Below are 53,060 nucleotides of genomic sequence, written 5' to 3' on the forward strand. Positions count from 1 at the left end.
CATAATTGGAATACTTTGTATGATAGCGTTGTCTGTACAGTACTGGAGTGCAGTTTCTGTTGTGCAGTATACTCGCTTGTACCTGACTAATGTATGCTCCAAACACTTGCATTGCATAACCCCTTAAAAACAATGATGTACTTGATGTCTTAATCTTATCTCCACATAGTTTCATTTTGTGTAGGGGTGCATTTCCAAACTTGAGGGAATGAATAGCCTTCATGAGTCTCATCACCCACAGTGAACTTTTCTTCAGTGCTATATGGCTGTGATGTTGTGGCAACATGTTTTTATTTAATAATCTGCTTCAGTCAGAGAGGCTTTCCTCAGCTGATGAAAATTGTCTAGAAGTAGTAAAAATTATCATTTTAAAAGCTGTTACCATATTCAAAGAGTTCAGTAGCAAGAATCCACCCTTTCAGTAGGGAAACTGAACTTAACATGATAATTCTCATGAAAGTTACTTAGTTTCCTGTGTAAGGAGTATCTTGGTTATACCCATTGGAGATTGAATCTGGGGCTCATCAGGTGACATCCAGGGCACAAATTCATAAAGGAGTTTGGAGAAATTGCATGTTGTTACTAGAGTTGCATTTGCTGGGGGAACTAAGCACATCAGAAGATTTTTCTCTCCCTGTTCGTTGTTCCTCCTGCAAAAAAAAGTCACAACATGCCATACTTTTGGCTCATAGTGAAGACTTGTGTTTTTATAAGACAAACATGATACTGTACATAAAAAAAGTACTCTCTTTTTCTTCTTCCTGGGAAAAAAAAAATTACTCGTAGAGATGTACGAATATTGTAAACTATTTTTGTGAATCTGGGATCATGGTCAGCATGGTATGATGGTAGGACACAGCCTTAACCCCTTCAGTACAATGACCTATTTTTATAATTTATTCTTGCTACCACCACACAATTTTATTAAAATTAGAACAGACCTGTGACAGTGAAAGTGTTAGTAAAGGCTGTTTCTACCTCCACCAGTTTCAGGTCTCCCATAAGCTGAAGAAATATATCTCAAGATAGCCAGAGTAAAATAAAAAGCACAGTACATCATTGGATTCAAAGAATTAACTCCATTATTCTAGTTGTGTATTTTTATTTACAATCAAGGTACAACTGCATTTTTTTTTTTCAGCAAATTACTCAACAATATTAGTGAGGGAATTAAATAAGGCCATTTCTAACCCATGCTACTCCTCACCCGGCCCAGGGTGGGAAAGGAGGTCCGGATGATGATGATGATGCAACTCCCAAAGTCAAACTGAATTATAATAAGCTTAAAACAACAGGAATAAAAGAATGTATTGGACTGATACAGTTACTTGGCTTGTCACCTAATGGGCACTGGAGTTATAACTGAGAAACTGAAGAAACTTGACATACAATCTTTAGTTATGTTCAGTAGAGGCAGGGACAAAACATTGCCTAATGTTTCACTTCTGTTTTTTACTTTCCTCTGCTGGGTAATATTCTGTAGCTGAGAGGCTTGGTATGGTCCTTGACGCATAGATCATTCTCTTTGATATGATGCTTCAAGGAGGAAAGTGATAGACATACTGCAAGTGTGAAATAAACACAGTACAGTAGAATGATAGGCAAACTTTTTCCCCCTCCTGCATTTAAAGTACAATTTACATGTCTGACCATATAGGAAGTAAGGAGCATAAGTTGAATTTTTGTTATTAATATTTATTGTTATAAGTAAAGTTGTTTACACCTGTGATTGTACATTATTAAAACACCATACAGTGTGTATTTCTGTACTGACATGAATAATTACTGTGTACATGAAGCAAAGTTTGATTAACATTGGCAGAAGGGCTGATAGAAGGTCGGTGAGGGATGTTAAAGTTATAGGGAGCAAAGAGTGTGTGCAGCAACACAAAATATTGATGTGTAACATGGTGACCAGCCTCACTCATCCGTGAGTAGCATTACATAAACAATAAACCCCAACCACCCTTTGGTCACTCTCATCTTAAATGCTAGGACCAACCTGCCTAGTCCTGGGCTCCTGTGCTCCTCATGGGGCAACATAGAATTGGATGATGGATGGATGTAACATGGTACTTAAGGAGCAGGTGATAAAGAAGAAGTACCTGTGCACCTTGGAGGAAAAAATGGACGTTGAGAAGCCAAGCAGTAAGGGATGCCTGCTATAGCGAGATGAATAGAGTTACAGCTGAACAGGGAGCTGTTGACAGAAGTGATAATCAACAGTGCAGATCTCTCAAATTTGAGAATTGCTGATTCAGTGAGTGGATAGGCAAGGGGCCAACCCAAGACATAAAGTAACTTGGTGTTGGGATGAGGGTGCAGAATAGGGGTTCCCAATCTTTTTAGCACTGTGCCCCCCTTTGGTCAGGACTGTATTCATGATGCCCCCCCACTCCTCTGACGATTAAACAATGATGTTTTTTCTGTTCCATATGGATGCTTAAGATGCTAAATGGCAACACTACTTGTGGTTGCTCAGAATGACGGTTGTGAAGTTTTCCTGTCAAAGTTTCTTACTCATACATATCTTTGGGAATGCCCTATACACATTTGAATGGCCTAGCCCTGTGTTGAACTTTGATTACCCCACGCTCCCCTTAGCAATCTCAAGCACCCCCCCCAGGGGGGTGCGCCCCCCAGGTTGGGAAACAGTGGTGTAGAAGCTGCAGTTGAGGAAAAAAGAAGGCTTTTCCAGGAATGGAAAAAGGATGGTAACAAAGAGGCATGCTTGGCTCCAAGCATAGGGCTAGAAAAGAGGTGCACATGGCAAAATCTGAGTCTCAGAGACTTTTACTGGATAACCTAAATAGTGCTGAATGGTAAAATATGATATTTAAGGTGGCAAATCAGTTGAAGAGGGAAAACAGGGATATCATAGGTAAGCAGTGTGTGAGGAATAATGAAGGAAAAGTACCGGTAGTGGTGAACAGTGAGGTTATTAAGGATGCCTGGAGAGAGGATATTAACCTGTTGCTGAATGAGGAGTTTGACTGGAACAAGGAAGGCTTGGAGTCAGCAGATCCTGAGTTTGGTCCTTGGCCTTTGATTGATGCTGCTACTGTAAGCAGGACAATAGGAAGGATGTATGTGGGGAAGGTGGCAGGTGTGTTTAGGTTGGCTGCTGAAATACTGAAGGCCTCAGGAGACATAGGAGTCGGGTTAGTTACTGATTTGATAAATACGATTATATATGAATGTGTTGTCCTACACGACTGGCTAAAGAGTGTGACTGTAAATGTGTACAAGGGGGTGGATGATGTCCTGGAAAGAGGATATTATAGAGGCATAAAACTTTAACCCAAATGATGAAGGTAGTGGAGAGAGTTCTAGAAGGTATGATTTGAGAAAGAGTGAATATGGATGAGATGCAGTTTGGGTTTATGCCAGGCATAGACCACTGATGCCATATTTATTGTTTGACAGCTTCGGGAAAAATATACAGTGTAGGAAAGAAAAGGGATCTGTACTTTGTTTTTGTTGATCTGGAGAAAGCCTTTGACTGAAGGCCTTTTTCAAATCAACAAAAACAAAGTATAGAGCCCTTTTCTTCCCAAGAGAGGTGGTAAAGTGGGCAATGAGAAAGCCTGGGATCGAGAAGTGGCTGGTTAGAGTGGTTATGAGTTATGACTACGAATGTGTATGCTTGCACCCAGGTGAGAGTGAATGGGGATTCATGTGATGAGTTTTCCATGAGTGCTGGTGCACATCAGGAGCCAGTCTTGAGTCTCTTGGTGTTTATCATGGTGCTTGGAGCCCTTTCACATGACTTCAGATATGAACTCCCATGGGAAATGTATGCCGATGATTTGGTGTTGATTTCAGGGTATGAGAGAAATGAAGGAAGGATTTAGGAAGTGGAATTATGATTTGGGCACAAAGGTGATGGTATCTAGGATTGGTGGCAGTACAGTACTGTCAAAGAACAGGGAGAGTGGCCTTGTGCAGTTTGCCACAAGGGCGTGGAAAGTAATTCCATCTTGTGCAGTGTTTGTGATTAGTGGGTGCATAAAAGATGTAGTGGTATTAAAGTCAGACTGCCAATTAATGCTGATTTCACGTGTGTGGTGTGTCGGGGAAAGCAGGTGGAGAGTGTTTGGTGTGAAAGGACTGAACTTGTTGGTGAGTCTCTTGATTGTGTGGAAGAGTTTTGTTACTTGAAAGACATGTTATGTCCTGATGGTGGGGCAGCAGGTAGCTGTGTGGTTAGAGTGAGGAGTGGTTGGAAGAAGTTCAGGGAGCTGTTGCCTCTCCTGACACTGAGAGAGCTCTCCCACAGTGCTATGGGATCTTTGCATGTGGGATGTATTGGGATTGTAAGGCTGTTTGGTAGTTAGACCTGGACAGTAAAGGAAGAGAATATTTGCAGTCTCAGACACACAGAAATGACAGTGATTGAGTGGATGTGCAGTGTATGCTTGAATGCTAGGTCTGGAGGGGCTAGGTTTACAATGAAAGAAGAGGAAGGATTGAACTGGAGTGTATTGGTGTTTTGATGAGGAGAGGTAGAATAAGATGGTTTGGGCATGTGGAGAAGATGGGGAATGATAATTGGGTGCAGAAAGTGAGAAGTAGCAACATTGGGGGTAGGGCTGTGAGAGGCAGACTGAAAAAGACATGGGACGAGGTCACAGAGTGTGACTTCAGGGGTAAGGTATTGAATACAGAGGCTGCCAGAGATCAAGCTGCATGGAAAGCTGCCATTAGGTGACCAAGGCTGATGCATGAAAGCATGTTGGAGCCTTTATAAACAAAATGAAATGAATGAATTATGTGCACTGTAGCTCCTCTTGGGGATATGTATACTTGAATACCTCAGTCTGATGGCCGGGTGGTAAGAACAACCCAGTAGGAGTGGCAGCCCTGCATAGATTCGATCCCCTGGACATGACTAGAGGTGTTCAACCAGGTAATGCTACCAGTTGGAGTAGCCTGATCATTTATCCTAAATTACAGATTTTTGTAGCCTTGTCACAGGTCCTGACAGAGGATTAGGCAAGAAGATATCTATCTATCTATCTGTCTATGCATCTATCTATCTATCTATATATCTATATCAATCCATCTATCAATCTATTATCTATCTATTTATCTGTATATATATATATATATATATATATATATATATATATATACAGTATGTGGTGGATGGGGGCACCCATCATCCACTCACTCAATCTAGAGATGCCATATGATCTCTGCACTGAGTGATGCTGGGTGGTAACCATATAACCTGGGTTTCTGGCAGAGTTAAGTGTCCCCCAGACTCCCCCGTCCAAAAACAGTTAATCAAGGCAGTCGTTTCAGAGAGCCTCCGAGGGCCCAATACCTGCCCAGGGCCCCAGCCAAATAGGCAGATCCGCATGGCCATGTGGAATGTGAGAGGTGTGAATGAAGAAAGCAAGAGGGGGGAAGTGGTGAATGTGCTTAAGAGTGCGAGATATGCCGTGATGGCACTGTGTGAAACAAAGATGAAAGGGTGTGAAGTGCAGGAGTGGGAGTGTGTGAAATGTGTAAGATCAGAAATGAATGGGTGAGGAAGATGCAAGGAAGGAGTTGCTTTGTTGATGAATGAGGTGTGGCAGAGTGGAATGATAGACTACAAATGTGTCATCTCAAGGTGTATGTATGTCAAGTTCAAGTCTGAGAAGGTGAAAGTGGCAGTGATTGCAGCATATGCACAGTGTGAGGGCAGGAGTGAGAGAGAGAAAGACAAGTTTTGGGATGAGCTGGGTGAAGTAGTGGGAGAAATGCCCAGGAGCTATAAAGTGACTGTAATGGGGGATATGAATGGAAGAGTAGGCGCTGGTCCTGAGGATGACATAATGGGTTGTTATGGAGTACCAGGAGAAAATGATAATGGGAAGCGAGCAACTAAAGGATATGTGTCAGGAGAGGAGGTTGTGCATTTGTAACTCGTATGTCAAACACAAAGGTGCACATAAATATACATGGTATAGAGGGAACAGGGATCGTGGTGAAAGAAGCCTGATTGATTACGTGCTCGTAGAGAGGTCGATGAAGTGAATGGTTGCTGATACAAGGGCCGTGAGAGGACGATATGGAGGTCTGTCAGATCATATGATTGTGGTATGCAAGTGAAGTGGTTCAGGAGAGAGAGGAATAGTCAGGGAGAAAGACTGGAGTTGAGAAGCTGAGGATCAAAGAAATGGCAGATGATTACAGGACCAAAGTAAAAGAGGAGTTAGAATCAGTGAACTGGAATGAAATGGATCTGGACAGCCTGTGGAATGCATATAGGGATTGCTTAGTTAGGAATGCTAAAGCAGTGTGTGGTGTGGCAAGAGTAACAACAAAGAACAAAGGTACGGCATGGTGGGATGAGGAGGTTAAGAGAGCGGTGGATGAAAAGAGGAAGAAGTGGCTGAAGTGGGATTCATTTGAAATAAGAACTGAATATACTGACAGCAAGAAGCACGTAAAGAGACTAGTGAAGAGGAAAAAGAAGGAGGTAAATGATGATCTAGGAAAAAAAATGAATGCGAACTACTCTGAAAATAGAAAGTTATTCTGGAAAGAGGTCCGGAAATGTAGAAGTGAAAGCGGAAAGAAATATGATGGTGTGAAGGATGTAAGTGGTAAATTATTAATCCATGGAGATGAAGGAAGGACAAGATGGAAAGACTATTTTGAAAGCCTGATGAATGGGAATAGAGAGAGCAGAGCGGCTGTAAACAGGATTGGTTCTGGGGGTGTGCAGAAAAGGAATGCAGTACTAGACGCAACACTCGCACAGGTGAAGAGTGCTGTGAAGCAGCTGAAAAATGGGAAAGCAGCTGGGGTTGATGAGGTGTATGCAGAGATTCTTAAGTGTAGTAGAGAGAGTGGAATAAAGTGCTTGTTGGAGATATGTAAGAAGGCATGGATGAGTGAAACTGTGCCTGCAGAGTGGAAAAAGGCTGGGATTGCACCCCTGTACAAAAATAAAGGTGAGCGAAGTGAGTGCAAGAATTATCGTGGTATAAGCTTACTGTATGTGGTAGGGAACGTATATGGAAGAATTACTATAAAGAAACTAAGAGAGATATCAGAAGTCCTAGTGAGTGATGAACAGGGTGTCTTTAGGAGTGGCAGAGGATGTGTGGACCAAATATTTGCATTGAGACAGATAGTAGAGAAGGCTTGTGAGAAGGACCATAAGGTGTTTATGGCATTCATGGATCTGGAAAAAGCATACGACAAGGAGGACAGAGAAGGATTGTGGTTGAGCATGTACGGTGTAGATGGTAAGCTGATAGGTGCCGTCAAGAGTTTTTATGATGGTAGTGAAGCATGTGTAAGGGTTGATGGGCACCTAAGTGAATGGTTCACGATCTGTGTGGGCGTGCGACTAGGTTGTGTGATGTCCCCATGGTTGTTCAAAATAGATATATGGGTGGGGTGATGAGAGAAATAAAAACACGAGTAATGGAGAGAGGGATGGCGTTGGTAATGAATGGTGATGGATGGAATATCTCAAATTGTATGCTAATGATGCAGTAGTGCCTGCAAGTACCGGAAAAGAACTTGGTAGGTTAGTGTGGAGTTTTGCTGAGGTCTGTGAGCATCGTGCCTTGAGAGTAAATGTAGAAAAGAGTAAAGTGATGGTTATTGAGAGAGAAGGTGACTCTCAGTGCGATGAATGGAGAGAGACTGGAATTGGTGAGAGAGTTCAAATACCTGGGTACAATGATAGAAAAGAGAGGAAAATGTGCAAAAGAAGTTGAAAGTGGAGTAACACAAGGAAGAAAGTAGCTGGTGCAATGAAGGCGGTGATAAGAAACAGAGGCTTGAGTGTTGCAGCTGCACAAGGCTTACATGAAGTAGTGTTAGTGCCAGCTTCAACGTATGGATGTGAGACTATGGTGTGGCATGAAAATGAAAAGTCAAGAGTAAGAGCAATGGAGATGGGACTGCTGAGGAATGTATGTGGAGTACTGAGGGTGGATAGTATACGAAATAATGTGATTCATGAAAGACGTGAAGTGAGGAAGTCGGTGGACACCAGAATCGAAGACAGTGTACTGAGATGGCATGCTCATTAAGAGAGAATGGATAACAATAGAGTGGTGGAAAAGGTATATCTGAGCGAATTTGAAGGAGGGAGGAGGCGAGGCAGGCCAAGAAGGTGGAGCGATATGGTGGATGAGTGTGTGAGGAAAAGGGTTGGAAGTTGGTGAGGCTAGGGAAATGACATGAGATCAAGCTGGCTGGATGAATGTTGTGAGGATAAGTGCATGATCAGGGATTTGGCACCCCTTTTTAACGTGACAGTGTCCGGTTTGACTCATTCAGATACGTTTATGTGAAGCTACAGAACGTTGCGAGTGTTTTTGGTGTATCCGATTGAGCCAGGATTCCGGGGGCTTGAATGATGAGTGAATGGAAGCGTGGCCCACTGGATTGGGCAAATTTGGGCTGTCTGGACATTGCTACCCCTTACCCTGCCCTAGGGTGGGAAAGGAGGTCCAGATGATATATATATACAGTATATATATATATATATATATATATATATATATATATATTTTTATGTGACCGACTCTGGGCATAGGCTTCGCAGCCTGCTTTCAAGGCTCAGTAGTCCTCCTACGTACCGGACACCTCTACATAACACCCACCGTCCATATTGAATACATGCTAGGGCTGTCTCACACAGGACTGGTGTATTGGTATTAGCGGGGGTATTTTTATGACATGTCGGCGGGGCTTCTGGTAGATCAGTAAAGTCTGATTTTTGTGAAATTCAAATCCTTAAACTGTTCCCTGCCTCAGCGGGATTTGAACCCGGGCCCGTCAGGACTGCAGGCCAACTCTCTACCGATTGAGCCACCGCCTCCCCTATATATATATATATATATATATACAGTGCCATCACCAGGGGTCAGATTTTTGGGGGGCTGTAGCCCTGGTGTAGGTAGAAAGGAGGGGGGGCGAGAGAAACGAGCCTATGCAGCTGGGGGTTACGGGGGGGGGGCGCTGTAAGCCTCCCCGGAAATTTTTTTTCGGAAATTGAGGAGTTTTAGGGGCAATTTTGATGCCTATAGATGAAGAAAAAGCAAAATAAGGTCTCACAGGCTATTAATAAAAAACCTATAGGACACATGAATACTGATGGGCCTAATATCAGGTATCAGTAAGCCTTATGATATAATGTGTACAAGGTAATTGTATAAAGCTTTTTTGGAGATAATAGTTTTTCTTCAATTGCTAGTATTATGTGGTATCATAACGGTTTCTGTCTTACCATATTAAATCTGATAATTCAAAGAAGCTCTTTATTCAATGGACAGAGAGAGAGAGAGAGAGAGAGAGAGAGAGAGAAAGGGTTTTAGCCTACTTTCCCACTCTGTATGTTTAGGACAATCTATTTGCAACAATGAGAAATAGCCTAGGCCTAGCCAATTTAAAAATAAATCAGTAAAAAAAAATCCTGGAAAAGCTTCATAAAATGACTACTGAAATAGTTTGATATAGGGCTACTTACACGTGTCTGAATGGGTTCAGCTTTGGGGTTATCTGGGGTTGCTTCTGGCAACTCATTCCCAATAACAGCCACTTTTTCTTGGCATTCATCGAGTCATCTTTGGAGGTGAGGGTGCGAAAGAATTTCCTTATGTCACCCTGTCCCTGAGGATTTTTAGATGACCTTTTCATCACTTGAGTGCCTGCTGGGTGATATCCGTAAATGTATTATTGTAGAATAGCCTATAAAAGGGAAATGACATTCAGTTCTGAAGGTCGAGTGTCGACTGAACCAACTAAGTACTGCTGACTCTTTGTATAGAGTATAGGCTAGATCTCATATTTGTAAAAACAAAAATGAACAGGTAAAGTGAGGTGGCTAGCAATATACCGGAACTTAGTAACGTCTATACAGCCACTGAAACCAATACATTCAAATAAAACCGAAAACAACTCAGGATTTAGCCACAGTTCACAGACACTTCTCAATGTAAACAAACATTCCGAGTTCCGATACTCTGAACATTCGAATTTGTGAAAAATTGCATAAATCAGATATTTTAAACTGCATAATCCAATTTTAAAGCTCCGTGATTAATATATACCATATTGTATATTGTAAATATATAATAAGTCTGATAAATGTAATACAATCTTGCATTCTTTGTGCAATAAATATATTTCAAAGAAAACCAAGCTTGGAAAAAGTATATGGGAAACTAATATATTATAACTATTATGATTTGAATCATGGGTTGACGTAAATTGTGAATAACTAATCACATTATACAGCTATAAATAATATTGTATTAAACTAATATGGATGCACGAATAAAAGTGGATTGGCGGTAGAGGATTGGGGGAAAGCTAGGTGGGTCAATGCCGAGCTGCAAGCATAGCCTACTATGTAAGCTGGTGATTTTTTATTATTATTATTTTGGGGGGCTGCAATTTTGGGGGTGCTGAGTCCTTGATTTGGGGGGGCTAAGCCCCCCTAGCCCCCCCCTGGTGACGCCACTGTATAATATATGAATCTCTACACTGTGTATATATAGATATATATATATATATATATATATATATATATATATATATATATATATATATATGTGTGTGTGTGTGTGTGTGTGTGTGTAATTCACCGGGTCGGTCAGGATCACTTGATGGTCGTGATCGTCAGCTTTTACCCTCCCGGAAGGGAGCTGAGAGCTCATATAGTCCGATCTAAGGGCAAGGCTGTGACCTTCACACACGCACACACCCGTCCCCTTGCTCAAGGGGGACAGTAACCACCCACTTCGTCAGTGAAATTTTTCGCAACCTGAGCGAGGTGCGAACTCCCGTTCACCAGTTGGCAAGCGAGAACGTTACCACTGCACCAGCGAGCGGTGTGTGTGTGTGTGTGTGTGTGTGTGTGTGTGTGTGTGTGTGTGTGTGTGTGTGTGTGTGTGTGTGAAAGTGAGACAGAAGGCAGTGTTGGCAGAGGCACAACTTATATGGCATCGAAGAAGAGTGGATCAGTATGTTATCAAAAGAGCAGGAAGAGGAAAAGCAGCATTTCAGAGTGTGAGGGGAGTGTGTGAGGATAATGTAGCTTGGAGGCGTTCCTGTCATGGCCATCCTCTGGTTCGGGGGTTCCCAGGAGGAAGCAAGACATCGGAGATGATGAGACTATGTCAAAGGTCAAGGTCAATAGGCAAGGTCAACTTAAGCAGTTTTTATCTGATTTAGACCAAAATTTGCGGAAGAACTGAAGGTAAGGCAAGGATAAATTCTTAGAACAATGACACAAGAGTTAAGGTCACAAAGAGAGGTCAAAATCAAGGGTCACAGGACAATGTCAACTCAAACAATTCAGCTGATCTGGACCAAACTTGGTAAGAGGTTAAACGTCAGGCATGAATGAAGTTATCTGATTCTGAGAGCCATTGGTTGAAGGTTAGGGTCACAAGGTAGTCATAATGTTCGGCCCTTAAACAGGTTGGTGTCCATGAGCTCTCCTTTCAAAGATACAGGTTTCGCCGTATACAATAATCAAAAACATATCAGACAAAATGAACCACTCAGACTGTAACAACTAAGCACACAGTCTGGTTTAAGGGTCGAATATTTGACATTGCCCGTGACTGACCTTCGACATATCTATCTCAAAATCGAGTTTCTGCATTCTTGCTTAACCCTTAACTCTTCCAATAACTTTGGTTCAGATCAGATAAGGACTGTCTTAGTTGACTTCATCAGTGACCTTGACCTTTGACTGATTGTTCTAAAAATCGAATCTCTTTATCCTTGGTTTAATCTGAACCCTTCCACAAAGCTTAGTCTATATTGGATTAAAATCGTTGAAGCTGGCCTTTGTCGTGTAGCCTTAGCTTTTGACCCACTTTTCTATTAAAAAAAAAAAAAAAAAAAAAAAAAAATCACTCTTGGGTTATCCTCAACTCGTCCACTAGGTTTGATTCAAATCGTCAAAACTGTTTTAGGTAATTTCTTCATACAGAGACACACGGGTCGATGCTTTGAGGTTGTTGTGTACCTTTATTAGACTTATTGTTTTCAAAACCAAATTCATTCGTTCTTGCTTAATTCTTCAAAATTTCCAGTAACTTTGGTTCAGATAATATCTAAACTGTTCGAATTAATCCCCCTCCTGTGACTCTGACCTTGACCTAGGTGATTGTTCTCAAAATCGAATCCTGTTTATTTATTCACCATCCTTCCACAATGTTTGGTTCCAGTCGAATACCGCATAAACTGTTTAAGTTGACCTTGCCCTGTGACCTTGATCTTTGGGTCATTTTCCTCAAACAGCAGGTTTACTCATTCCCTGACCCTCAAACCTTCCAGGAAGTTAATTAGAATAGGATTAAAACTCTTCGAGTTATTTTCTTCACACACACACACACACACACACACACACACACACACACACACACACACACACACACACTAGTCGAATATTGACCTTGCCCGGTGACGATTTTTGATATTTCTCTAGACGGAAATACCTCATCTTCCCTTACCGTTAACCCCTCCCCCTGAAGTCTGGACAAAATTTGATATTTAAAGTAATTTTGTTTGAACAGAAGGTGTAATAAAATCAATAAAATGAATATAAAAAACCATAAAATGTATGAAGTAAGGATGGCAAGGCGCCCAAAACCAACTACCGCACCAAGATCAAGGCATAAAAATGGCATGTACCATAATTCCAGCCCCATTTAACTTCTGTACGTGCCATTATGGTCCAGCATAAATGCGACCAAGAATGTCGTGGTATTGGTATAACTATTAAACAAAGATGCAGTACACAAAAGTATGCCATTAAAAACAGTGTAAGGATGTGATTTTTTTATTTTTTTTTTATTAACCGCCTCGACTTTGTTCCCTTGGTTTTTGGCGCGCTGCCATCCCTACGTCTTTATACATTTTATGAAATGTTATTTCTGATTGTACAACTATTTAACACCTGTGGCGAGCAACGAGCATTGTGGCCAACCCTCACGGCTGCCTGACTAACACTACAGGGATGCTTTAGTACATCATGGGCGGCATATACTTGATTCACGTAGTTTCAATCAACTCCTCCAGGTCGTATGTACTTGAACATTGATGCTGCTTGATTTTTCTTTAATCATTATATACTGGAAACCTGCAATTTTAAAAAAGTCTGGTTTTGACAGCCGCGGTAGCTGAGCGGCTAGCATCGCTGATTGCAACGTTGCTGACCCATTAGCGTCAGGGTTCAATCCTGGTGCGGGTGCTGCATGGCATCACTCGACTCAGGTATCCATCCACCCTTTGTGGGTTGGTAAGTAAATTGAGTACCTAGGGTAACACTGAGGTAATTCTGGTAACCTGGATGATGCAGGGGCCTTGTACCCCAGGATACTGGGTGAATAACCCACCACAGGCCCAAAGGCCTATGTTATGGAAATGGGCATGTGGCTGAGCACCTCATGGCGTCTGCCTCCACCTTCACCCTTTGGTAAGAGAGAGAGAGAGAGAGAGAGAGAGAGAGAGAGAGAGACTGCAGCACCTGCATACATGATTTTTATCTAAGAGATGAACATTTGACTCTGTAATCTTAATCTGCTGTCAACTGTTCTCAAAATCTAATTACTACTTTCTTGCCTGACTTTCATCCCTTCCACTAAGCTTGACCCAGATCAGGTGAAAACTGCTTGAAGTGACCTTGTCCTGTGACCCTGAATTTTTACCTTCCCTGTGACTGCCTTTGGAAAATTCTGCTCACAATCGAATGACTTTTCCCTTGCCTTACCCTTAACCCTTCTACAAAGTTTGTTTAAAATTCGATAATAACTGTTTGTTGTCCTTGCCTTGAGACCTTGACCTTTGACTTATTTTTCTCAGAACAAGAGGTTAACCCTTTGCTGATCCTTAACCCTATTACCAAATTTGGCCTAAATCAGATCAAAGCTCTCTTTACTTATTTTTCTTATATGGGGACACATGGGTTGACAGCTGACCTTGTCCTGTGCCCTTGACCCTTGGCCGATTATTCCCAAAATCAAACCCTTTCATTTCTTGCGTTACACTCAACCTTTCCTCTAAGTTTGGTGGAAATAAAATAAAACCTAAGTTGACCTAACTAGGTCAAATTTTGACCTAAGACTGACTTTGACCCTTGATCTATAATTCTGAAACAAGAAAAGAAAAGGAGCATTGGGTCACCCTTTCTATCACTCCACCAATTCTGGTTAAAATAAGAAAATAACGGAATTATTTTGCTCACACACACACACGGAGCAAAACATAACTCCTGTTCTCGTTTCGCCAACGCCAATGTAATCATACGTGCCCGTGCATTTCAAATCTTTATGTACTCTGAAGAGGAGGACAGGAAACAGTGGATAGGAATGTTTTTATTTATTTATTTATATTTTAATTTATTCATTTTGTGAACAATGGTGCAAGGAAAAGATGATATGAATACAAAATGAGTTAGAGTTGATATCTTTTTTTTTTTTCTTTCTTTTATCTCGGTCCTCCTGACCAAGCAGACCCAATTCCCGACAAGCATCTGCCCTTAAGGGGTTGTTCCATAGGCTCCCTACACTGTTGATTCTGTGTATCCGTGTGTGTGTGTGTGTGTGTGTGTGTGTGTGTGTGTGTGTGTGTGTGTGTGTGTGTGTGTGTAGTTTATGGAGTTTCAATAATTCATGATAATAGCTATAAACAACGCACTACATTTAACAATAAATCCTAATACCACAAATACAACTTATGCTCCTGACGTCCTATGTGGTCGGACAGGGAAATTGTACTTTAATGCAGGAAGGGGAAAAAGTTTGCCTATCATTCCACTTCATTTATTTCACACATGGGGTATGTCTGTCACTTTCCTCCGTGAAGCATCATATCAAAGAGAATGATCTAAATGCGAAGGCCCACACCAAGCTTCTCTCAGCTACAGAATATTACCCAGCAGAAGAATGTAAAAAGCAGAAGTGAGACATTAGGCAAAGTTTTCATCCCTATCTCTACTGAACATAACTAAAGACTGTGTCAAGTTTCTTCAATATTTCATTTATAACTCCCGCGCCCTTCAAGTGACAAATCGCTAACCTTTTCAGCCAGATGACGCATTTTTAACTCGTATTCTTGCTTATTGTATTCAGCTGGAGTGTTTGGGGGAGCTGAAGAGGTTAATTAGGCTTAGTTAACCTGTTCAGGATATTTGCTGAATAATTCGTCCCGTGGTAGAGTGATGAAGAATAAAAAGTACAAAATTGGAGCGAAGAGTTAACCCTTTCAGTGACATGGCGTGCTTTTGATTTCACTCTGGCTATCCCGAGACGCAGTTATTCAGCTTATGGAAGACTTGTAACTGGAGGAGGTGGATACAGCCTTTATTAACACTTTCAGGTGCAGAGATCCATCCAAAGTAATAAAATCAGGTGGTGAAGGCAAGAATAAGGTATAAAAATAGGTCATTATACTGATGGGATTAAAGCATTTCACGCCTTACCATGCCGACCAGGATTCGAATGAAAAAAAAAAAAGGAAAGAAAAAAGGAAAAAAGAAAAAAATACAATCCATCCCGTCATTTCTTTCTCGCCCAAGAAGTAGAAGAAAAGGAGAGTGCATTTTTTCCCACGTATCATGTTCCCCTTATCAAAATACAAATTTTCGTTACGGGCGGAAAGTAAAGGCGTCTTGTGACTTTTCTACTGGTGGAACAGGGAACGGAGAGTGCAGGATCATCCCACGGGCCTAGTTCCTCCTGCAGAAGTAAATCTAGTAATAAAAGGCATTTCGTCCTATGCCTGTTTGCTAATTTGTGCCCTGACCGTCACTTGATGTGCCGCAGGTTCAACCTCCGAGGGGTATAACCAAGATGTTCCATTGACGGACAGCTGTGAATGTTCTCTGAGTAACTTTCATGAGAATTATTTTGTGCGCTTACGTTCATTATGGTATATTCAGTTTACATACTGAATGTTAATTTGTGCCCTGACTGTCAATTGATGGCCCCCACGTTCAACCTCCGAGGGGTATAACCAAGATGTTCCATAGACGCACAGCTGTGGATGTTCTCTGAGTAACTTTCATGAGAATTATTTTGTGCGCTTACCTTTATTGTTGTATATTCAGTCTACGTATTGAAAAGTTGGTTCTTTGTTATTTAAGTCCCTGAACATGGTAACAAATTTTTTTAAAGGATAATTTTCACTATTTCCAGACAATTTTCATCTGGTAAGGAAAGCCTCTCTGACTGAGTTGAGCTATTCAATAATAACATGTAGTGCATCTGTCTAGTTATGTGGCGCTGAAGAAACGTATGCTTAGGGTGAAGAGACTGATGAAGACTATTTATTCCTCCTAGTTCGGAAATTCACCCAAACGCAGAACAAAATCGTCTGGAGATAGCATGATTAAGCCATTAAGTATATCATTGTTTTGACGGGGTTAAGCAAGCGTTTGGAGCATACACTGATACAAGGAAGTATACTGCAAACTGCACTCCATTACGGACACCGCTATTATACGAAACATTCTGATTATGTATTTCATCACTTAACCTGTGGACCAATACAGACGAGAAAGTAATGATGGTACATGACGGGAACCTTAGGCTGCATTTTCCACCAGCCATGGGACTCAACGGAACTATCTTTTCAGTTTCTACGTTGGTTTATCTTTGTTGTACAGAAAATGTCCCAGCTTCACTTCGAGATGTATATGCAGCTTTACAATGTCAAATGCACATTTTAGTTCAGTCTTTAGTGTTGATAATCAAGGTTATGACCAGTTTTGTTCAAATAATTACGCGTTAGTGTACTGTGACGTATGCGACTGAAAAGAAACCGAAAATGAAATAATGTGCCAACATCGTAGTCGTATTTCCTGAACCCCTCCCCTCCCCCCCCCAAAAAAAAAAAAGATTTTATTTACGCATGCACTATTTTCATTGTGCGTAATGCTTAGAAGATGGCATAACTTTTCAAAGTGCAATATGATCCTAAAGGTTGTAGCTGAATTTTGTGGGTAATTTTGGCAATATCAGTGAAGCGTCTAATTTCCTCTGTTGCTGAAAATAAGAACTCTTCATCCACCTGCGGCGAAACTATGCATCAGCTGATTCAACAGCTGACATGTCAGATCAGCTTAGAACTTCAAGCTGAGAATTTTTGTATTTGATAAGAAAGTCGCTAAAATGGCACCTTATTGTCGAAATTGAAAATCGCTTTATAATCAGTCGATGCGTCAGCTCACGCAACACCTGATGTATTAAATAATATCAACATTTCAAGCTGAGCAACTTTGTATTTCACAAGAAAATCGCTCAGAGTTCTTCAAGAGCAGATTCTCGAACTTTCCTTGAAGGAGTGGGGTAAAAAAGTTTCCCCAGGTGAATCATAGTTGACCTGTCAGCTTCGCCGCAGATAAAAACAAAAGACGGAGAGCTTACCTTCCAAACGACAATCAGTCTGTTGCTGGCTTACTTCTGTGTACTAACCCTTCCCGTCTGAAGCAATCTTTCGTTCTATGGTTCTGTTTTGAGCTTTGTAGCCTCGGGTCAAATACTCTCATCTCAACTGAGCAGTGAAATGACGTCATGTTGGAGCCATGGCCGCTGAAAAGTTACGGGCATATTTCTGGCTGAATGACAAGCTTTCTCATTTTCTATAATACTCTATAGATGCATGAATTTAACACTACGTTTAAAATATATCAATTTGTTTTTCAGTTACTCGGCACTCGCTCACTCTTTATGAAAACACAAGGAAAGCATTTAAGTGATGATAATTATAGAAAAATCAATGGAAGTATAAGGGAGGTCAAAGATGTCGCCGAGAGAAACTCATATTTGATACGTTTTCGGTAAGGGAAGCATCGTGAATCCATATGTATGTTTTTCATATTTGTTAATCCAGTTTATCTTCTTAAATATGCACCATTATATGAAACAATCTTGCCATTCTTGGAAAGTCTGATTCGTAAATGGGACTGCTTCTGACTGCTTAAAACACTGAGCCAACGAAACCAACGCCTTTCTGCCAGAATAAGGAACAAATCTGAACCTGCATCCCAGACTACTCGAGTCCTGTTGGTTGCTGTTGGTATAATATGCTATGATTCCAGCTGAGATCGTTGAGATAGTTGCTTCTGGTGACGGTGGAAAATACTGCTTTAGTTCATGCTGCCAGTTTGATGTCAAGAATGAATCTAAAATGACAGTGCATACTGACCATTTGATTTTTTAACTATTGCACTTCCGAGATGGAACTTCCAACCATCATTGTTCTGGCACAACCCCAGTTTATATCAGACTGGAAAAGATTCGTTCGGGTATAAGCTTCTTTGGCGATGTGTAATAAATATATTATGCTCCTCAGTTACTTGACAAAGAAATTGTGTTCTTTTCCTGCATAAATGCAACACTTGGATAATTCACTGTTTAGACCAGAAAAGAAAGTTCATGTTGGTATTAATAACTTAAATTTAAAAGTCACCAACTAAGAGTTAATATCTCTATGCAATGAATAGGCGAAAGCGTTCTTTGAGTTATCTATGGGTTGCTAGAATAACTTAAGGTTACATAATTAACACAATAGTAACTGCTCTAGAACTATGAATGTATTAGTTTTAAATAACAAAATAATACGGTACTAACTATTTGCTTCAGGTTCAGTTAAGCTCTTCTATGTGGATTGTGTTTCTAAGGATACTACTGTAAACTAAACGGGATGAATGCAAGATAAGGGAGAACAAGCAAAAACAAGCACAGGTTTTAGCAAATCTAACAATCCCATTTTTCTCTATCAGAAGACTATCAAGGTACCTTTAGGAAAGTGGCTAATACTTTTGTCATTCGCTACTATGTGCTGTATAGCCGCAGGCAAGTGAGCAACTGTTTCCAGCAGTATCACGTCCAGTGATGTGGTGCTAAATTTTGCAAGAAGTTACAAAGAGCCAATCCAAACTCATCAGAAAGCCCCGTTTGGTCTAACTCATCCCATACTGGTGGCTGCAGCCTCAGTCAGGAACACTTAGTGTGCTGACAGCTTCACAAGGGTTGCACCATCAAGAGGAAAAGTGTTCTGTGATCGGACACCTGGTAAGGAACCGTTACAGCATCTTAATGGATGAAAACTGGGTTTCTGAAAATGCAGAATGTTTTATCCCACTCCGAGTAGGCTGTTTGTTGCCTTATGGAAGGATGCCGCAGGTGGAGGCAGAGACAAAGCCCCCCAAGAATATCCTTTAGACTCAAGTTCTGCGCATGATCCTAACATTGTTGTTCTATGGCTAAATGAGTTCCCACTGTATGCCTTCTCTAAACAGAACCACATTGTTTTCTGCTAAACCTCCTTCCCTCTTTTTATCTGCATACTTTGATCTAAGGACAATTTTTCTTGACTGGAGGGTCGATGCTTCCTGCCACAAACCAAACCAAGCAAGATGGGGAAATAAATCAGGGGTGTTTCTGCGGACTATGTGCCGTATTCTTACTGGTACAGGAGATTTTGCGGCAGGTCTGCTTCACAACAGATTTTTCATTTTACACCTTTTTATCCTCTTGCATTTTCCTGAGGTAAACGAAGTTGATACTGTAAAATATAAATAACATAAAAGACAAAACTATTAACGTGTGGTACGCACAATAAATTGGAATGAAAGTGTTACTACACAGTCCCCTATGGTGCACAGATACTGGCATGGAGTATATCCATGAGTTAGGAAAAAACACTAATGTTAGGTTTCACTTGACGCAAATCAGTCACAATAACTCACCAGTTGGATGATATTGTAATTTGTAGTGTATTGGTACCATAATTCTTAATAAACATTTAATGTGAAAGCTCGGTATGAATACTAAACATGGCAAATCAGTTCAATATGAACTAGATTTTAATTCTCCATATCACTACTGCCACCCATTAGTGACTTTATGATAAGCACAACTGCAAATCTTTATAAATTAATATTTAAAAAATTTTGTAAAAAATCTCTTGTGCAAAGGACAAGATTTGTGTTCAGAGCAACAATGACTGTTAAATTTACAGTACACTAGATATATTGCACGAACTGCACTGTAAACAATATTCTGTTACAGATCTCAGTGTGAACTGAAAACAGTTTTTCCTGATGCAAGTAAGGTAATAACTATGTTATTAAACTACCACTGTCTGTCTGTGTCGTCATGTCGTCAGATTCCGGTATTACTGCTAATTCACATTCTGATATAAACCTTTTCCTGGGTTCTTCCTTGTGCGGGATATTTCCATCTGTGCCGCCTTCCTGGGGTCCCTCTACTATCTTCAGTGTCTGCTGTTCCACATTACTCGGATGCGAGGTAGCAGAATCAGGTTTTGTTATGGGAAGTTTGCCTTCTGGAGTTGAGGTTTTTGGCACAGCAGTCTCACAGAACAGGAAGATGTTGCCACTGTTGGGATCGTATGTCTGTGAACTGTCAGCCTCGGTGGGCGACAGGTTTCTGGGAGTCGATGAAGGATGGTGATGATGTGTGTCGTCTTGAGATTGCTCTTCACCATCAGATTCACCACTTCTGAAAATATATACAAAGCAGTACTAAGTTTTTTTGTTTTCATCTGAGGGAACTTAGTTACAGCACTAATTCCATACTATGTCATAGCTACATGAAATTCAGTAAGTCTTAGTTATGAAGTAGGAACAATTCTCCTTGGTTACTAGTCAATCAGCCTTCCAAGCTGATTACGCTTGGACATCAACGTAGCTGAAAGACGCTAGATAAATTTGTCAGATCACAGAAAATTACGTACATGAAGGAAAAATAGGTTCATGGTGAAAAATGGGTACAAGGAAAAGCAGATCAATGAGTAAAAAATAGACTCATAGGTGAATGTAAGTTCATGGGGAAAATTGGCCTATGAGTAAAACACGACTACAGATGAAAATAGGTTCATGGGGGGAATAGGTCTAATGGCGAGAACGGGTTCAAGCAGGGAAAATGGGTCCATAGGAGGAAAATAGGTGTGTGGAGAGGTGACCCATATGAGGGGTAACTGCAGACGGGATTATATGGTAATTCTAAGAGGGTGTATGTAGGTGAAGTGGAGGGAGGGAGGGAGGGAGGGAAAGGGAGGAGAAGACCGAGGATGAGGTGGAGGGATGGAGTTGAGAGGGATATGAGGGAAGGGGGAGTAAGTTGGGGGGAGGGCAGTCAAGTGGTGGGTGACAGCGACTTGGAGGCTTTTTGTCTGCGGCCGCCCTTTGTGGGATTAAGGCGTCGGACTATAGACTGATAGATAGATAGACTTTTTCATTCAAATGCTGTGAAGCGAAAGAAAGTAGAAGAAAAGGATTATAAAAAAGAAAGGAATTAAAAGGCAGAATGAATGGGGATGTAAATAAGAGGTGACAAAAATTACTTTTAATGCCATTCTTAGGTTAAACAACTATATACGATTCTGCTGGTACCTTTTCCTCTGCTGGGGTGGTGTAGAGGATGAGTCTCCATGGTGCTGTCTTTCTGACCCGAGAATCTTGGAAAATCCTTTCAGGTTAAGGCTGCCCAGACCTTTCTTCTTCTTCTGTGCGTGATCTATAGGTATGAAATCAGGTGCTGTAAAATTTGGAACAGCCTCATCAAGCAACTAATAAATTAAATTAAATTATATAAGATTTAATTAAATGTTCAACTGTCTCAAAGATAGTTTACATCCACGCTCAGAAAAAAAGTCATTTCTAACATCTTCATTCCTCTCTTCTGATTCCTCCCCCAGAATTAAGCAGGTTTCATTACGTTGCCTCAGCGATGGTAACAACAACACATCATACAACAGACCTGCACCATGGGTTAATGCAGGTAAATGATCACAGGTAAATGCTAACAGTCAATGCCATAATAGCCCATTAGAAGTGTAAGGACCCAAGGCTAGGTTACAAATGTCCAGCACATTTAAGGATAGATGGTCAACCTCCTTGCCTGCTTTCCATGATGCCAAAATGCGATAAAAAAACCTCCTGCCGCTTCTTTGGTGCAGAACCTGAGCAATGTCATCACCCTGGGTGTGGAGTTCTACCTGTTATATCACCAGACATGCACACCATTAGCTAAGACTCATTATTAGCATTTTCCTTAACTGAGAGATCAGTTACTTCTTGGGTAGTGAACCTATGCAAGGCCATCGTGCCGAATGGGGCGTTCTACCCATTACATCAACCGGCAAGAAAACCACACGCTTCGAAGTGTGGCCCTCTACACATTACATCACCAGGCCAGCAAATCATGATCTTCTATGTGTGGTGCTGTATCCATTACATCAACAGACATGCAGACCATAAGCTTCCAAGTGTGATGTTCTCATTATTACATCAACGGGCCAGCAAACCACACGCTGAGACTCATTACCAGCATTATCCTCCTCATGTCCGTCTGGCTCATCCGGGATTACTGACGGGGTGTCAGGTTCAGTGAGTCTGTCATCTGGGATAAGCAGCCTCCTCTCCTCGCTGTCTGATTCATCATCCACCACAGTCTGTTGAGTAAAGCCATACAGGATCATGGATCACTTACCACAATGCTATGCTATGGTATACTGCTAAACTATACTACTGTAAACTATACGACATACTGTGAACTATACTGTACTGCTATACAAAAAAAGCTGTCCCTATTTGATGCAGATTCGCTAAACTGTACATAACATACCCTGATATGACAAACTGCTTAGAGTAATCTTCCACAGTGTTGTTGCTAATTGACTATTCTACTGTGGAGAGGGACGTCCTTATATGGTGGTGGTGAAGTAACTGGACTAAGATGCAGACACAACATCAGTGAGGTAGGGAACCTATGGGACGACCTCGTAGGAGAAGTCGCTTACCTGTGGTTGACTGGCCTGCTGGGTTAGACTTGACTAGGGTTGAGTAACAACAACAGCAGCACTGTTATAACAAAGTTTCTTACCTCTTCAAGAATATTAGACCTTGGTTTCTTTGACCTCTGCACGGTGCCTGGCCGGGATGCTGGGAACTGCAGGTCCTCAACAGATTCCATCACCATAATATTCCCTGAAGAATATAATCAGAGATGAGTGACTCAGACTTCCCAATAAACAGTATACAGTAGCAATAAGTAAAAAGAAAAGAGACGGTGTTCCTGATGACAAAGTAGAAGACTGCACACACACACACACACACACACACACACACACACACACACACACACACACACACACACACACACACACACACACACACACACACACACACACACACACACACACACACACACACACTAACATACACACACACACACACACACACACACACACACACACACACACACACACTAACAAACACACACACACACACACACACACACACACACACACACACACACACACACACACACACACACACACACACACACACACATAAACGCAAACACAAACATAAACACACAAACACACATTCCACACACATACTTACGCAAACAAAAACACAAACAAACAAATTAACAAACAGAGAGAGAGAGAGAGAGAGAGAGAGAGAGAGAGAGAGAGAGAGAATCGTCTTACATTACACGGGTTTGGTAAAACATTAACACGCAGGAAGAAAAATCGACATATTGTAAATCAATACCTCCCGTCGAAGGATCACAGTCTAGTACTGGTGTCAAAATCTGATATCAGCAAATAATTAGGAATCCGCTGCACGAGGCAAAGGTTATACGGAATTTAGTCTTCTGCAGCCTTGCGTGACAACAAACAGGTAATATTCAATAGTACTGTCCTATTTTTATTCTTATTAATACCTTAGTATATTTGTAAAGGCCTACCCATATGATTTTCAGTATTACAGGATTCCTCCACATCACACCTTGTAGAGACAGGAAATACTCACTAGACTCCCCTCCCTTCCTCCCTTCTCTTAGAGGTCCTGCCATCCACCAAAAATTTATACACTTCACCCTGGGAATATTAATTTATGTCCATGATCTATCTATCTATCTATCTACAGTATCTATATAACATGGAGCAGGATGAATAAAATATGATAACGCATCCACATATGGACGGGATCAACACCCCCTGCTTCTACCTCCTCCACCAGAAGAGGCATCCCCAAAGCTGAATAAAACCGCCCCGCAGTAATAAAAATGATTAAAAAGTAAAAACGAAGAAAAACCATCATAGTATAGTACTTTGGAATTATACTTGTCTTTCTTAGGTGCCAACATGGTCGACTGGATGCGGATAAGAGTAGTTAATTTAGTGGTCCTTGTTTGGTAGCTTTTCCTAACATCTTATTTTGCTGTTAAGTCCTCATTAAAACAAGAAACAATTGGCAATTTAAGTTACTGCCACCTATGAAACTAACCCGAAAGTCGTCCCAATTCACGTAAGTAACTATGAAACAATATGTGATATTCTAGAACCCATCCCTCTCTTATGATGAGAACTAAAAACACAATAATTCACAAAGTTTTCCTCTTCAGCACTTACCATCTTTGTCTCGTCGCCTAATCTTCATTACAATATGGTCCTCGTCATCACCTGAGTTTTTCCGGCTCTTTTGGCGTGGGCTTACTGAGTCATCCATGTTGTTGAGTGAAGCATCTGATATACGGAAGATGGCACTGTCCTGCAATGAGAACACAGAGATTGGTAGGTAGGTAAGTATCTGGGGAGGTAGGTAGGTATATATTTGGGTAGGTTGGTAAGAAGGTAAGTATATGGGTAGGTAGGTAGGTAGGTATATATTGGGGTAGGTTGGTCGGAAAGTAAGTATTTGGGGAGGCAGATAGGAAAGTTAGTAGTAGGTAGGAAGGTATGTATTTGGGTAGGTTGGTAGGAAAGTAAGTATTTGGGTAGGTGGGTAGGAAGGTTGGTAAAGAGGTAGGTAGGTAGGCAGGTAGGTAAGAAACAGGTAGGATGGTAGATAGGGTGATGTGTAGGTAGGACAATGTCAGTAGTCTGGTAGGAGTAAAGAAATAGGTAGGTAGGTACCGAACATTAATAGTCTGGTGAATAAGTACAATAAATACGTTGTTAGGTAAGTAAATAATGTACGTAGGTAGGTAGTTATGTAAGTAGTTATTGGATATTCTACCACAAGGCACAAAAAAATCAATACTTAAAAATAAATGATCATTACTTTTTCAATTACCTTCAATAGAAGAAAAAAGCTAAATCTGTAGACACACTTATCAACTGAGCCTACGAGCAACTTCAAACCCTTCACTCCGATGATGTACTTTTAACTTCCTTGTAACCTCTCAGCTATTTACTAAACTTTGGAGTGACTTTTCAAATTAGACGAGTTAGATTAAGCCTTCATTAGCTGTTTCACTGCAAGAGATCGTATGGTGATTGCACAAACAGATAAAAAGAGAAATCATTATCAGGTTCTGCTAGTCTGATGGGTGAATGGACTGGTGAGTGGGAAGGACGAGTGGACAGGGCTAGTGGGGTGGGTCGGAGGCTTGAGTGGGTGGGTGGTTGTGGAGGGGCAAGGTAGGTGGCATGGGTGGGAGTTGGGAGGGTGGAGGAGGTCGGGTAGGGTGGGTGGAGAAAGTGGACAGGGTTGGGTGGGTGTGGTGGAGAAGCGTGGGTGAGTGAGTGGATGGGCAGGATGGGTGAGGAGAATGGGTGGGTGAGTGTGGGTGAATGTGGGTGAGTCTGGTTGGATGGGTAGGATAGGTGGGTGGGTGAGTGGGTAGTGGGAGAGTAGGTCCATGGTAGGAGTAGGTCCATGGCGAGTATATCTCTGGGGAAGTGAACCTAAGGAGGAACATATGGGCAAGGGGTACACCAAGGTTTTTCTTCCACAGGGGGAGTACGTGCGTGCGTGCTGTGTGTGTGTGTGTGTGTGTGTGTGTGTGTGTGTGTGTGTGTGTGTGTGTGTGTGTGTGGACATTTTCATATCATCCTTCTGGTGGAGATTGGTGGTTACGTGGGTAGGCTGATGGGCAGATGGGTGGTGAGGATGGTGGGGGGGTGGACAGGAAGAGTGGACAGAGTGGGTGATTGGAATGGGCAGGATAGAGTGGGTGGTGTGGATGGACATCGTGGGTGAGGTAGGTGGGTGGGCATGGTAGCTAGCTGGGTGGGCGAAGTGGGTAGAATGGGTGGGAATGGTGGGTGAGTGGGGTGGGTAGTAGGTGGATGCACAGGCAGAGTGGGGTGGGTGGGTGCACAGGCAGGGTTGGTTGGGTGGGTGCTCAGGCAGGGAGGGGTAGGTGGGTGAATGTGTGAGGTGGATGGGTGGGTATGTACAATGCCTGTGCATCGAACGATATACCTGTGTAATGAAAAGCAATATATTCAGTACCTGTGTAACTAACTGTACGTGTGTAAAGAACTATAATATATACAGTACTTGTACGTGGAACGATATACCTGTGTCATCAAATACAGTGCAGTTTATACAGTACCTATGTAACGAACTATGTACCTGTGTAGCGATGGGGGCACGTGGCAAGGGCTCAGGACTGTGGGAGATGGCTTGTGAATTAGTTGACACCCGTGACGTTGACCGCATCAGCTCGCTCTGACGCCGACTCATGGAAGTGGTACTTGCTGTAACAGTATAGATCATACATAGATTAAAATGATATCATGCTTCCTCCAAAGGAATCCTCATACTGAGGCTGACCATGGGGCAGGTGCTATTTTTTGTGGACTTAATCTAATCCAAGTTCTAAAGCCGGATAATTACTTCCCAACAGTTGTTGCAAACTGCTGGGAAAAATGAAATCTGAGACGATGAACAAAAGTAACATTGTTAGACTCTCAGCTTGGATTTTACTCTTCTGGCTGAACGCCTCGCCACTGAGTGATAGCAATGTTACTATTTACCAAACTTCTACCTACATTTCACTCTCATAGTAGTACCTTTCACAGGCAATGGTGGTTGACCACTATAATGGCCATTTCATCAAAATATGAGCACGATGTGGACAAACCCATAGTCTTTGGCGATACTTTTTGAAGCTTATGATGACGAGAGAACATATCTGACTATTCTGTGCCACTGCTGACTCTGTAACGAGGAAGGCAGGCTGATCTCATCTCACAATTACAGGTTCTATAAATAACTGCCACTCAGTTTTAATAACAGGGTCATATGTTAACAAGTACCGTCTTTTAAAGCTCTTTTTTCATTCAAGAACACAACAACAACTTATGGAAATGTTGCCTATTAAAGTTTCATTGGCACTTACAAGGCCAATTTGTCAGTGGTAAGGATAAAGCTGTAATATTCTGAAACACATCCAACTAGCAGTGTAACATGAATAGGTAATTCTGCTGTACTTAACTGTGAATAAATAACAAAAAGGGTGATGAAAAAGATAAGCATACTCCGGATTTATTGTATTTAATATCACGTATTTTTTTCAATTAGTGTTGCAAATTGGGTATCCGGCTAACAGTTTTTACAGGCAGCAATGGAACTTTGATAGATAAATTTTAGTCCTTTACTGTGAAATTAAGTGCAAGAAAGGACGTATAGAAGGTGACTTTAAGCGAGGATAAAACACTGTTGGGCTGACAGTAACGAAGCTGCTGGCCCGATAGCATCCTGGTGTGGGAAACTGGTACCACCTAAAACTCATGCTTCCATCAACCCTTTGTGATTGGCAGGTAAAATGAGTAACTAGGGTAACACCTTGTAGAGGTACTTGTGGTAACTTGGATATTGCAGTGGCGTAGTATCTCGGGTCAGTGGCTTAATAATTTGCCACAGACTCAGACTTAGGTTACAGGGATGAGCACCACGGGTAACTGCCCTGTGGTGTCTGCCTCCACCTTTACCTTTATGAACACCTAAAATAAACACCACACTAGGGGGGTAGGGGGAAACCAAGGGTGGGGTGGAGAGGGAAATGGAGAAGTATATGAATTAGGATGGTGTGAGTTGCAAGAAGGGTAGCCTGGTGGCGGGGGAAAGGGTGGCAAGATTTTGTTTACAGCCACCCCCTCTGGATGGAACGTATGGCTATAAGACAGATACAGTGGAGATTACAAAAGACACACCGACAGATAGATAAATTAAAAGATAGACAAATGGATAAACAGACAGAGAGATGAATGGACAGACAGAAAGACAGACAGTTGGTTATCTAAGTACCCACACTCAGGCACAAACCCACCATTTGGCTTGATTCCCGGACGGCGGATGCTCTCCTGACTGCCGGACAACAGGCGGCTGAAGAGCATGGACATCATGGAGGGCTTGCGGGAGGACAGGGGCTGAGAAGAACCCAACCCTGCTATGGAAGACCTGGCACTGTTGCTTCCCTTTTTAATGTCAATGGCTTTACCTGAGCCGGTTTCCAGGTCAGTCTGTTGGAGGAATACAACAGAAGTGATGAAGGGTGAAGTATAGATCCAGGATGAATAATGATGGATGTAAAGGAACACAAAAGTGATGAAGGGTGAAGTATTACGTCCAGGGTGAATAATAATTATGGATGTAAATGGACACAGAAGTGATGGAGAGTGAAGTATTAGGCCCTGACTGTATAGTAATGTAGGCAAAGAAGAACGGAATGGCGAACAAGCACAGTGAGTTAAGAGAAAAAAATGAGTAAGTTTTCTCATGCTGTTTCCTCAAAATCTTACTGATAATTAAAAAAAGAGCCAATGTTCATTAAATAACAGACAGATCTGCTGACGTTATCGTCTATTTAAAACCTTTTTTCCCAAAATCCTCACCTACCACGGTCACTGAAGGAAATTAGTTGTTGGAGGGACAAATAAAGGACAGGTGAGACTCAGATGTTGCTGACTAGACAGGTGCCCAGTGTAATGCTGTCTTATGGCAGAAAGAAAGACAATAGCTGAAAGAGCGAATACATTCACTTATTTGCAGTAACAACACAAGAGATTAACAGATGAGTAAATGTCACAGCAGGTATGTCATTAAAAGAGATATTACGCAAGTGCCATACAGTATACACATGCGGTTGTGTTCAGTACTATTACCCCTAAAGGATCTACAGTACATAAAGTAACACGGATCTAGAAACATACAGGCTGATATATTAACAAAGATATTAAAGCAAATACATGAATCGCAGGGATGCAACAGGTTCACGTAAAATCAGGGGTGATTAACAGAAGCTGAAACTGTATCGTGGTAAATTAAACGAACTACTAAGGGATGAAGAAGCAGATATTTACTCTCCCTAATCATGCAAATTTAAGAATCATAAAAAGTCATATCACACAAATCAGCTGTGGAAATTACGAGTTTAACAGTGCATTTCTATTTATATACGATGGTAATATCGTTTAAAAACTCACCATACCACTTGGCGAAAAGTCGATCTTTAGAAGTTAAATAAATAAAAGATTAGACACAAGCATAGACGTCTATGATGAGGGTACGTAGGCTATGTTACACTAACTACGGATGCAGTCAAGGTTTATTTATAGTATATATAGTCACACATTAATTAACATTATGCCAACCACCTAAAAAGGACCTCCAAAGATACTGTAGCTTCCATTCCATACTGCTCACTATTGCTCATTTACCTTAACTTGGCCTAGTTCAGTTCATGGTCAGCTTATTTCACGTAGCTTAATGGCAGAAATGGACAATGCTGAGGCTCTACATCCTTTATTTAGTAGTATTCGTGACATAATGCAGTGTTAATCTAAGGTTACAGCTCAGCATACAAGATAATATATGGCAATTTAAGACCAAGTTAAAGTAAAGAAGGCATACCTGAGATTCAAAAGCATCCTTATAAAGATTTAAGTACAGTACAACAAAATGCAACACGTGTATGCACTGCAGTATCATTGTCCTTCAAGATCCTAATTCTACTTCTCCTCATCGAGCACTATTCTTATTCGAATTAAATGAAAATCCATAGTACAATAAAACAACTTAATATACTAGGAATGATATTTATCAAAACAATTTTTAAAAGATCTAACTACCTACCAGACTACAGGCAATTTATCTTCTAGTGATACCCTCTTTAAAATGGTTGCTAGTAAATAAGTAAAGCGATGACCATAGCACAAATACTCACGTTGATTCCAGACATTGATTCCTGGTCCTCGTCCACCTCCTCAACAAGCGGAAGGAACTCTTGCTGTGGTTCCGGTACTTCCATATTTGCAGTGGAGCCTTGAGGGGGGTCGCGGCGGAACTGCTCAGCTGCGATGGTGTACGGCAGTTCTTGGGGAAACACCTCGTCCCAGTAGATGTCCTGGATTAGCTCGGGGTGTTCATTGTGCATCTCGTCCACAATAAGGTACGACACCTGCCAAGTAATCATCGTCATCATCATCATGTCATTGTTATCTTCAGCCTGATCTGTTTTTTTTTAAAATTATTATTTATTTATTTTTTACGTAATGATGGGGTGAGGCTGAGCTCAGAATTGCTGAATGCACAAAACAGGGAGAGACAGCAACTCTGCCCATTATTATTTCTGACTCTAGTTCCAAAACCAATTTAGTCCGGAGATGGTTTATAATGTTTTTTTTCCCCATTTCCTGACGGTTTTATTCTGCTTGGGATAGACTTTTCAAAACAGAGAGTAAGGTATAGTAATCCGACACCCTTCAGTGTGTGAGGTCTTTTTCTAAGTTAAATAAACTCATTCGGTAGCAGCAAAAATGAAATGAATGGATCTTGAATTTGGCTCTCTTTTGTGCTGTTTTTATTTTTTTCTTGGAAGGAACTATTTTGCGGGCTCAGCCTTTGGTTTCTTCTTCCTCGCATAAAAAAAAAAAAAAAAACTAAAGAGGTCGTCATTCAGATTTACAGTTAAAGCCTAGTTTATTTTCTAGTTTTCTAGATATACAGTAGCTGCTGCTTTTGTTTAACTCCTGTCTGTCTGGCCGAGGAGACTCGTCGACCACAGGTAAGTAACAGCTTCTGTGGGGCCGTCCTACAGGTACAGTCCAGTATATACACCTTTTAAGGACCCAGAGACCAGTGTGGTAAATAGCGCCTCACCAAAGTCGGACCTGGGTTCTTCCTGAGGCGAGGTGCTCATTTCAAGAGACATGGAAACTGAAATGGGATGGAAGCCAAAAAAAATACCCCGTCCTAATAATAAAAGGAAACTGTTACACTTCATGAACTCTTCTGCACCGGTATAAAGGTTTCCTACAAACATACCACAACATTAATCCCTGCAATATGGTACTGTCTACTAGCATTCGTTCTTGCTACTACAGTAATTTCCCCTCATCCGTAACTGCATTACCTGACGTACGACATTATCCGTACAACAAAATAATTTTCTTGTAAGTAGGGCGGTCATTTGGGCTTGTGCGGGCGCTGTTCGATTATACTGCATTTTGATACCTATAATATGTTCTGTATTCAAAGGAAGTTGTGTTTGTACTGTTTGGGATAAACTCGCATATCCGTAAACTTTGCGTATCCAAACAGCCCTCGCCCTATTTAGTTCGGATACAGGGGGGATTACTGTACTAGGCATATGTATTCAGCCGTGGAGAAACACACACAAGGGGAAAAGTTAAATACAGCCTTTAATAACCCCATCACTAAATCAGATCTCCTCTCAGCTGAATAAACTCATCTGCTAGTGACCTGATTCAAATGAAGAAATATCATTGGACGGAAATGGTGAACTGCTCACTTGAAAATCTTACACATACAGTACTTAACCATTAAAAAAAAGTGTGTTCACCGTAACTTGGCCCTGATTTTCATCCTTTTGCGGCATATTTCACATAGCTCAGTGGCGAGAAAAAAAAGTTTGGCTCTGATCCTTTCCTTAACACTTCTTCGTGACTAGCATCATATTCTTGGGTTAATCTATTGTTACAGTTCAACACAGAAGATAGAGCGATGACTTGTGAATTCCAATCCACCTATCAATTAATTTCAGATATTACAATGTACACTAACCTGTAAATTCCTGTCCACCAGCCAATTAACCTCAAAGTCATCATCATCTTCGCCAAAGGGATTGACAAGCGACTCGGCAACCTTGAGCCATCCCATGAAGAAGAAGAACTGAAGGAAGGTGAAGACGGGGATGTAGAAGTCAATGTGGTGGTTAGGGATGTTCTGAGCCGGGTCCAGGAACTGCCGACCCATCAGAGTGGCAATGAAGAAGGAGTACACAGCCAGCGTCACAACCTGCCAATGGAAAAGTCGTTTGCATTTACCAGCCTTGAATGGAGAATGAGAGATTGGCGAAGAGAGTGTGAGTGTGTGGGGTGGAGGGGGAAGATGGGACTGATCAGAAGTGTTTTCTTGGAGCGAGCTATCTTGGGAGCTTCTAGCCTTTGGTCTCTTATTCCTTGCATTATAAAAAGTAGACATATACATTCTTATACTCAGGCTAAATATATACGCGTCTGCTTTCACAAGCCCATACAGATATGCACATACTGGTAAAGTCACGAATAGAAGACCGCCAACACATTTTATAATCTTGTATAATACATATAATAAATCCAGCAATTATAATGCAGAGTAAGACAAGGAAGAGGGGGGGGGGGCCAAGGAGTAAGGTTCTGTGTAGTTATGAATATTAGTTTAGGTGACAGAAACATAATGACAGCAATAAATGGCGGCCAAGTTCTGCTAGTAACTTTACGTTGACACACAATAGCGGACAAGCACACGTACTGTATATTTATGCCAAAACACACACACACACACACACACACACACACACACACATTATAGAGTATGAATATATATATATATATATATATATATATATATATATATATATATATATATATATATATATATATATATATATATTATATTCATCGACGAAGGAAAACAAATTAAATCATCCATTTCCTTGCAGAACACGAAACAGGTAAGAAATACAGTTCGATATATATAAGTATCGCACCAGTACAGTACGGAACGAAATTACGGTACGGTAAAATTTTCTCGGTTTAAAGCACGGCTTAGAGATCGCACCACACCGTACTGCAAACCTTAGGCGTCTCGCTAGACACACGGATTTTTTAACATCATCTCAAGGGCGGGATTCATTAACAGACTTACGAACAAAACTGTGTCGTAACTACAACTGGTTTTCGCAGGCAGAATTTTCCCACACCTGATGTTCTTCCTGCAAAACAGGTATTAGTTGAGAGAGAAAAACATAAAAAAAAAAAACATTAAGTTACGGAGATTTGCAGGAAAGAAAACGAAATATAATGAAGAATTTCCCTTTGCCTGCACCTCCTGCAATAACAAAGGTTTAGTTGCAAATAATTGATTGTAAACACGCACAGGAGTCCCACACCAAACCTTCATCATCATCATCATCATCATCATCATCATCGTGAGTTAAGTTATCCCTTTCATAATATTTTGCCTAACCTATGACAGTTTTATGATTCTTGTGGGAAAATTACGATACCAGTAACAAAAATTAAATATATCATTAACGTTTTTGCCAAGAACAGAGGAGTTGTCTATCCCAGCTAATGAAGGATGATTCTAATGGGTGCTATGAAAGTCACTGCAGCCAAAGTGTTCAATGTTTACAGTGATATTTGAACTAACACTACCTTGGCGTCCACAGCTGCACACCAACACCTGTGAGTTGGTAAGTGCCAGTTCATGACAGGTGCTCCTTAACCTTTACTTGGCACAGATGTTCGTCCTTTTTTCAGTGTTAATTCTTGCAACTCAGTGGCAGAACGAGACAATAAATCCTTTCAATAGCACTTTTTCACTACTAGCCTCATATTTTTGAATTACTCTATTCTTACGACTCAGCATTCAGTATGGAGCGATGGTAGCTTTAGATCAGGCTGAATTAAAATGTATATAGTTTGAACAACTGGTTATTGTAGTCAGAAACACCAGATTACTCCAGTGTAAAATTATGCAGATTTAAAAGATAAATGCGAGAAAGACAGGAATAATCTTCCCACATTAGAAATCCTTGGCTACTGTAACTCATTCAAGTACAGCTGCTTCCCAACGTAAGCTTCTAATTAGGACCGAGAGCTGGTTTGCAACTCGAAAGACAACTTATATTTGTCGATATTCATAAATACTGTACCTGAAGCCAAATACTCTGTGTACCGTAGAAATCACTGGTGAACAAAATTATGATTAACATAAGGAGAAACTAAAGAACTAACACTGTACTATTTGCTTCAAGTACGGTTGATCATTAGCAGTGTTATTAAGTCCTAAACTCTCTTTTGTAAACGTTGAAAAACAACAGTCAAGCTGTTTACTGCCAAACCCGCAGGGCTAATGTCCAAAAAATATATAAAGAAGCCATTTTATGAATCTGAATGGTCAAAAACCCCATACATACTTGAGTATACACGAGGGGTATGCTGAGCCAGTCATACCATTAGTTCAGGAATCCTATAGATACCTAAGTACACAAGGGGTATGCTGATCCAGTCATACCAGTAGTTAAAAGATCTCATACATACCTGAGTATACACAAGGGGTATGCTGATCCAGTCATAGCTAAGTAGTCCTCCACACAATCCTCTGATGCGGTTAATCTCATCTATAATTGTCTTCACAGCAAAATCGTCTCTGATGCGTCCCTCTTTCCTGGCCCGCGCCACGATGCTGCCCGCCCACACCAGAGGCATCCAGTACTTAGGGTGGGGAGTTTTTTCCTCCAGGTCGATGAAGATCTTGAGTTCATTTGAGGTCATGAACCCTGTAATGTGAGGTAGTGATAAGAAAAAGAATTTCAAGATGTGGGTTAACAGACTGGACTTGACTCAATGTACTAGTTCCTGGACTGATGGCTGTGTGTGTGTTACCAAGCTTGTAGCCATACTTCAGCGAAAAGAAAGGGTTAACGAAATATAAGTGCGTTACTCCTTCACTGCCATACCTGCCTCAACCAGGTGGTCAAGAGTGGGAAATCGCTTCTTGACTTTGGGGCTGCTCATGATGAGTGTCAGTGTCTGAGAAAGGTTCACGTATCGCATCACTGTGCGCCGCATCAGTCGGGATCTCTCGTCCTGGAAGAAAAAAATAAATAAAATGAATAGGATCCCACCGCCACCACCACCATCATCATTATCCTAAGGTTTTATCCTGGAAGACACCGCACTGAACAGGATTTTATCATCATCATCACCATCATCATCATCTTAATGAAACATCACAAAAAAGGATTTTATCGTCATCGCCATCCTCCTCTTCTCTCATCTTACAAGAAACACACTGAATAGGTTTTCGTTTTCATCATCATAATAATCATAAAAGTTATCACGAAAAAAGATTTCATCATCATCATCATCATCATCATCATCATCATCATCATCATCCTCATATCCATTCCCAATTACAGTACATGGAGTGGGATGGATCCAGATGCAGGAACAGTAAAATACAAAAGTAGGAGAACCAAGGCCATCCATCCACAATTCAAGCCACTGAAATTCTTGGCTCTGTCTTATAAGTACAGGACAAACTATCCTACACAAATCAGCACTTGATAACTTATGGGATAGGGATTATTCCCTAGGGCTAGACCTTGATAGATCACATGGCCCTGCTAGGGTGACGGGAGAGCTCTACCTCTCCCAGCAAGACACCAACCCTGGGGGAGCGCCAACTCGCGAGCTTGTGGTCTCGAGTCAAGCGCTCTTCCACTGAGCCACCCTGGTCCATAACCTATGGGACAGAGTCTTTCTGTTGTCTACAAGGTTAAAACAAATTTGTATGTGAAATAATATATAATATCCAGAAGGGCATTCAGTACATGTTACTATTCTGCCAAAACGAATACAGAAATTCTTCTTCTTTTTTTTTTTTTTGTTATAAAGCTGTTAAGTAACTTTGGAAAATATTTTTATATTACACACCACTATTTGCTATTAAGCAGAGTGTTAGGGTTCAACCAATTCATTTTCGAATCTATTTCAGCATACTGTATCAATTATTTCATTAAAGCGAAGGCAGTCGAGATAAAAGGTGAAAATTGCATAGAAAGATTAGAGGGAGTTCAAGAGAGGAGAATGATGACAAAATGAGAGGTTAGGGAAGGTGGTGGTGGGTGAGAATCAAGGTCGTATTCTATGTGGCGTTGAAGATGCCGTAGCACTCATTCTTAGCGATTTGACTTGCATATGACATCTTAACATTTTCTCGTGTGTTATTTACGCAGTTAATATCGACATAGATACCATTACCAACACACATGAGGCTAATGAGGAAAATTATGCAGATCATCGTTAAGAAAGAAGTGTTGTGAAATCTGTGAGGCCATTTAGAGTGTGACTGTGTGGGTTGACAGGGAAGGGTTAATTGGGGTGGGGGCTAATTGAGGGGTGGGGGTTAATTGAGGGGTGGGGGTTAATTGAGGGGAGGGGATGCCTGGGGTAATGGGGAGAAAAATAATGAAGGAGGGGGGCGAGGAGGAAGAAGGAGAGAAGAGGGAAGGAAGGAGAGAAGAAGGGGGCAAGGTGAAGGTTGTGGTGGTGGGGAGGGGGACGAAACATGCACAGTGGAAGAGTACAAAGGAATACGAAATAGGAGACCTGTGGTAATGCAGAGAAAAATAATGAAGGAAGGAGGGGAGGAAAGAAGAGAAGTGAGCATGAGAGAGGTGAGGAGGGTGAGGCGAAGGATGGGGACGATGCAAGCACAGTGGAAGAGTACAAAGGAATACAAAGGAAAGAAAACAGCAACAGAATTTATTGGCCACTTCAAGACTTTGTTATGGGGTAAGCTAGAACTCAGCTCCTTTTATCTTAACTTGGCCCAGTTTTTTGCTCTTGCTTATTTCACGTTGTTCAGGGACAAAATTAGACAAAACTATGGCTCTACATCCTTTTCATAACACTTCTTCGTGACTACCAGCATATGCTAGTGTTAATCTATTGTTACAACTCTGTATTTGTGGAGAAGAGATGGCAATTTTAGATCAAGTTAGAGTGAAAAGGGAATAGGAAACTAGTGTAGAAAACGAAGGATAGAAAGAATAGAAAAACATGATAGAAAAACAGGAAAACTATCTTTGTCTTCGTCTCGTGGTTATCTAGTTATATCTCATCCAATGTCTCTCAAGGAATGACATCAGGAATATAGCTGCTTTCTTTCCTTTGTACTCCTTTGAACTCCACTGCATATAACTGTTTTCCTTCCTTTGTACTCCTTTGAACTCCACTGTGCTTGCCTCGACCCCACATCCTTCACCTCACCCGTCACTGCCTCTCACACACAACATTACTTCTCTGTTCCATTCCCCCTCCCTACCGTATCATTTTTCTTTATATTACCTCAGGCCTCCCAGACCCTCAATTACCCCCCAACCCCACCCCCACCCCTACCCTCACCCTCACCCTCACCCTCACCCTCACCCTCACCCGCACCCGCACCATCACCACCCCCATATAACCCTTCCTTGCCTCCCCTCACCGTTGCATCCTGAGTGGGCATTGCAGATCTCGCAAGACTTCCGCCTTTGAGATGAAGGCTTGCATTCTCGTCGGTTAAAGAAGGTCTCTAACACTTCTTCCTTAGCGATTTATTTTTGGATATGGCTGGTTAATAGCCCTTTGTATGTAATGTAGTGCATGGCGATATTAGAAGGCTTTATAAAACACAGAAGAGAACAGTAAGGTGTAGTAAGCAAACTAAATCGCTTAGGAAGAGGTGTTAGGGAGCTTCCGTACGGCCCATAGTCTGCAAATTATTCTTCATTATTTTCCTGCATGATCTTAATTACGATATTAATTACGATATAAATAATTTACCGGTACAAGAGACTGGTAAGGGGTGGGTGAAAAATAAGGTGAGAAAGAAGGGCAAGGAGAGTAAAGGGAACTAGAGGAGAGAAGGAGGGAAAGGAGCAAAAGGAAAAAGATGAAGGACTTGGGTAAAAGAAGTGGAGGAGGAAGAGAGAGAGAGAGAGAGAGAGAGAGAGAGAGAGAGAGAGAGAGAGAAAGGTAATGAGAGAAGGAAGAAAGGGAGGGAGAGACAAAAACGAGAGGGTAAAGAGAAAGGGAAGGAAGGGAAAAAGTGAAGGAAAGGAGAGAAGGGAGGGAGGGAAACAGAAAGGAGGAAGGGAGGGAGGGAGGGAAACAGAGGGAAGGGAGGGAGAGGAGGGAGAAAGGGAGGTTAAGGAGTAAAGAGAAGGAGAAGGGGTGGGGGGATGGAACCGCTAGGCCCTGGTAGGCTCAGTGAACCCAAAGGTCACATTCATAAGTCAGGGACAAAGGAAGAAAAGTGCTGAGTATTTGGCTCCTGTTCCTCCTACAAAAAAAAAAAAAATCTTAGTTATGATGAGATATATATCGTAGGTTATGTATATTTTCCGCAGGGTGAACAAGGAAAAGGGAGAGTATACCTTGCAGTGTCCCATGATCTTCCTATAAAAGCTGATCTAGGGTATGATTGGAAAGAGTCTGTAGGAATGTTTGTGAATCCCTCCACTGAAGCCGCCCTGAGGTTATTTCAATCATGCATCATCACGAAAGCAACCCGACCGTGCTATTCCTTTGTGTGTCTAAGTGTTTGCGTGCTTGCGTGCATGTGTGTGTGTGTGTGTGTGTGTGTGTGTGTGTGTGTGTGTGTGTGTGTGTGTGTGTGTGTGTGTGTGTGTGTGTGTGTGTGTGTGTGTGTGTGTGTGTGTGTGTGTGTGTGTGTGTGTGTGTCAATGATACTGGTGCCGTCAGGAAATGCCTTGAACTGCCAACAACAGGTCATTGTTACATGTGGAACCCTGATCAAGACTTCTTTCAGCCACGGGAAAGCCTACAGGATGAAAAGTAAGACTATAGGATAAGGGATAAGACTACAGGATAAAAGGTAAGACTATAGTATAAAGGGTAAGACTATAGCATAAAGGTTAGACCAGGCAGACAATAGGATAATGGGTAAGAGCAGAAGGAAAGCACAAACCACGCGCCCTCTGTCACGGTCATCCCTTGACCTGTGTTTCCAAGGAGAGAGCAAGGCGTTGGAGATGATGCTGATGGTGATGCTTAGAATATAAAGAGCAAATGACAGCCAGCAGACCCGGCCATGTATGAAGGCTGAGACGAATAATGTTGGGGTGTCTTGCCAGGGAAAAGATATTGGCTACTGTCTGGAGCAAATTTCGAAGACACTTTCCTTCCATCATTGTGTCCTGCCGTCTGTAATTTTGATTTCTCACTAAATGTCAAAGCATTCTTCCTTCTCATACATAGGAAGATAATATTAAAGTATACACGATAAAAAGGCATCTTAAAAACCTGTCCGTGCATGGATGTTGAGATGAACAGGGCGAGGGAGTCTGGCCACGGTAGAGACATGTACTGCGCCCACCATCGCTGTACCACGATCGACACATAGAAGCCCAGCACGAAGGACAACGGGATGAGTTCGCTGAAGGAGTGGCAGAATATGGATATCCTCTCAAACATTCTGAAAAGGAGGAGGAATAGGCAGTAGGTTAATCATGGTTGTCGTTGCCGCTGCTGTCTCAGGCTCCTCCGGGCGTGAAGTTTTTTTTTCTGTAATTCCTTACGGGGATCGGGAGTCGAGGGATGTTTGGAAGATGCCAGATAATAAAAGTCTTTTCGACCGTCGATAACAGTTCATACGGAAAGCTCTCCACTTAAAGTGATGTTCTGGATTGGGCAACTCTTTGTGTGTTGTTTAAAGTGAACAGGGAGCTTTGCAGCCTGGCGCAGTGTTTTGTGAATGTCTGTGAACGGCGTGGCTTGAAAATAAGTACAGATGAGTGTAAGGTGATGCTTATAGAGAGAGACCTTAACTTCATCCGTAGGTGGGAAAGAGGGTCTGGATAGGATACAAAACCCCACATGGTCACGATAGTGTGAGTCTTCAGCCGTGAGGGTCTGGATGATGAAGGAATGACCAACGCAAAGATAAGCCACGCATACACCCAGTCGAACCAAACACCAATACGTAGGAAATACCAGGAGGACTGTTATAGTATGGAATCAAATGTATCACCATTAAGATGCATCACCCCTCGTGCGTTCCAAATGTGTGTGTGTGTGTGTGTGTGTGTGTGTGTGTGTGTGTGTGTGTGTGTGTGTGTGTGTGTGTGTGTGTGTGCCAAATTCGGGGTTGCCATCGCAGTCTCTTTCAATTTTACTTGGGGGTCACAGGCCAAAAAGTTCGAAAACCACTAATACAGATTAATTGTTACAGTTTCCAGGAAAGTTCGAGGTTTAGTCGAGCGTGGTCCACCGCCCGCAAAACCATGATGGATAAACTTAATCATAGTAAATTTTTTCCAGGTGATGAATACCTGCATCTTTTATTATGGTCTCCTGTGCCTCACTGATTTGTTAAACTCACAGCGCTATAAACTGATCAGTCACTCCTAGATCCTGTTTTATATGATAGTAATACATTGGCAACTTTAAACTTCTACATATTTTGAGATTCTGTAGCTTAACTGTTTATAAAGATCATACTGAGGAAGATAAATCGCCCTAGATGTCGTTTTCAGGATGGCTGCACATACGTCACCACTACCAGAGGCTTCTCCACTCTTTTGTTCAGGTCTTTTACTTTATCTGCAGTAATCTTTATATATGATAGTTTCCCTGTGGTTGTTTCTTAAAACTGGCTGGCTGATTCTGGCAAGTTACCAGATTTTTTTTCTTTTTCTTTTTCTTTTTTTTTTGGGGTGTGGAGAGATGAGACGGATAGGGGGAGAGGGGACGAGGAGGGAAATAAGGACAAGAGAAGAAAGGGAGGATAAAGAGACTGAGGAGGATAGGAAGAGTATGAGGTGGGGGGTGAGAGGAGGGGAATTGGGGTGAGGGGAGGGGAGAAGAGGTGTGGGCAAGAAAATAGGGATAAGGAGTGAGTTGAGGATGGGGAAGGGGTGAAGATGGGAACGGGAGGACTGAATAGGAGGGTGCGTGCTGGGGGAAGGAGAACAGAAGAGAAGAGAATGGAGAAAATGAGGGCAAGGTGCAATGGAAAGGGTTAAGTGTGGGGTGGTGTCTGAAGGTAGGGGTGGGATATTGGTGGGGGAGGAGGGGAAGAGGAGAGGGTAGGAGTGAAGGGAAAGCGACGAGGAGGGGGTGGGAAAGAGAGGGCGAGGGGGAGAGGGTGGGAGTGAGGGGAAAGAAGAGTGAGCGAGGATGGGAGTGAGGAGAAGAGGGAGTGGAAGAAGGTGGTGGTGGTGAAGGGGGAAGGGGAAGGTGAGAGTAAGGGGGTAGGAATGAGAGGAGGGAAGGGAGGGGTAAAAATGAGGGGAAGGGAATGGGGGGATGGGGTTGGAGTGATGGTGAGGGGGAGGGGGTGGTTGTGACGTGGGAGGGAGACGGCGTTTTACGAAAGCGTGTATCCGCATTCCATTAAGTGAGTATTTATTTCAAAGTAACCTCGGATATTTTCGTATCAGAAGAGAAGGTAAAACCCGTATCATAAGTATGTTTTTCATGTTTAGTACTTCTTTCGTTAGCCAGAGGTTTATGTTTGCTTCCCACTGAATACGACGGAGATGGAAGTAAGATAAAGAAACAAGATATTTAATTTTCTTTGGATGTGTTAGATGGGGTCTCACCATCCACTCACTTGATGCACTGCTTCTTTCAGTTAACACTACTCTGACAAACGAAATGGCTTCTTTTAGCCCCGGAAACTTTTTACTATGTTGGGTGGCAACCAAATGAACAACTGGTGGTCTAGCATGCTAAGGCGCTCCAGCTGAATGTGGTCGATAAGGGGTTATATCAGAGAAGAGACTGGAGTTTACTGCTCACATATTAACCACTCAGGGAAGAGCAAGTGATCACTCTTGCCTTACTGTAAGCATCTGGATGAAGTAGCCTAGCCCAGTACCCCTACGCTCCTTACGGGGCAATAGAGGGCTGGATGATAGATTAGTTATGATGGGTGTTCTTGGGATGGCATCAGATTCATAGACAGTTATATTATGTCCAATCTTGCCATGAAACAGAATACCAAAGGACTCATTACTGTTGTGTGTTTATTTCTTCTAATGTATACATGTACTGCAAGATGATAATATGCTTGGTGGTATCTCTGTGTTTACCAATTATTGCTGGTTGACCGGTACTCATGATCTAAATGTATATTAAATTGTAGATCGAAGCTTCTGAAGTACATTAATGAGGGTATACACAGTGCAAAGTGTTATGTAAAACTCCAGAAGTTTCAGTCAACAACCTACATCAAGATCACGAGTATTGGTCAACCAGCAATGACATGTATAGTTGACAGGGACTAAACCGGGTATAGTCTCACATTTTTTTTTTTTTTTTTTTTATGTGTCCGACTCTGGGCATAGGCTTCACAGCCTGCTATCAAGGCCCAACAGTCCTCCTACATACCATACACCTCTACATGTCACCACTTCGGCGCTAACACCCACCGTCCATATTGAATACATGCTAGGGCTGTCTCAGACAGGACTGGTGTATTGGTATTAGCGGGGGTACGAGTTTTTACGACATGTCGGCGGGTCTTCTGGTAGATCGGTAAAGCCTGATTTAATGAAATTCAAATCCTTAAACTGTTCCCTGCCCCAGCCGGGATCCGAACCTGGGTCCGTAAGGACTGAAGGCCACCTCTCTACCGACTTCAGCAGAGATAAGCAGAAGGCAGCACATGAGAAACTGGACTCTCTGATCTTGGTTGGACGGCCAGGCAAGCATACAACACTTATTTTCGCCAATTAATCCTTAAACCGCTAATCAGATACATGCTGGTTCAACAGCTACACCACTCTGTTGATATTTTCCCAGGCACTGTTCACACATGGCCTTAATTTGGAGTCGCGCTTTCGCAATAAGCGCTAGGGGAAGAGGCGGGAGTAATTAGGGAAGGGGAGGGTTGGCAATTACGGAGGAGGGTGGGAATGAAAGGGGAAGGACAAGGAAAGGATGGAAGGGAGGGGAGGGGGAGGGAGCTAGGGTTATGGTGGGGAGGGGGAAGGGTCGTCGTGGATGGTGGTTTGCCCCTGTGCTTGTGTTCCTTACCTACATGATCGTGGTTCGTGGCATCCCTCCTACCTGCACCGCATACTAACATATTGCGATATTCAGTAAAAATACTCATAATAGTTTGCATATTTGATAATTACGAAGATACTAATTACAATAAGCGAATAATTAAACTAAACGCCTCCTGGTATTTTGTAACGTAGACCATAATACGACTACTATCAAGCAGTAAGAAAATATATAACCTAGTAACTGCTATACAATAACTTCACTGTTTGATTTACCGTCCCAGCTATGCCCATCAGTAACATCCTTTAAAGTAACAGGAACAGGAACGCAAGAAAGTATATTTACCTATATTTCGTACCAGCAGCCTTCATCATCATCATCATCATTATCATTATGCTCTTGCTTCCTGACTCACTTCTCCCTTTGCTGGTTTTGTCTGTCTCAAAATATTTCCTTCTTTTCTTGAACAAATGTACAACCTTGAGGAAGTCCTTACTCTTATGATAGGAAGGAAATATAATGTGTGACTTTCTGCCAGCTGCAATAAGTAACCCACCAGGTTGTGCCCCGTCACCACCATCATAAGCGTGGCCTTCATCCAACACTTCTACGCTCAGGCCCCGAGGCATCAGCAGCTGCAGCCAGACTTGTGGCACAAGTATCCATACACAACTGATACTGGTCCTCACACCCCACCATCCACAAACTTTCCAACAAGATGAAAAACACGTGTCTATATATGTGTGACTATGCGTATGTGTGTATGTAATATATGTATAATTGTATATGTAGGCGTGGCTGTATATACGTGTGCATTGTATATGCATGTGTATGCATATGTGATCATGTCTGTATGTACGTATGTACATATGTATGAGTATATAAAAATATGAAGGCTCTATGTGCAGTATAGGAGCACGTGCATGTGTGCATACTTGTACAAGTGTAGTATATATTGCATAAGAATTGTATGCGCATATATATATATATATATATATATATATATATATATATATATATATATATATATATATATATATATATATGTGTGTGTGTGTGTGTGTGTGTGTGTGTGTGTGTGTGTGTGTGAGTATATATGCATATCATTGCAATATATAGCATGTCACCCGGACCTTGGAGTGGGCCGCGAACAATAAGGGCCTCCAGCATCAAGTCTCACGCTGGCAAACAAAAACAACAGCTTATTTCCAAACCAGTTTACACCAGCCACTGTTGCTTATTTTGTGAGGGGGTTCTCTTTTTGCTGCCCAGTGGAGTTATAATTAAAGCAACAGCATCGCCACAGCTGCCACCGCCACCTTCGGGAGGAATATCATGGCGATTATTTTCAACTTAAATGTAATAGTACAAACGTGTGTGTGTGTGTGTGTGTGTGTGTGTGTGTGTGTGTGTGTGTGTGTAGTTCAGTACTATTACTACCAAGCCTGTACTGAGTTTTGTCCTCCCAAGAAAGGAACTTGTCCCTATGCTGAAAGTTGGAGCTGAGCTATTTATCGTTTTAAAAATATACTCTATGGACTTTTTCACTCTTATGAAAAATAATAATTCAAAACTTATGGTTACCTAATTACTTTGTATGACTGAACTATCTAACATAGACCTACTTACACTAAACGAAATTTGTTGTTCAAGTCGATTATCATTAGACCAAGGCATAGATTCTGTGCATGAGTGTAGGACTTGTTTTTGCAGCTAGATCTATGGAATATGTACATTACGTGTGTGTATTTTCCGAGGTCTGTGGGACTCAGGAACTTATATTAACACGCATTTAGTAGGGGCTGCATTACTTTTGGTCTGAGTCGTTTCAAATAATCAGGTCTTCCAGATTCGTACTGATCCTTTTGAAAATGGTTCTACTAAAAACAGAATCAAAGGGAACAGACTGAACAATGCGAAAACACATTTACGGCCATGTTTTGCTGATCGTTCTCTGCTAAATAACAGCATAATTTATACACAAAATTCAGTTCTTTCTGAGCCAACACCTGTAGCATCTACCGTACCAAGATCATTTATACAGTCTGCATCCATGGGTCTCCAGCTTCAACACGACATGGATACTTACTTTGGCTTGTGACAGGACATAAGAAGGAAATCATAACTGGCAGAGTATACGTATGAATTATTGCTAACTCTTCAGTTCTGTCGCTTGAGTTAAATTTTCCTCTGTCGTCTTTCTCTGTGTTTCAAACAAAGCTGCGCATAACTTTACCACTCCAAGCAGCACAACCTATTGGCAGACTACACAGTAAATCATATCAGGTATGTTGTCTCTCAGAACTGATTTATAACATAACGTGTTTTGTCTCCACTGAGGCTGTGGAAGGGAAGCAGGGGATGGAGGCAGTATGGCGTCTTGCGGTCCAGTAACCTGAGCTAACCCATCGCGGTTGACCTGCAGAGACCAGCCAAGGTCAGATTTTTTGTTTTCACTGCTCTGAGAAGAATTACTGGAAAAAATATAGATGTTTTCTCTTTAGGTCTTTAAATTCTTAATACGAGCGTGCGAGGGAAGAGATGTCACCCTAGGTAGACGCTGATAACTCCTATGTGGTAAAGTTTATATTATTTCTGCATGTAATATTTTCATTCAATAGATTTGGTACCAACTAAAAACTCACCCATATAGGCAGTAAGAACCTCTTGGAATCTCGAGTTTTCAAAGGAGTGTGTGTGTGTGTGTGTGTGTGTGTGTGTGTGTGTGTGTGTGTGTGTGTGTGTGTGTGTGTGTGTGTGTGTGTGTGTGTGTGTGTGTGTGTGTGTGTCTCACCTCTTCTGGTCCTCCGTTAGGGCGAATCTATACAGTAGGCTGAACAGGTAATAGATGCAGCTGTAGGCCAGGAGCTCCATCCACACCAGCTTGTAAACGCTGCCCTTCCATCTGCCACAGGAAAAAAAAATAAAAAAAGACTTAGTATCAGTGCCTATCGACTGCACGAGAGTCATAAAGAAGGCAATCAAGGAAGACAGTCAAGGAAAACAGTTTTACCGCTCGTAGATGCTGCCTAGGTATCTAATTCACCAGGATCATTGAAATAGATAATCAGTATCTTCTACATCACAATCTTCACCTAGAATAAGACACACAACTGTCAGATTTACATTCAGGTCCCTAACTGTACAGCTGACAGAGGGAGGGGGAGTAGAACTAAATGGAGAAGGGATGGAGGGAGAGAGAAATGGAGAGGAGAGCAGGGAGTGAAGGTGGATTAGACTAAGTGAGAAAAGGAAGGGAGAAATGAATGGGGTGAGGAAGCGAAGAGTGAATGAAGTGGAAAAGAGATGAGTAAAATGAATTAAGGATGGGGATGGACTGAGTGAAGTGGAAGGATGGAAAGGGTAAGGCGGAGATGAGTTGAGTGAAGATGGGGAAGTATGGGTGAGGGGGAGAAGGACTGAGTGTTGTGGAGGACTGAGTAAGATGGGGAAGGACTGAATGTTGAGGAGATGGACTGAGTGATGAGGGAAGGGACTGAGTGGAATGGAAGGAGAGGAGAAGAGGGGCAGACGGGAGGAGTAAAATGGGGAAGCAATGGGGAGTGAGGGCTGAGTGAAGAGAAGGAGGCTGGGGAAATAAGGAAAAAGAAGAGGAGGAGAGGAAAGGGGTGACCAAGCGAAGTAACACGGGTCGCTAGGCTAAGATAATGAGTTGCGGGTTGGAAGAGGAGACTTATGAGCACGACAAGAAATAAAGAAAATAGCAGGCACTGTGACCAAGAATTAAAAAGAACAGGAGACGACGAAGCTGAGAGAGAAATAATCAAAACAGAAGGGACTAGAGATGAAAAGGACATAGAATAGGAGGGCTTGGAGGACAGCACGTATTGGAACTGTACAAGAATTGAATACAAGTAATACTGGACTGGGACCTTACAAGAATTAATGAGGACAGGAGGCATGGAAGCTGAGTTAGATTTACAGGTCAGCATATGGAAGTATTTGACTGTTTATACGGTATGCAGATGATGAAATTTTGGCAGTAGAGTGAGATGTGTGAAAAGGTGGAGGGGGAATCTGAAAAAAGTTGCCACCCCCCCCCCCCAAAAAAAAAGTGCTAAAAGTGAAGCAGCATTGTGTGTGGGGGGGGGGCGCTGACCCCTTCTTGCCTTTGACGCAGCTATTTTTGTTGTTGTTGTTGTCGTAATTTTTTCTTAATACTCTCAGGCGCTTGTATGCAGCTCCATGGAAGACCTTTTGTCGTGGAGGTTAAATTAAGGCTCTATTAAACCCGTCCAATAAAAAAAATCTAACCCAATGTGAAGAAAATCGTCTGGAAATAGCAAGAGTAATCTCTGAAAATACGTCATCGGATGGAAAGAATGAGATTATTTCAAAGGAGAAGAATAACAGTAAATCCTTGCCGCCGTCTCAGGGGCAAGAGGGTTTGTTTGCGGTTGAAGGGATATCAAGCGTAGCCACTGTTTCCCACGCCCTCATAAGGAAGTGAAATCTGAGCAGTGAATGGCGTGGAAATTATTATTATTATTATTATTGTTATTATTGTTACTATTGTTGTTATGATTATTAGGGCAGGTGCAGGCATAAAACCAAACACATGTAAAACAGCTTTGGAATGAACGAAAAGGTTAATGGGATGGACGTATGGCAATGCTGAATGGATGGAAAGAAAATGGGGCGGACATATCGTAAAAGAAAATGTAATAGGTGACATATAAGCTTGGAATGTAAGACTGAGGGTAAACAAGGAAGTTTGTATGTGTGTAAAAGACAAGAGACAGAAATAAGGATAGGGTGAGGGTAGTGATGAAAGAGAGTGTGTAGGTATGGAAGAAAAAGATGGAAATACATGTTGAGATAGAGACGAAAGAGGAAGTGAGAATAAAGATACTGAAAAAGGGGGAGTCTGGAAGCAGGGGAGATGAGAAAAGAGGAAGAGAATTGCGGTAATGTTGAAACAGAGAAAATCCGGAACAAGGGAGACTGAGGAATGAGGAAGAAAGGATAAAGGAAATGATGAAAGAGAGAGAGAGAGAGAGAGAGAGAGAGAGAGACGAAGAAGACAGTGGGGTAAGACTGTAAGAGGAGATGCGTATAAGTGGGAAAAAGTAGAACCGCACAGCCGAGGACAAAAGTTTGCCTAATATTTCACCTCTTCTTCCTTTCCTCTGCTGGCTAATACTCCGAAGCTGACAGTGGCTTGGTAGGGCTATGTTTCTCTGCCCATAGATGATTTTCTTTGGCCTGGTGCATGTGGAGGCGAGGGAAAGGCCCCCCAAATGCGAAGAAGGCGGAGTACAACAGTACGTGGAAACATATTTCTGTTCTACGTACTATTTTTGCACTACGGGCTAAGAGTAATATTCCCAGGATGATCATTCTTCCAGTATTTTCTTATATCTTAACTCTAACCTAACCTAACCTGTCCTACCCTAACTTAACAGAATAACCTATCAAACGAACCTAATTGACTAACAGAGTAACCTAACCTGATACTAAAATAACAAACCTAACCTAACTTAGACTCTCCTGGATAAGAAAAAGTCCAAAAATGATACACAGAATGGAATCAGGTACGCGATAGGTGTACTGTGTCCCTGAGTGTGGGAGCTGGTTGCAATTATTTCACTGTGTTTCGCCTCTTAACCCTGGCAAGCTGGTTTTCTTTGCCTTTTATTTTGCGTACCCTATCCTCTCGTGTCAAGGTGCCAGGTGGTGTAGTGGTTAGAATGCCCCTGCCTATACATGGTAAGGGGGAGGGGAGGGTAGGAGGCGTTGGCTGTATTGTATAGAGATTCATGCAAGGTCAAAGTAACCTGGAGGCGCTGTTGCAAAGGCCAGGATTCCCAGACCAGGTATGAGGGACAGGTGGGAGGGGCATGGGGAGAATGAGAGGGGGGAGACAGGGATAGAATGAGTGGGGGAGGGGCAAAGGGAGAGTGAGTGGGGAAGGGGCAGGGGGAGAGTGAGTGGGGGAGGAGTAAGGGGAGAATGAGAGGGAGAGGGACAGGGCAAGAATGAGTGGGGGATGGGACGAGGGAAGCAAAGTGAGGGAATCTCCACCAATACACGGGGAATACCGACTAATTAGCAGTACTTTGTTTACCTTTAGCTACCTGTAACACACACACACACACACACACACACACACACACACACTGGGGGTACACAAATAAGGTGCCGTAGAAATAATCAGATTACCTTAGCCGAAGAGTACAATTATCCTACACTATACACCTACACCCTAACTCTGACTTTTCTTACTGTGCAATTTCTTGTTTCCTACTTAACCCATGATGAAAGAAGAGTGGTGTAGATGAGAAAAATGGTGGAGGAGAGAGGAGGAAGAAGAGAAGAGAGAAGAGGCTGAGTGGGGTAGAGGAAGAAGAAAGGGAGGGGAAGAGGAAGAAGGGGAGAGTTAGAGTGAGGGGAAGAGGAGTTCTGATCGGGATTTCGTAGGCGATGGAGGAAGAAAATGAGGCAATGGCGTGGGTTGTGACACGATAGGGAGGGGAGAAATAAGAAGGGGAGGGGGAAGGGGGAATGGGGGAAAGGATGGGGGGGAATGGGTCAATGTGGAGGAGGAGGAGGAGGGGGAGTGGGACAGGGAGGAGAGGGGAGATAGGTAGTGGGGTTAACAGGAAGGAAAAAAATATAGAAATAAAAATGAGGGAGTTGCATCGGTCACGCCATGGAGGTCTGACGCGATGAAGAACGCGAGGAAAAAGAGGAGGAGGAGGAGGAGGAGGAGGAGGAGGAGGAGGAGGAGGAGGGGAAGAACGAGAAGAAAAAGAAGAAAAAAGGAGAGAGAGAGAGAGAGAGAGAGAGAGAGAGAGAGAGAGAGAGAGAGAGAGAGAGAGAGAGAGAGAGAGAGAGAGAATATCTAAAATTGTTACGATACGAAAAATCTACCTAGAAGTTAAAATTCTTGTGTCAATATTTCTACAGCATAAACAAACATGGGTAAATCTCATAGTCTACCTGCAAACACGCCTAAAAAACACCTATAACTTACTGAACAATAATAAATAATAAATAAATAAGTATTGGCTTCTATAGACTTTCTGCGTGTTTAAATCTCCTTCACGATTCATCTATAGTAAATAAAACACACACACACACACACACACACACACACACACACACACACACACACACACACACACAAACACACACACGAAAAACCTGTCGCCAAATACAAACTTAAATTCTGTGGCTCCTAATTACACTTTACTTCCTCTACCCTCAAGCGACCAAACAGTGGTGGTGACGAGAAACCCAGTAAAAAAAAATATAAGTACATAAATGAATGAAACTATAAAAATTTACCCATTGGCTGAGAATAAACTTTTTTTTTTTTTTTCATTCCAGCCTCTTCTGGCGTCAATTTTTATTCTTTTCACAAACTCACTGCATCGTACCATATTCAAAAACAATAATAATAAATAATAATAAGAAATATAAAGGCATACTCAGGTGTAAACACTAAAAGTATTCGCTAAGGAGGAAGAAGTGCTAAAATATACACTATCGTCCTTTCACCTTACCATGGCACAGATTTTCGTCCTTTTGCAGCTTAAAAGCCTATAATACAGTGGCTCTACATCCTTTCCATAGCACTTCCTCGTGACTAGCGCTATGACCTTGTGCTAATCCCTCATCTCAAAACTACAGATCAACATTCAAGATGAGAGATGTCAGTTTTAGTGCAAGTTAAAGTGAAAGAGAGAGAGAGAGAGAGAGAGAGAGAGAGAGAGAGAGAGAGAGAGAATATCTAAAATTCTAAAAGACGAGTCATACAGAGACTTATTCGCTTCCGCCTCACCTGAAGAGAAGTTTCCAGAAGCATCCGAAGCCCTTACAGGTGGCGACGTGGCTGGTGTAGGTCACAGTCATGGCGCTGAACCCACTGGATCACTGAGGGGGACAATGGATCCTGAGGTGAGGGTGGGGATCAGGGGGTCAAAGGTGGGGGGCGGGGGTCATTGGTCCGATCTTGACTTTGATGAGAGAACGTGGCAGTCAACACTAATGTTTTCAACACTTGGTCTGCTTGTAAGACTTCTATCCACACTTAGCATACTTGAGGGAATGATGTCCACACTTACACTGCTTGCAAGAACTGTCTCTACGCTTTTTATACTCGTTAGGTAAGTTCTAGTAGATTCACAAGTAGTTTTACCAGCTACTTAATCAAACTGAAAAAGTATATCCACATTTTATATAATCAGAAAAATAACTTTAACACTTTAGTACACTCTTTTTTGAGCCGGAGTAGATTCAAAACACGTGTATACTTTTAGGGCACATATTGATTTAAGAATGTTTAGTGTGTCAGAAGACGTGCCGACTCAGGCTACGCCCACACATTCTATGGGAAGACTCATGATGCACACACTTCCTGTTCTTAGACTCAGGATTCACACACTTTTCGTGGATAGATAAAGGATTCACACACTTTCTATATTCAGATACAGGATTCACACACTTTCTATGACCAGATACAGGATTCACACACTTTCTATAGCCAGATACAGGATTCACACACATTCTATGGCCAGATACAGGATTCACACTTTCTGTGGCCAGATACAGGATTCACACACTTTTCGTGTACAGATAAAGGATTCACACACTTTCTATGGCCAGATACAGGATTCACACACTTTCTGTGGACATGTACAGGATTCTCAAACTTTCTGTGGCCAGATACAGGATTCACGCAATTCCTATCACAGTGTAGAGACTCAAGTGACCATCAGATGTCTTTCCAGAACACCCAAACACATTGCACATCGTCAAAAGTACTATAACCTCAAGAAATGTATAATATAAGGCAGGCTATGCATCACAATGGATTGCTCCAAACACACTATTGTTCTCGCTCCGTGACCCCCGCCGGTGCCCTGGTGATCATAGGTAGTCTGTGCAAAACCTACCTTATTTTGGTCACGAGACGAACACACTGAGTCTTTACACTGTGGTTGCAAAGGACAGATACAGGATTCACACATTTCTATGGCCAGACACAGGACTCACACACTTCCTATGGCCAGATACATGATTCACACACTTGTTTTGGGCAGAGGCACATGGACTGTTTGGTCACGTGTTATTTTATCACATGAAATCAGAGTAAGTGGGCATTTTGCAGGGACAAGCCGGCAGAGCAACCACGTACTTAATAAGTCTGATAAAGTGCAGACTCAACACACGTGCATTCGGTACAGGTAAGTGCGGTTTCTAGCAACGAGAAGGCCAGGTTATGATAATACGTGCGTACGGTACTGGTACGTGTGGCTTCTAGCAATAGTAAGGTAGGTTTTATTAACACACGTGCATACGGTACCAGCACGTGTAGCTCTGGCAACACGTATGGTAAGGCTGTGACATTGCAACTTAAGTGAGTACGGTAACGGTGCGTGCGCTTTCTGGCAACGAGCAGGTTTGCATGTCTCACCAAGTATACGCTGTCAAAACTTGAAGGTAATCTGACCACGTGTGCATGTGAGCCCAGCAAGATGGAGTGGGATGATATGAGGTTTGTGGGGGTGACGGGAGGGGGCGTTTGGATTGGGCGGTGAAGGGTGGGAGGGTTTGGTGTTGGGGTGAAGGGTGGGGGCGTTTGGGTTGGGGGGTGAAGGGTGGGAGGGTTTGGTGTTGGGGTGAAGGGAGGGGGCGTTTGGGTTGGACGGTAAAGGGTGGGAGGGTTTGGTGTTGGGGTGAAGGGTGGGGGCGTCTGGGTTGGGAAGCGAAGGGTGAGGGGGATAGGGTTGGGGTGAAGGGTGGGGGCGCTTGGGATGGGAGGTGAAGGGTGAGGGGGATAGGGTTGGGGTGGATGAGTAAGGATTGCAGGGAAATGTCGGATCAATATCAGTAACAGACAAGCAGTGAGACAGGGAAGAGGGGTGAGGGGGGATAGAGGAAGGGGAAGAGGGGAGGGGGATAGAGGGAGGGGAAGAGGGGAGGGAGGTAATGGAGAAAGTTGAAAGGCAGGGGAGAAAAAGAGGGAGAGAAAGTTGGAAGAGCGAGAGGGAGGAAGGGAGAGAGAGGGGGAAGGAGGGATGGAGACCAAGAGGGGAGGAAGGCTGGGAGAACGAAAGATCAAGAAGGGGTGAGAGAGAGAGAGAGAGAGAGAGAGAGAGAGAGAGAGAGGTGATGAAGGCTTAGGAAAAAGGAAAGGAAGGTAAAAGAAGTGTGAGGAACAGTGTGTGAGGGAGGGGAGAGGGGGAGGA

At 42.2% G+C, this 53,060-nt stretch overlaps 1 protein-coding gene across 1 annotated transcript; it reads right to left on the minus strand.

Annotated features, from left to right (window-relative positions):
• Positions 1-20,101: 20,101 nt before the first annotated feature.
• On the minus strand, positions 20,102-50,978 carry LOC145398735 (uncharacterized). Its single transcript, XM_080271533.1, has 14 exons — positions 50,651-50,978; positions 45,638-45,748; positions 39,133-39,304; positions 34,779-34,908; positions 34,360-34,598; positions 31,835-32,068; positions 29,976-30,209; positions 28,080-28,272; positions 26,381-26,505; positions 24,430-24,568; positions 22,890-22,993; positions 22,332-22,458; positions 21,398-21,521; positions 20,102-20,504 (listed from the first exon to the last, which is right to left on the minus strand). The coding sequence occupies exons 1-14, from the start codon at positions 50,719-50,721 to the stop codon at positions 20,102-20,104; spliced, it is 2,406 nt and encodes an 801-aa protein (XP_080127659.1). The 5' UTR covers positions 50,722-50,978.
• Positions 50,979-53,060: the final 2,082 nt, after the last annotated feature.

Source organism: Coenobita brevimanus, chromosome 46 (assembly GCF_032717465.1).
Source record: "Coenobita brevimanus isolate Jiangsu-jjx chromosome 46, ASM3271746v2, whole genome shotgun sequence".
In the NCBI taxonomy this organism is placed as follows: Eukaryota; Metazoa; Arthropoda; class Malacostraca; order Decapoda; family Coenobitidae; genus Coenobita; species Coenobita brevimanus.

What these genes read in the sequence shown, in the direction of transcription:
- LOC145398735 (XM_080271533.1), bottom strand. Translation starts at nt 50,721, where the DNA reads ATGACTGTGACCTACACCAGCCACGTCGCCACCTGTAAGGGCTTCGGA. An exon ending in CAACATCCATGCACGGACAG is followed by an intron (nt 34,909 to 39,132) that starts GTTTTTAAGATG and finishes TTTTTCTTCCAG; the next exon opens with GACGAGAGATCCCGACTGAT. An exon ending in TAGGCGACGAGACAAAGATG is followed by an intron (nt 22,994 to 24,429) that starts GTAAGTGCTGAA and finishes TATATTCTTCAG; the next exon opens with GGAATATTATGGTGATGGAA.